The following is a 70080-nucleotide window of genomic DNA, read 5'->3' on the forward strand; positions in this document are numbered from 1 at the left end:
TGTGTTTTAATAACAATTAGTACAAAAATCAATAGGAAAAATAAATATTAAGAGCTGAAAGTACTTGCATACAATCATTCAATAAGTATCGCGCAAAACAATCATAAAATCAGAATGTTGACATTAATAGAGTAGGAATTTAAGTTGCATGCTCTAAAGATGTCGCGGATTACGACCTCCGTAAAAGTCACCTTGCGTAAACACTTACAGTGAAGATTAGAATTAGATATTGCTAATAAAGGGTACGTAATGGTATGTCATGCTATCTGCTATCTATTTGTAATTTTACTTGTCAATATTGTAATGTTTAAAAAATCGCGACATCTCCGCTAAAGCAAGCAAGCACGGTGTCGGGTATGAAAGTGTGATGGCTCATAGCAGAGACCGAGTAAGTGGCAGGGGTGAAGTATATAAGTGAGCGTAGAACTACCACTCTGACACAGTTCTGAGGAGACTCCACGTGCTTCACTGCCGCACGTTACATTATTAAAAAAACACAATGAAAGTACTGGTAAGTTCAAAAGCTTTTTATCAAGCATTCTTAACGTAAATAGTTTAGTGATAAGTGATCTTTTCAACAACATTGAATTGTTATATGCGCTAATAGATTAGTAAATGTAGATGGGTGTTGTTAGTGAGATGTAGGTATGTGATTAACTCAAAATCCAAATGTTGCTTTAATGTTTGTGAATTTCCGCAATCATCTCTTGCGAGATGCAAGCTTGAATAGGGTCGGTTGTTGAACTTTGACATAATGTTTGAATACGGTCCATTAATTATGTGCTTTAATATTAGACAATGCAAATATTTTATCCTTACGTGGGACAATTTTTAAATCTATTAAAGTGTTGATAATTCTAATCATATGAGGTTACCAAATATGAAGTACACTCAGCAGTTGTATTTCCAAATCAATCGGTGTTCAGATTTTACTTACATAATTAACGTGTTATTAATTTATTTTTACTTTTATTAAAAATGACAAACGATTTGAATAATAGAAAATCGATTTTTGAAATCAATTTTACAGGATCTGAGGATCAGGATTATTCGGTTTGAGCTGATGAATATTTTATAGTGACACATACCCGGACATGAGAATATTCTCATCCTTCTTTCTCTTGGGAAAATCAGAGATTAATTATTACTAATGAACTTAATAGTTCTTTGTACAAGTATTTCAGCAGTATAAAGTAAAGGTCACTGGTTCATTGGCAATATTTTATTGTAAACTAGATTAATTTGCCAAAAAAATAATAGCTATATAGACTTTTACTTGTTCTATGCTTTGATGAAAATTTAATTGATAAAATAAATATATTTGATAAAATTTTAATGAATATAATTTTATTAAAATCTCAGAAAGTTATAAAAGAAATTAATTCTTCGAATTCAGTGAGTTTTAAAGATATTGAGAAGCAGAGAGAGTTCGGAATTCGACCTTAAAATCTTGAACCAGAAACCATAGATAAAATGTAAAGAATACAGATGAAAAAGTAAAACAACGTTTTATAAAAAAAGTGTACAATAAGTAGACATAGAAAACGTTATATGATGTTTGCAAGAGCAAAAAAAGTTTTTGATATTTATTTAAGCAAAGTGGTGTCGCAAGTTTTTTTGTTATAGTCGAGACCGATATGTCTGTCTGTCTGTTCTAGTACATTACCTACTTTTTAAAACGTGCTGTTATACAAACTGTCTTGTTCATCGTGTCGGTAAATTGCATAACCACTTTCTAGGTCACGATATATTCGGCCTCAGGTATTTTGAACTCTGGTTACAGGTGGACTAAAAGCTCTAATTTAAAACCTAAATTACATGATATTCATTCAAGGATATTTTATTTTAATTTTTAATGTTTTGAATCGCAATCGCAATTACATTTTACAATTAAAAAAAGTAATTTCGTACTTAATTTTTGCTTTGTGTGTTTTTTTCACTTCGAATCAGCCTTTTAATACATTTATTTAAATATACAACACCTGACCTTTACATCATGTTGTTTCCGAATTTTTTTTTAGGATTTATAAGTTTGGGTTCAACGCAGTAACTGGGTGTGTGAAATGGATGAAAGAACATTACCGCAAGTAATCGTCCGGTTGATAATAATCCGTTTCGCTTCAGAGCTTACAATTGAAGCGTTAAGTACTGTGATGTGTATTCGTGATCGTAACAACATTACGAGATTATTATCGAAGTTAAGGAAACATTAGTAATTTAATAGATGTGTAACGTAATTGAAGAAGAAAAAAATATAAATCGAAGTTAGTTTCGTGCATACTTTTTACGATCGATTCGCCAATCTCTGTGTTTCTGAAGGCCAACGCGTTTCGAGAAAGATGACCCTAGTTACGTAAATGCAAAACAATATCCGAACGACTATTTTCAATGGTAACAAAGCATGTCTGGTTCGGATACGATTTCAATGAAAACAATGCCCTGTATAAGATCGCCAGCATGTTTTACTGGAGTCCACTTTCGCCCGGACCGCGTGTCGAATAAGGTTTCGTAATTATGGTGAGCCATTGTATCCGCTCCACCTTATCTTACAACATCGTGAATATGATTAAGCTCTTCTCGGTGAGGTCACCGTTTCATTATCGGTCATTACTTTACATAACTGCGAGTACAATTGAAATGTTATATTGTACCAATCGGAATATGACGTACTGCTCTTTGAACTCCAGTCGTGTTCTTTTCAACTATGTCAATCTTAGATTATCACATTACTCTATGACTATGTACGTTTAGTTAGATAAGGATGTTCAGGCTTACAATATATCTTGTACAATTGATTAGTAACTGGTTCATTGTGACCTACCCCCAGTTTGTTTGTTTGTATTAGATGTCATTCAATAACTAGATATTATTCTATTGTTATACATTTTATTAAATTGTTTTTTTTTGTATTCCAGGTAGCATTATCCGCTGTGCTGGCACTTACGGCTGCTCTCCCTCAAAGGAGAGCGCCGGAGCAGCCGAGCGATCAAGCGGCAGCGGAACAGAACTACAATTACCAGCCCGACTACAGGCAGCCTAAGCCCATCGAAGACTTCAGACCCAGAGTGCAGTTGGACCTTACCACTGTCATTCCCATCATCCGTTTCGACAAGGAGCAAGGCACCGATGGAAGCTACAAGACCTCGTAAGTATACATTTGCACACTATACTTTACTAAATTGTAAAAACCATTAATCTTACGAAAATAGCAAAACTAAATTAACATTCACATTTGGTCAGACTTTTAAAGTTGACTTTGATAAACATTGCAAATCACTAAGATGTAATTTAAGGTCGAGACTTTAAGGTGAAGACGAAACTATAAGTTTACTAGTTTTACGTAATTTAATGTTATACTGTAAAACTATAAGATATTGTGTAACCAAAACCTAATATTTGTTATGAATTTTTTCAGATACGAGACCGGCAACAACATCCAAGCTGAAGAACAAGGCTACCTTAAGACGGTCGGCGAAAACCAAGACCAAGCTTTAGTCCAGCAGGGCTCGTACTCTTACACCGCTCCCAACGGCGAGGTCATCACGGTCGAGTACACCGCTGATGAGTTCGGCTTCAGAGTCAAGGGTGACCACATCCCCACCCCACCACCAGTCTCCCCCGAAATCCAAAAGGGACTTGACCTCATCTACGCCGGAATTAAGGCTAACGCGGTAAGAATTTTAATTTCATCCATTCATTAATTATCAAATTACTAATTTGTTATACCTATACTTGCGTCTAAACATTGTAATTATAAATTTCATTTCGATTTACTTTAAACGAAAAATTCAAGAATTCCTGAGCTCTATTGAATCCAGAAAAGTATAATAAACTTGCTTAGATATTACAAATTACATTCATAATTTAATAAACAGCACAAGCATACAGTAAAAGATTTATTACTATAACTGAATTTTTATTTTTAGGAGCGCGCCGCTTTGGAAGCCAAGAACAACCCTGAAGCTGCCAGACTACAAGAGGAGAAATCCGCCCTTGACTACAAGGGTTTCTACCACCAGTAAACAGATAGTGCGAAATTATAAAACCCATGTTTAAAGACTTCAAATTCTTAAACCGTTAATAAGTCACCAGTGTTTAAAATAGGTACCTAAAATATGTAAACTTCAAGATGCCATCTTCAATATCCCAATTTCATGGACGTCGTTTACTCCTAATATTAAACAATAGTTAATACAAATTAAGTTATCAGTCGTGATAGCGCCTATGCTTTAAGACTAGGTTTTTAAATAGAATTTTACATAGTGTGGAAAAAGTCAGCCTTGTAAAGGCCATATTATATAAGGATCATACTCAGGAAAGGCGTTGTTTACTATACAAGTGTTCAATTTGTACTTAATTTTGTAGTTTTGTACATATATTTTTAATTTATGTTTTAATTCAAAACATTTTATTATAATAAAAACGTTAAATATGTTTCAATTATTGTTTTATTTTGACTTTTAGTAACTACATTGAGTGCTAATTTTTTTTACGACAAAAGTATGCGACGAGAACTGTGAACTGCATAAATAACACTGCAGAGAAATCTATGGGTAAGTTTGGGGCTCGATCGACCCATCAATCCATTCAATCAAACAAAAGTCTTGATTAAATAATTTGTTATATCCTTACTTTTCAGTAACATGTTAGTTTTATAACAGACATGGGCAATATACGTGACAATAAGTTGTATTATGGGACGTATTACAATGTTATTACAGCTTTAAGTTAAGTTTATGTCTTAAAACACAACAAAGACAAAACTAAGCAGTTATTTATACATTTCCTTGTTTAATTACTTTTTAATAAAGAAAAAACGATTTTAAACAAGTTAACAACAATTACACATTTTATAATATATTGACTCCATTCCACGGACAAGAACAAAGTCGGGTCGTATAGCATTATCTTACAAATGAACCATTGGGTATGTTCAAGGTTAAGTGAACGCCTCTACCTCTATGGGTCTTGGAATCGGAAGGATGAAACTTGTGATGTCTTTTTTATTGTAAATATTATAAATAATAATCATGCAATCATTAAGTGATCGTCGCCTATGAATATTTATATCTTACTTAGATTCCGACTTATTCGCCCTTGTTTTTTTAAATACCATTTTTGGAATGATTATTGATTGATTAAGAAAATGGGCATAATTCATTTTACTAGGAAACTGGGGAAATCGCGCTTAACAATCGCGAGTGTCAAGACAGAAATAGCTTTTTTTGATCAGTATTTCATAGTCCTTACAATTGGTTTTTGGTTGGCCCAATTTAAACTTGTATCTAAAGGTTTTTTGGTACTATAATACTAACCAGATGTATGACCTAATTTTAGGTATATTAAATAGGGACAGAGCTATTATCCTTACAGTTTAGATTTAGGACTTAAATAGGCTTGCATATGTATAACAAAAAACAATAAGCATTTATTAAAACATGCTTTTAAAATTGTTTTCACCCTTAGCAGACCTTGTTTCAAGTTTCTTCTATACTTATACTCTATTACAAGGAGAGTTATGTGCGAAGAATTCTATAAAACAAAAAAAAAAACAAATACTTATCAAACATTCGTTTATCAATATGGCATTTATAGGTTTCCAGGACTTGCGTAAGTTTTCTCACATGTCGAAATAGGCCGACCGGTTTTAAACACATTACTAATAAGTTATGAGATTCCATTTATTGATGCTACGATAGAACTCTGACCTTTGATTGTAAAACTTTTATGCAGCGAATCAGGTTATCCGTGAATCAGGTATGAGTTAATGTTTAATGTTGGTCCGGCTGTGGGCAACTGCCAAAGGTCCGGGATTTGATTTATTTATGTCTATAAATATATTGAGAAACAATTACTTTTGTGTAATAATGTATTTATTTATTTTTTATTTTATTTAATTTACACAGTAATATTATAAATATACACATATCTAACAATCATAATAAAAAACCTGAACAAACGTAGAAAAGATCAATTCGAACCTAATAAATATTGAATTAAAATAATAAATATTAACATTTGTTTCTTATTCGATTTCTATTGGTTAGTAATTATAGTTTGTCTACAACCTTATTTATAAAAAGGTGTTTGAACTACAAATCGTCATCAAAAATGCAGACTGCGTGTCTCAATAGTAATCAATCATGTAATTGCCATGTGCTTTTACTTTAGCATGAATATATTCAATTTCATGTCTATTGAAAGATTGCATACGTCCATCGTCAAATGCCACGAGCAGAACTAGATTCGGGGGTCAATTGCTATTGCGATGCACCTTACGAGTTTCGTCATTAATAATTATACCTTAAAACCCTCGTAAATTATAAACAAATTATTCAAAACTTAGAAACTACTGAAATGAACTATACTTTGACATGAACTTTATTTTGATTTGGAAAATAGAAAGCGTAGTGTTAGGTTGTTTTACCGTGAAATGTAAAACCTTTGCTTGATAATCTCGATAAATGACAGTTGATGATAACGAATTGAATATTGAACGCCACTGCTCAAAGTCTATTTTGCATATCTGATCATTATATAGGAACTTTATACACTCCGAGGTCTATTATGACTTACGATAGAGTTCTGTAAAAAAATTAAAGTTTGGTAACTTTTTATACAATATTCCTGTTACTTAAATTTGTTTGAATTACAGATAAAAATCCTATTTCAAACTGTTACTTATGAAAAGTTAATTAGATCAATGCTAAGAAATTAATTTTAAAGAATGTATTCAGTATTTACGATTTATGAGAAAGTGCAACAATAAAAAGTGGTTTAGAAAAATGAAATTGAAGATGTCATAGCATATTTTCAAGTCATCGCATTTAAAAAAATTAACAGAGATTATAAATAATAGGGATTATAAGGGAAAATAATAATGTTAGTGTAAATAACGTTAAGGTTTGGTATAAAGTTACATATTAAATGTTGAACTTAAACGCAACCATTAAATACATTTGTATTGGATAATGGATACTTTACGGATGTCACAGATAATATAATACTATATCAATAATAATTTTGTTCGATGATTTTACTGTGTAGTAAATAAATGACTGCGTTCTTTTTACATATGCCCTAAATTTAAAATGTAAAAGGCGGGCTTAACCCCGTGAATTTCTTGGTTATCTTAGTTAGTCTATATTTAATACTACAAATTATATTATTACTAGCTTTCGTCTGCGACTCCGTCCGCGGAGAATTAAAAAAAAAACAAAAGTAAGTAGCCTATGTGTTCTTCCAGACTTTGCTCTAGATCTATGCCAAATTTCATCCAGGTCCGTTCAGCTGTTTAAGCTACAAACTCTAACAAACATCCATCTAAACTTTCGCATTTATATAATATTATAAGATGGATAAAATGCGAATGTATAGGTACATACATGCAATATATTCCTTACAACTATGTATTAAATTTGCATGATATTTTATTGCCCAGTAGTATTAGCCAAGGCGTTCCGTGATTTATAGAGAATGGCAAGGAACGAGTGAGAATCTTCGAAACTGATTAACATTAAATATTTACCCTTTACGGATTTATAATATTCTTATATACGAAGACACATACAAAGACAAGTATGTATACAATCCTTTAGGTGACAAACATTTAACAAGAATTCGGTTCAAATTACTACTGTCTACAAAACTATGGTTTAACGATGATTTAAATTTTGTTTATTTGATTGTAATGAATAGACTCAAAAACTACTTGGCCGATTGAAAAAATCCTTTTACCGTTAGAAGGGTAATTTATCTGTGAGTAACATAGGCTAAATTTATTCATTACTTTTTATTATTTTTTTAATTTCACGCGGACAAAGTCGCGGGTAAAAGCTAGTTAGTTATATATTCGGAATTGCATTTCTTTCAGTTCTACAGCTTCGAAATAGTTAGACGGATTAAATTATTCAATACTTATCTAAATTCATCCAGCATGATATCGTGCCTATTTTGGTTGTGATAAATTTTTTTACATGTTCTATGTATGTTATATGACATCCTTCTACATACTTCTACATATCTATAAGTCGATATCTCCTATCTAATGTAATGCATAGTGTGAAATACAAATATGGTTACATTTTTTTTATTTACGAATTCCTTATTTTTGGATGTCGATTACTTTTAAGTATTTAACAGCCGATGATGAGGGTAGAGAAGTATGCAAGGAATTTAATTGACAATCAACGTTCATCATAATAATGCATACAATTTTATTGCCATTAGTATATTTTTTTAATTATATACGCCGTTTGTGTTTGTTTATTGGTTTGCGCGTGTGTGTTTAGTTCAGGATGCGTTTGGTTGCACGAAGTTCATAGGTAAAGAAGACGGTATATAAAGCTCCTGCAGTGTCACTCAGTACACACCTCAGTTGCATTTGATTGTATTTGGACCCTTTAGTACATTTGTCCCCTAAGTCAATAATGGTAAGAGTATTATTAATTTATTTGAGTTCATATATTTCATAGTTTATAAAGACAACTCAACAATACAAATATATTATTACATTTGTCTTCTGTCATAAAAGATGTAATTTAAAAAAAATACTTTAATAATGACTTTTTAAAGTAAATATAGATAAGTAGAAAGTTTCAATAAATTTAATTAATTAATTAAATTTAATTATAATGACATTTTTAATAAGCTTCAATAAAAATTTTATTTTTATGCATTTGGGCTAATATAATTTTTTTAATATAAAAACTAATTATTTGTTAAAGCTTCGTAGGTTTTGATATTGAATGTTGTAGACATATCTTGTATTTCATAGTAGGCGGGTGAGCTTTCACACGTTTGTGTTTGAAAATCACAAACTCAAGTAATTTGCATGTCGAAATGATGATTGGTAAGGATAGTAAAATGTCTAGTTAAATGTGTAGTTGTGAAGTTTACTTAATACTTCGATGTAATATTCTCTAACATAGTTTCCCATCTGCCATAAAATGACAATACTTGATCCTCTGGTTCATTTCAAATGTCTTAAACAGTTAAAGCGCCTGCACATTTTTCTTCAGTAATATTTTTAGTTGATTAATTGCTAGATTTTGTAACAAGGCGTTACTTCACAATTAAGTACGTCAAATTTACCGTAACCAAATAAAATTAGTATTAAGAAGACAAGGAAATGTATAGAAAGATAATGGAACCTAGTGTTGAATAACATGTGCTGAAATCTGAATGAGTAGTAAAAGATTTTTAATAATTTAGGTGAAATTTTTTAACGTTACAATCCTTCTAAAAGCGAATATATTAAATGTTTTCAGATTACTCCGATAGTATGTTCCGTGTTGATTCTCGCCATAGGAATACAAGCTAGATCCAGCCCACAAGATGTCATCCCTATTGTGCGCTACGAATCAGATGGACCAAATGTTGACGGATCATACAAATGGCTGTAAGTCATTTTTCAAATCAGTAATGATTTTTACATTTTTCCAATTACGTTGTATCGAATCTATCGCACATTCCAAAGAACATAAATACGCAACACACGCAGATTAAACGAATATTCTCAAACGTATATACGTATTGTCGAATCCGATAGAATAAAAACAATAAATAATAACAAATCTATCTAAACAATTGGACGTTTAGAGAATCTGTATGTAAATAACATACATGATATGTTTTGTATTTTGAGATCGTTTACGCCTTGGTCAAGTTGGCACCGACACAAGCAGAGAAAGATGTAATCTTACAATAAAACATAACCTGTCCGTATATAGCCTCAATGACCTTCGTCAAGTGGAAACCTGACAACACTTGTACTCGTATTTACTTTAGCATTCCTGGAATTCTGGGTAAAGAGGGACAAGTTTTTATTTTTAATATTCCACTTTGACACACACGTTATTTACAATTTAAACTATGTAGTTATTTGTAAATGTGTATTTTTTTAAATAAGGTTATCAAATTCTGTAGCAATATTTAGTGATTAAAAGAATTCAATCAATAGTAAATGATAAAATTTAATTGATTGTAATTTTTCATTATTAATCACATACAACCTTCAAATTAACTTCTATTTATTGGGATCGTTAAAATATTGTATATTATCATATTAAGTAAGGCGAAATTTTAACTGTATTCTGCAACACAGGGAAACAGAAGTACATTTATTTCATCTCTAGAATTCTTAATATTCGTAATCATTGTTAATTACAGTTACGAGACCGGTAACCAAATAAATGCGGAAGAGGCTGGTTATGTGAAGAATTTCGGCAAGGGCGAGGGCCAAGAGGAGCAAGTCGCTAATGGAAAGTTCAGTTACAAGGCACCTGACGGGTCTACAATAACACTGCAGTATGTTGCTGATGCCAATGGCTTCCAACCTAAGGTATTAATATTTCATATACATTAATATTCATACAGAAACCGATAACTTAAAGATGAGATAAACTATCATATTTACTCACTTCAATTTCACACTTTTACACTTAACAATTCCAATCAAAAATGTTGATAAAAATAACGTTAAAAAAATAAAAAAAAAATAACATATCGACGAATTGAATACCTCCTTCCTTTGGGAAGTCGGTCAATAAAGAAGAAGTTGTAACTCTTGTGAGTTGAGTGACTTTAGATTAAGTAACTTTATATGACCCATTGCCGCTGTTTTATGGCACTGGTTACACGAAGTTGTGCTGAGCCGTTAGCGTTGGCATCGCACCATTTCTTATTTAGTACAGAGTGAAAATAACTATTCTATGATAAACATATTGCATCTCGAGAACACTTACACAACTATATTCAGCATTTTAATAAATAAATTGATATTATATTCTTTAACACTAGGAATAAAATAAAGCCCACGAAAATAATAAGTCAATTAAAGATACTAGAATCTTAGTTCTTATGTACGCTATAGTTTTATTGATTTTCACTTACTTTATATGCGTTTTAAAACCTATTTATAGCATCAATACTTTGAATTCCAATGTTATATAGATCGTCGGTGTTATATTACACATTTACAAATTTAAGTTATGACTGTACCTACCATTTTAAATACAATTATACGCCGTCTTATAGAAACCTTGACATCTTTAGGTTCGCACTCGTAAAACGAGGAGATGCATCACGGAATCCGGTACTGTAAAAATGTTAAATACAAGTTCAAGTACAGTCGGCAATAAAATCATAATAAAATGTTAATTTAAATACACTTCTGTGCTTGTGTTTACAAATTTATTTTGCAAGCATCTTGTATCAATGAAATCGTTTTGTATTTTATCAATTTACACTTTTTCACCAACATTAACCTATAAGGTCACATCACTCCACATCTAAGCAATAAAGGTAAATCAACATTGACCTACTAATAATGTTCCAAATTTATGGGTTTTTATTTCAACGGTTACCAAACGGTAATTTGATTTTGAGCAATCTGTTTTTACTAACTTAAAGAAATCTGTTTTTAAAAAGTTTAAATATTTAAAATCTCAAATTTAAAAAAAAACACCATACAAAATATTAAAAAAATATGAATAAAATAAGCGGTTATTGAAAAAAATTATACGCTATTTTAATGACACAACATTCAAGTTTTTTAACAGTTAATCGTGGGTCGTTCCAAATAGGTATACATGTCGATACAAAATATTTTGCAACAAGTAACTTTTTTCTGAAATTCGGATGTGTGGCTGAATCATGAACCTTACGTAAGTTTGTAGAAAATTTAATACTCTACGAAGATGAAGGTGCAGGTGTGAATCATGATTGCTAACATGTGGGCAAATGTCGCGTTAAAATATCAAATGACGCCCTACGAACTGTAGTTGGGAAAGGCTTGATTGGTACTATGACGGGTTATTAAGTCCAATTTTAATAGTAATGAATAGAAACCTTCCACTGTTTTGAAAATTGCGCTAACATTTTGTGAGCAAAATAGTACATTAAAGTTATTAAACATTTCAACAGAATATGTTAGGTTATTGTAATGGTTGACAGACAGATTTTAAGCTATGATGTTAATTTACAACAGAATAACCACAACACATTTTAAAATTCAACATAAAACTTACTTTTTGTATAGACATCGAAATCTATTTTAAATAAGTCACCACCTTACTAATATTTATTACCAAATGTCAAATATGAACTAATTTAAATATCAAAACTATAAATTAATCCAAATCCGAGATTACAGTAATGCAAAGAAGTTAGAGTTTTGAAACATTCGCCAAAAATGAAGGACGTGTGAAAGCAACTGTTTTAAAACGTAAAACCAAGATTCGTATCAACAAATGATCATCGCTGTTAATCATGTTTACTTCATTGCTTGCTTGAAGATCTCTCCCGTGCAATTTAGATTATACGAAAATTACTATTAGCATAAATAGCACCTTGTCAATACATGGACTGTAATGAGTGTCTATGCACACGTGTCGTAAGCCTTAAATAGAATTGTACAGTTTAATACTCTACTCTTTACCTTAGCGGTTAGCGTAGTGACATAAGTAGATATTATGACTTACAATTTATTACTATTAAAATATGAGTTATAAATAAAAATAAATTATAGTTGAGTGACCAAACTTCGAATTACTAGTCTTATTGCAGGTCGTACTTTATGCACTACAGAATTATTAGTTGTCGGGTTACAAAGATTATCTATATTAAAGACACAGTAAGATAAAAGCTAGTTAATTAGCTTAAATCTTGAAGATAGAAAAGTAATATTTTTCAACCTTCTTGCACATGCTTTTTTAAATAGTTAAATAAATACATTTTTTTTGTTATCTACAAGTTGTCTACGAGGCCCGTTGTTACGTGATGTGTCAAAGGCGGCGTCAGTAAAGAATTTATCTAAATCACGATTGCCCGCATCCTCAGCCATATTCTAAGCACATTTGACATTTAAAATTTTATTTAACAGTGTATGTGAATCACGTGAATTACGTAAGCATTGTTCGCAGACGTACGCCGCAACCGCTCACGCCCTTTCCACTGACCTAGGCCTTACGTATTGTCTGTTATAGAAATAGCGATGGTCTTGAAGTTTACGAGTATAGTATCATTTTTTCTAACCTATCATTATTTCAATGACAGTTACTATTTATTTTTATACATTGAATCCAACAAAATAGTAATTTTTAATTTAAGGTAATAGACCTTCGGAATCACTTTCTATCTTCTCCTACAGGATAAGACAAAATAGCTTTTGTTTTTATTGCGTATTTTTAACATCAAAGATGTTTGTTCATTAACCAACTTACATAATGAATTCTAATTAGTGCTATTGATTTAGGCAAGATTTCATTAGTTTGTTTAAGGTCAGTTGTAATTTTATACTTCGCAGTGACACAAATTACAGGCAACACATTGACTCCCATACTTGTTATGGCAACAATATTATATAACAAAACGAATAGTAAACGATAATATCTAAAAGTAGCCGATAAAAATGTTATATGCGAAATTTTTGAGTCTTCGAGGTAACACGTATAGACATTTTGTTTTTTTTTTTATTAAATTTCACTTTTTCCAGGGCGACCATTTACCAACTCCCCCGCCGATCCCACCGGCGATTCAAAAAGCTTTAGACTTAATAAAAAGTCTGCCAGCAAAACGAAGCAGCGGCGGCACTGGTCCATACTACGGCTGAAGATAGTCTGCACAAATCATTCGCTCTACGTCACAACCATATTAATACATGTATTTAACATAATTGCTCTATATTTAAATTAATCAACAAATCAATGTACATAATGACAATAAAATATGACATATTTAAAAGATTTTTTTTCTATAATCAAGTTTTTTGGGTATTTGAAATCGTTAGCCTAAATATCCACTAGTTCCAAATTATAAAAAAAATCACTAAGACAAATGTTGTCTTGAAACACTAATGAAATGTTATTCGCATAGACATATGTTGTAAAAATAACCAGGAGGCAAATTTATAATAACAATAACTAAATAAATAATACAATAGTTTATAGTAATCTGCGTATGTTTAGATGCGAAAGTTAAGATAGATGGGTGGATGTTTGTTAGAGTTGGTAGCCTAAACGGCTGAACGGATTTTGATGAAATTTGGTATAGATCTAGAGGATGATCTGGCAGGACACATAGACTACTCACTTTTGTTTTTTTTTAACACTGCGCGGACGAAGTCACGGGCGAAAACTAGATAAATATAATTAAATAAATATTGAATTGGATTTTGAAAGACTGCACTGTATATTACTGTATTTGTTTTTTGATATTGTGAAGCAATGTTGAACGTATATAATTGCGGTATTGAAAATCTATTGTTAGTTCGAATTAATTAGAGCACTGATTGAAATGGAAATGAAATCGTATGTTCGCACGATCGGTTTGTCCCATGCAATATTGATTTAGACATTTCTTTAAAATGATTTTTACAAAAGGTAGACGTGTGTAGGCAAAACAACATTAGACTGATTAGTTAAAATTATGTAGCTAGAAATTAGTAATACTTTGATTAATTGGAGAGTTAATACTGGTTTCACTAAAATAACTTAAAACTGATTAGGTATGGCAGTTATCTATTACTTTGTATGAATCATAAAAAAACATATTTTATCTTTGAGTACTTTGAAACTCGCAGAGTACAAAGTTTAACGTCCGTTTCCAATTCGCAATAAAATACATTTGCAGTTACTTTAAACTTTAACGAAGTATGAAGAGGCTTAGATAAGGTTAAATAGGAAGATAAAATAACTTTAGTCCATTGAAGGATTGCGTAATATTTTAAACAGTATGATTATTCCTACGCTAAATAAAAGGTAAAGAATAGACATATAATGCAACATATATGTCTTTTAAATTCGAGATTATCATTATATTGTGATTTCAACTTTGAGTAATCCGACAAAAAGAAAAGTAACAGAGATAAGCAACTGTCGGATTTAGTTTAAGAAAACACACAAAGCTCTGTGTATTATGCTATAGTTCTAAAAGTGTTGCTAAAAAGCTTCAAATGTTAAATCTACAACACAAATGATACGAATTAAAAGTCCAAAAGCACATTCTAACAAATCATAAAAATGACTGCTTATGTTTCCTTTTAGTAATCATGAATCTTTACAACATTGTGGCCACGGTTTAAGATACCATCATGATGCATTAAAGCTGTCAATTTTCTGATTGATATCTGATTAATATTGTTTAATAATCTATGAAGATGCAACAGATTTATTCAATGAATACAAAAGACTTATCAAAGTAACCGTACATTGAGAAATTACCTAGATTGTAGATAATAAAGGACTTCAAAGTGCTACATTGAATAATGGATGACCTTTTAATATACGTAAAATAATATTTACGCCTATATGTATAATACTAATATAATGATGGCCAAGATAGCTGGTGTACATGTAACAAATTAGAGTTTAAACAGAGTCTTGGTACTACTAGATCTCATAGCTTTTAGCAGTGTTAAAAACTTATAAATTTAAATAAATGTGGTGTGTTGGATCAATATCTCCTTAATTCTTACAAGCACATAAACTTGAACAACGGTTCATCATCACCAACTATATACATCCCCATTGAAGGACTACCCTAAGCTAGTTAGGACCAGCGGTTATGTCAGATTTAATCATTATTTTTCGTTAAGTTATTATTCAACTGGAGAATTCATTTGTTATTTTTTAAGTGTCATCTATTTAAACCAAAAAAATATTGCGTAAAAACATCGAATCCTAGAATAATTACTTACTGAGGTCAATAGGAAGAAATCAATGCGAAATATAACTCTGAGCTGATATATTGAACAAAGCTTGAAGGTCGTGAAATTATATTTAATAGACCACATATTTGAATATTCTGATTGTTTTAACTCGATCTTTTGCGTTGTTAAAAATGTTGATCAAACAAAAAAATGTTCTTCCATCAATGTCAATTACAGTTTTAAAATGTTATGTTATAAAGGTAATCTTAATATCGTCATTGTACTCATACGTATCTTCAATATTACGTGGGAAAATCAGGGATAGTTTCTCTTTATAATTATTTTTTGTCATAATATAGTCATGTATAGACCTCAACCTTAAGATATCATAAATTATCCATTATAATCTGCGTACCAGTATATTGGAACTATGTATTTTGATATCTCAAAACTCATCCGCAAATAGCGGTTCAAAAAGAATCACCATGAGTTTAAAAATCATAATTCAATACATTGTTATCGATGAATGCAGTTGATGCCAGCACAACATCCTGTATACAATCAATTCCACCGCAAGATGATTAACAAATGCATAGTGATCATTTTTAGTATATTTCATATCTCAACCTTAAGAATATTTTCGATTTCAAAATAAATAACTGTAGATTCTTATTAGTGTAGAAAATTCTCTGTAATGGATTTTATCTAGAATAGCGAAGTTACTTATCGACATCTTTTTTCCGCAGAGTAATTGTCCTCAAAAAAAAACATCCTCATGGGACAAAGAAGTATGAAAGAAAAGCATCAGACTGTATGTTAGAAAACATTTTACTACGTGAACATAAAAATGGAAATATTAAAATACGAGTATGGTATGTAGCAATAACCAGATTGACAAAGAAATATAATATTATCATCATAATATGCCTCTTATGGCATATGCTTTAACTTTTACATAATATTTTATAGAATAGCGTAATCGCAATCAAGCAAAAAGATAAGACCCCTAAATGTTAGTGGCCGAATTTCTAATATCAGTATTAAAAAGCGGAAATTACTCGTAACTTAAAAAGCTTACTATTATTAAATTTCGATTTCATTTTGCCACTTCAATTCTAAATATTAATTAAATAATTTTTCAACTACATATGCAATGTCGACAAAAAAACGCATCATTGAACAATACATCGAGTTGAGAAGCTGCAAATATTAATATATATAAAAACTTTACGGAGCTTAAAGTTATAAACAAGAAGTCATGGTCACGACCAGTATGTCAGTGTGGCGTAAATAAATGAATTAAATTGAATTATGATGGAGGTAACCTGACCTAAGCGTTAGTGGATCAGTAAAGGCATTTCGTGTAGCCTTTGTTACAAACACATTCCGGCCATGTATAGCAAATCATCTACGCCCCGAGGGCATTTAGCCTTTGTGAACAACGTTTAGGGACTGCAATCAAATTGTATACCTAAGATGAATCAAAATTTGATTGTTCATATTACTAAATACCTTTAAAACAGTTTATGGTGATTACTTGACATCTGCATAACTTTTTTATTTAAAAGTTCCTGCTCGCATCTTGACTATTAAAATGAATTCACTCGAATAATGATGGTTAAAAAGAGCTAGCCATAACTATAAAACAAACAAAAGAACATATGAAATAAGCAGAGCTTAAAACCACAATCGTCTCTTATTTCTAAGAATTCGGACTCTAAAAGATAATATCTGGCAAATGTGAAACATCACACAATGTAAAAAAACACCTTTTTATGAAAAAGAAGGAAGCAAATGTAGCAAAAGGGCATTAAAATATTCTACACATTGCTTTAACGTCGGTAAATCCAAATAACTTATAATTTAAACCACGATAAAATAAAACTGTATTGATGCGGTAAAGAAATTCATCCTGTATATTACAGTAACCTTCTTACTTTATAAACCCCTTTTTTGAGTTTTCTGATGTCGAAATATGATGACTGACTGATGAAACTGATCGTGAGAATAGAAACTTAATATCTGCCTATCTCTTTGGATAACGAGCGTAAGCATAGGTATAATAATTGAAGTTATAAAGAACAAAATTTTGTACGAAGAGCTAGTTCTCAATAATTCGGTTATTTATACGACGAACTTAATTACATTGTAATCTTTAGATAATTTCCGTTGACGTCTTTTGACATCAAATGTGCAAGGCAAGAGCTGTATATTAACTGAACATCATCTATCAAAGCCATCCACGGCTCAAATCGGTTCAACTGACACTTAAATAACCAATATTTATTGAACAAGTAATGTAAATTTTAGATATGAAAATACAGGATATATAAAAACCTACAAGTAGGAGTACTTTCATACACGCATAGGATATGTGTGTTTACACTTTTGAGAAACCAAACCAGGTTCTATATTTTTGAGAAATAATAAACTGTCCTAAATATCATTAACCTGTTCCGGTCTAATGTTGGACCTTCCCCAATGACTTTAAAACTTTCAGCATCCTAAAGTTTGCATTTATTCTATCCTTACTCACTTGAATGTCGTTGATGATTAGTTTTGATTTTACATTCTTCTTGGCTCCATTTCATTGTTCGTATTATTTCCAGAAGTGTCGTAGATGTAGAGTATTTTGTGCTTGGTTTAAGGAAAGGTGAATTAGGTAATACAGATAAAACCGGAGCATTATTATGCCCAAGATTGACTCATTACGTTCAGGTCGAGACATTCTAAATAACTAAAGTGTTAATGTATGTTAATCAAAATGTGAGGAGTTATAGTACCCTTTACACATCCGCAATAATAAATTAATTATTTGCTTTGTTTAGACAAGAGATTTTAAAGAGGAGACGGATGCGGTTTATACACTCATCCATGCACTGAATGATACTAAGGAAATATCTCTTATGTCAAAATTACCGTCATGTTCCGAATAGCATTTAAAAACTAACAGGCGTCATCAAATGTCAGTAATTAGATATTCCTTAATTAAAAATCTCAGTATCTCATCGTAAAGTACTAATGATGCATTTCTAACTCACTAAATAATAAAGTACATATTAGCATGCAGTGTGCGTGCGCCGGGCGGGCGGGCGGCAACACTTTGAAGTTCACCACACCGAGCCTGCGCTAGACGTACTCTAATTTCAAGAGCTGCGCCTGCGCAACATAGTATAAAAGCCGCGGAGTTCAATCTGAAAAATCATTCCCGCCACAAACATCCACCGAGGATCATCCATTAATATACAACATATTTTTGATTTTATTAATTTAAAATTACAAATATGAAGTCGGTGAGTTTACTTAATTCATAAAGTTTTTCTTTTACAGTACATCTATAAATAACAGTGAAAAGTGAAGATTAACAAGTGGTTTCCTGTTTTATTAATTGTTCTGATATTTAAAAAAAAAGTGAAAGACACATCCTGAAACTTTTGAGACTAAACATATAAAACGTATTCAATCTACTGCAAATACTTGACTATCTGTATTAATACAAAATATTTGTGTTTTCATCGATTTAATTGTTTACCTATTTGAGTTAATAATTCTGAAATAACCGCAATCTTATTATCTTCAAGACAATGCTTGTATATTGTTATAAAACATTTGTATAATTGAACCATATACAGCAATATTTTGTAACATTCCCACACATTGTAATTCATCAGTGTGCTTTAATTGCGCGTAACAAGTTACTCTTGTTACAGTTTTTATACAAATCTTTATGGTAATTATAGTTTATGTTGAAAGTCATGATTAAGTCATTTACAAGAAAGCTATTGCAGTTTTATTTGATGTCATAAAAACAGAAGCTAATTGCCGTAACTCGTGAAGCAGACTACGGGACTATAGATTTTATGTTGCTCCGTCTATATTTGTCTAATCTCTATTTCTATTTTTTTTAAATCATGTCAAGGTAAACCCTAAAAAGTAAATTAATAAATCGAGCGTTACAATGTAGTTGCATTGTACGATATGTTTAATCGGAGATACATAAATTTGAATGTTAACAAACAAAATTTAAATTTTACGATCATTGTGACCAATCTTGGGCAAGCAAGGTTGGTGCTTTAAGATTTTATTCGATTCATTTTTATGGTAGTTCCGTTGACCTTTCATCTTCGCGGCAACAAATCACTTTCGCAACTAAATTTTTAGTACTTTCGTCTTTATATATGTTGCTTAATAGTTGAACTTGTGACCTGCCTATTGACTGAATTCCAGAAAAAAGTTAAATTGCCTTTAAGTGGGTTTTTAACAGATGGATTGAAATAATGGTAAAGTTTGTTAGCTTTTTGTGGATATTCATGTTAATTATGTCTTTCCATAGTGTCATTTTTGTATATATTAATAACTAAGCACTTGAAATCTCTAATTTTCTTTAAAAGATATGTGATGTTCTAAATGTTCTCTTTGCATTTTCGATTACAGTTCGCAGTTCTATTAGCAGTGGTTGCTATGGCCAGTGCCGCACCACAGTTCCAATACCAACAGCCACAGTACCAGGGCCAACAAATCCCTATCTTAAGACAGACACAGGAGGTCAATTTCGATGGCACCTACCAATACAGGTATTTTTAAAATTGTATTTTATTCGTTGTCGTGTAAAATTACAAATCTACACTTTACTTGATAAAGATGATTTCGGAAAAGAAATATAACTGAAAATATTTTAAAACTCCTATTACCAAGCAATAGGGAATTTCACTTGAACTTAATTTTACATTGATGATGATATCTTCACAATAAAATTATTCAAGATGCCTAGATGCACGCATTGATTACAGACATATAAACCGGTTTTTTTTCACAACATTTATTGTATTATTGTAATTAAGTTCAAGATCTAAAGCCATATTTTGATGTTTTTCAACACAAGTGTTACAAATTATTTGGCTTTAATGTTATAAATTAGACTAAAATTTTAAAATAGTAGACTTTGAAAATTTGATAGTAAAGAAAACAGTGGAATATAAATATCTTCCGAAACGGTATGGTTCGTAATAGCGAAAAGCATCAAATAAGTGGAAGGCTAAATGACAAATGTTTAAAAAGTAAGAGAAATGTTCTTTTGCAAGAAACGTAATGAGTCTGCAAACATTGTTGTATAACAAGATTATTTAAAACCGTATTACCAAATAGGAACAGTACAAGTGTTAGTTAAAGGCAAACATTGAAATAGTTAAGACACCGCGGTTATGAATTGTTTCGTAAATCGTCCCAAAATTGTACGAATTCGGAAAACAAAGATTTCCCACGAACAATGAATTGTATTGACTAGATTGACAATGCATGTATATCGTAGTATTGCATTCTGAACATTTTGAAACCTCAAATTACATTTGATCTTTACTTGCGTAAAGTACTACGCCTATTTCTAAACGATCATCTTTATTGCAGTCTTATTTGATTTATGACATTAATTTTAAACCCATACTTAAATTTACAGCATATTATATTAAAGATGTTAGAAAATTCTCTAACCATATTAGCAATTTCAAATTACATGTAGGTTTTGATTATTTATAGCTACGAAACTGGAAACGGCATTGCCGCTCAGGAGCAAGGGTACTTGAAGAACGCTGGAGTGAAAGATGCCGAAGCTCAAGTCGCCCAGGGATCTTTTAGTTACACATCACCAGAGGGCATCCCCATCTCCGTCTCCTACATTGCTGACGAAAACGGTAACATTGCATAGTAATAAATTCAAAGTAATAAATCTAATTTATGAGCGACACAGATTGTAAGTTGTGGAAATTTTAATTGCAAAATGTTATTGTTCTCTGGATAAATTATCAGTCAAAAAACCTTAAAAACAAGAGACAAATTGTATTATTACACCGTATAATTATGTACAGTCTCTTAGAAATGTAGTGATGATGCTATGTCGTGAAATGAATACAAAATGTTTAAAACGACTGATCTACTAAGATGATGCATGATGCAGAACGTAAAGATTTAACAGATCTCATCATACATTATTATTCATGGAGGAATATCAGACATTTGCATATTTTACTCTAACAAGATTGTTTTAAAGTTTACATATCTTAAAAAATATTTATATCTTTTGTCAAAAACTAAGGTTCTAGATTTGTGGTGATAGGAAACAGCCTCGGTATTCCTTACTACTACGATTTTTAATACATTTTCATGTTAATGGCAATGTTAGTCAGAATATTTTTTGCATCGACGTTTCTGGCAGGCGTTGGATGTAATTTTAATGTAAAAACTATTTTTTATTCCACAGGTTTCCGTGCGGAAGGCGCTCATCTTCCCACCCCACCTCCGATCCCCGAAGCCATTGCCCGTGCTCTCCAGTACATCCAATCCCAACCCCAACAGCCCCAGCAAGTGTTCCAACAGCAACCTTTCAGAGGTTAGATCTCAACGAAACGCCCTCTACCGATCAACGCAACGTACCTTCTAGTGTATCAGTCAAAACATGATACAATTAAGTATAGCGATTTGTTACTGTGATGTATTTTATATTATTAGGAATATACAAGATTTATAAATATAATTGAAGTACAAAAATAAATTGTTGTTTGATTACCATAAGATAAACGACGTTAGATTAGTCGAAATAAACTTCATAGCAACATTCTAACACCTAATCTTTACTTGATTACCATTCTCTTCGTATACTTAAAGAAGAAAATAAATAAATACACCTAAACCATTACTCTGGTAATTTTATGTTTCGATTATATTTCTTTTCTCAAAGATACTATAAATAAAATAACCTTAGTGCGTATTTTACCACATTCAAAACAGACGTCTTTTAAAAATTGTTTGGAAATTAGGCAGATTTTTTGTTTTTATACTCATATCATTTGAGTATTTATCTGTGACTGAATATCAAAAAATTGTGCTGGACCTGAACAGTATCTAAGGAAATTAAATGGTTTATCTACGATTGTGTCTGAAGAGATAAATCATATTTTAGATGTATGTAAAAATCTCATGTTACAAAACGATAACGAATGAGGATCTACTACTTCTTCTTAAAGTGCCATCTTTCGAAGTTGCCCTAAGGATCGCCGAACTTCAAAAGAAAAGGATCTACTTAAAAATTAAAATTGTTTTTGTATTGCTTATAGTAAAATGCACGTGCAAAGTTCGAACTCATACCTAGTTATACAATCTAAATTAATTGTATGCTATCAAATTTCTTTGGTGTTTAAGACAACTAACAGACAGTCTGAGTGGCATATGTTCGTTGCGACCTTAAGGTCTCTCAAGTAAATTAATTATCATGATGTAATTTTATATTCTCCAATAGTTAAAAGATAATTAAATTGACGATTGTTCATTATAACTAAAGGTGTAAAAAAGCTGACAGATTAGACATGATTGAAATCTAATTATTCGATGCTTAATAGTTTTTCATAACAACTTACAGGAAGAATGTGTGGGGTATATGAATATAATCACTGCTTGCATTTCAAAATCATGAAACAGTTTTGGGTACAAATATCCGCAGTGGAAGAGTACAGTTCAGTGATAATTGACAAAAACATGCCTTTTTGATATCGGGCGGGAAGTCTTCAAAAGATACGTTGCCGTCTCCCAGTTATGTGGAGTTTTCCCTCAAAAACCTCCTCGGAGACTATTTCGAGTGCGATAAAAAGTATTTCCAAAATCATCAAAGAACGCATCGGAACCCTCGGCTATACAATACAGGGTAGGACTCTGCCTGTTCTCCAAAGCATTACGCCTAAAACAAACCTACTTCACACACTATTACAACCTATTTACACTCAAAAAACATTACGCAACAGTTTTTCACGCCTGAAGTTACACCCGAAGTTACACATAACATTCATTGTTCATCAATAGTTAAACAACGCCATCTCTTAAATGTAACGTAAAAAAACACCGCAATCAATAAACTTTCAAACACGTACAATAAAGCGCCATCTGTTAACATAATATGAAATTAGAAAGCCAACAAACATTCAATCTTAACTTTATACATAAAATAAAGTTGTTTCATAGCTATTTTGAAAGATGGTGTATTGTATGATGTGAAATGGGACTTCAGAAGCGGATTTAATTTACTGTCCAGTAGGCCTTGTCTTAGATCGACTAGATAAAAAAGGCAGCTAATATAGAATGTATGTAAGCTATCATTTTAGCAAAGGTTGTTAAGAAAGGGTCAGAAAGTACTACAGGGTGGCGAAATCTGCAAATCCGTCGCTGTACGCCAGTAATTAAAAAAGCAAAATGTGAAGACTCCTTTATCCTTGTAACCAATAGTTTATTTTTTAAATCGAATCACATGCCCATAATTATATAATACTAATGACTACGTTATATCCTGTCTCTATTTAATAATTATAAATCTCAAGAATTTGAATTTTTGAATAATAAATTCAGTATTATAAAAGTTGTTATTTGGTCCATCAATTTATGTTTGATGTGGGTTAAGGTTAAGGTTACGCCAAAGTTGATATTTATATTCAGGAATCTTATGCCTCTATAGATAATTATATTTGACAAACATAACATTTCTTATATAATGAATTACGGATAACTTAATACTACATACTTTAATAGCTAATCCTGCGGCGCAAGTTAAAAAGTCAAATTATGTCAAAAGTCTGAATAATCTTTTCTGACGTTAATGTTCTACAAAAAGCTTCATTAAAATATCACATCCACCGAAATTATATTAGTGTTAGTTAATAATTGCATTTAGACAAATTAAATAATATTTGGATTTGGAGCGTCGGTGGCTCAGTGGTTCCAGCACTTGACTTATAATCTACAGGTCTTGAGTTCGAATCCCGCCATGTACCAAAGTGATTTTCGAATTCTCATATGTACATAATTTACCCGACGTTCTTACGATGGAGAAAACATCGTGATGCAACCTGCACATATCAGTGAAGAAATTCAAAGATATGTGAGAAGTCAGCCTGCATTGGGACAGCGTGGTGTACTATGGCCTAGTCACGCTAACTTAGGGTAAGCACCGAGCCCCTCAGTTGGGACGTTCAGTGAGCTGGTGATGATGTGATAATGAAATAATATTTAAATACTTTAAGGGTTGAAATATACCGTTCTAGTTCTCCTGTAGGGGTAATAATAACTGGTTTAAAATATTATCGATTGATCAATAGACTAGGACGTTATATAAGCAAATGCAATGAGGGGGACCTTTGAGAGTAATTCTGATTACCTCTGGCCCCGTAGTGTCATTCGTAATCTTATATAACGATCGTGTCGTGATCGAATATTTCTCCATTTTAAAACGCGTCATAAATCAATAGATTGCCAGAATGGATGGCTAATTTTGCATTGCTGTTAAACAATACGCGTCGCTCTTTACAGACCTCATATTTCATATTATGTAAAACAAAAATTTATACAAATTGCAAAACAATTGACGTTAAAACCGATTGTGATTCAATAAGCAATTAAGTAGTATTCAGAAAAGTATTAACTATAATTGAAATACATTTAGTTAGCATTCTTAGTTGAATCTTTTATATGGCATATTAAAAATGAGTTGTAACGCATATTGATAAAGATTATTGCAGATGCATCCTTTACTTTTTTCTTAGATCAAGATGGTTTTAACATATTATGAATAATGACTGGATTTTTTTTTTAAATTAATTTGGCAAACGAGCAAGCGGCCACCTGAATCCACCGAAATGTGATCGCTGCCCATAAAAATTCGCAATTGCAGATGCGTTGCCTACCCTTAATTAACGGAGGCGGAGACGCACATAAAGAGGACATTTCCCCTTCCTATGCGTCTCCTCAACCGTCAAATCCACTTTTCCTTCCCATCCTTTCCTCTTAAGAAAAGGGTGGAAAGGGAAAGGGACCAAAATTAGGCTTCCGGCACCACATTCATCAGACGAAACGCGGAATTGGTTCCACTTCACGCCTGTTTTCTGTGTGGTCGTGGTATTACACAGGGCGAGCCGGCCCACTTGTGCGGAGATGTTCAAGCGGGCTCTACCACTGTTATTTTTTTCTATTTGATATTATTTCTATTCTATGTTATATTATTTAGATTCTAATTAAATAAATGTTACACAAGGGCGGCACCAGGGGGGGGGGTCATGACCCCCCTGGACCACGACTAGGTGACCCCGGCCTTTGGCGCCAAAGCTGGATCCGCCCTTGGTGTTACATTTCTCTTAAAATATTAATCCGAAAAATTATTTAATTTTAAATTAAAGGTGGGCCTATTACAATAAATAAGACCTAACCGAATTACTAATGTTCAATTTTGTAACTAAGTTGAGATATTAATAAAGGACGAATCATTCTTTAAAGCATATAATATGAAACAAACATAGTTTAAATATAATTCGAGAAGGAATCCATGCATATGTTAAATTGCTTCCGATATACGAATTACTTGTAAACATTGTATTACTTTTAAATGTTGTTACCTTGGGAGTTATAAATATGAAGAAAAAGATAACAAGTCTGGTCTTTTATTATACATATATTTATGATTAACCTGTACTTATATATTTTATTAGTTGCCAATGGTCATTGCACGACTACATTTATAACTATGTAGATCGCAAAGCGAAAGTCATCCATAGGGCAGGAATAAAAATAAGGAAGTATTGAAATGCCGCAGCTTGGATATACACATATGCGGTTATAGAACAAACGTGCGTCACACATGCCCTTATGTACAACAGTTTGTTGACCTACCAACTTTATAAATAACCAAGATTATTTTACAATTTAACTGGCAGGAAAACGATCTGATAATGCCGAAAAAGATGCATAATTATATGAACTCAAAAGTGGACATATAAATATGTCAAATAACTCATTCAAAGGATTTTTTTTTGCTCCGCAAATGTTCATATGAGGTAATGAAAGTATGAATATGAAATCGGTATATTGTTCAGTCAGCTTCTTATTTTATAGACAAGTTTGTAGATTACATATTTAAGAATTTGTTCTGTATGTAACGTAATTTTAACGATGCAAATACGTCAATTGTAATAAATGTCATGGTGCTTTATTATAGTTATGAAACGTTTAATGGAATAATGTGAGAAGAAATCGGACATTGCATTGGCTAACACTATGACCACATTATGCATGCGACCAAACACACAGATATTTATTGACCATTGTGAGTGTGATAATACATTGTTATGAACTGTAAAAGACGCACAATAAAGGGTCTTAAATTGATGTGACCCGTGACCGTCTAAATAGGTTTTAAAATCTATACTAAAAACAATATAATCTATGCTCTTGTTATACGAAAAGGACTTGACAGTATACTCATAGTAGACGTTACGTTAGTAACTATACAATATGTAACATTAGTACAAGAACATCTTGCCATGGTACGTAGCAAAATTAACAATTGTTTACCCGCCTAATATACTTCGCGATTTAAAAGTCGCATGCGAAACTAAGCATTGTAAATATGATACCTTGGCAACAACTAAAAAAACTATAAAATTTCAACGCTTTAAAACTAAACTTAAATCTCCCATCATTTTATAAAAACTTGATCGTGCATCAAAATAACGCAACGGTTAGACTTTTATTTGTTAATGCAAATTGCAAACTGGTATTAATCTAGCCTATATATCCTAACATATTCAATTAGACAAATTATGTAGTCGGTATCCTTCGCAGGATCCAGTTGTGTTTTTGATTATTTTCCAAAACTAACAATCATCTTCAGTTCATTGATATTTAAATTGTTAAACAATAAATATGTTTAAATTCGTACTGGTATTGACTTTGTCAATGCTTAGTATTGAAGCTACAATACCTTCGGAGACTGAAGCGAAAATTGTAGAATATAAAAATGACAACGATGGCCTCGGAAACTATTTTTTTAGGTAAGAAAATACTTGATTATTTCAATACAGTAATTACGAGTGGTTATATCAAAGCCTCAGTACAAACTTTAATGTTAACACTATTTATGGAATTTCGTTGAGACTAACCATTTTTAAATATCAACAATTCATGTTATTTAAGTTTAAATGTGTTTTATTTTAAGACAAGGCTGAATATAATACATGTTGACTTATCCGTTATAAATACAGTTAAGATGAAAATAAATGAAGACCATAGTTTATATGGACCCAATATTGTTATACGGGCAAATTAAAGTTGCTAATTAATAATTTGTTACTAGATACGTAACATCGAACGGTATAACAAGACAAGAAACCTCACGACTTATTAATTCCGGTCAGTCTGACGAGCATATCGCTGTCGAAGGATACTATTCTTACAAGGATCTTGAAGGACTCTTACACACTGTTTATTACAAAGCTGATACCAATGGATACAAAACTAGTACAACATCTAAACCACGATTAGATGATGTAAGTTATTATCTCTAAAGAAGTACACATTTAAATGAGTCTAGACAAACATAAAATGAGATAGAATGTTATGATGAAAATAAAGTAATTATTTTGCTTTACAGGGCTTTTTGGAGCCGCCGATACCCGGAGTCCCAGATTCTGTCGTCGCTTCTTTATTGGGAAAATAAATAATCATCATCATTGTCATCATGTCAGCCTGAAGACGTCCTCTGCTGAACGTAAGCCTTCCCTATTGATTGCCACAATGCCCGGTCCTGTGTCGTCCGCATCTAGAGCACTCCCGCAACTTTGACCAAGATAAAATGTAATAAATAATAGAATAAACTATTACATTAATTTAATAACCTCAAAATTAAACTTACAATTAAAGACACCAAGTTTTTTACTTTTATAAATTACTGCTTAAGTATATACTTTCACCGATCGGGGACTTTAGTTAAACTATCTAGCAACGACGATGGATCGTTTCATCGTCTTGTATTTGTTTCATATTCCCCCGTCCAGTTTTAAATTTACTTCAAAAAATAAATAAATATAGATACAAAATTCTCATCACAAACGTAACAGGTTCAACCAGCGTACATCGTTATTATCATCTCAAGGTTATAACACAGTTAGAGCTTATTTTGCAAACATAAATTATAACTTGTATATAATTAAACCTATATAGTTCTACAGCAACGAATGGACAAATTATGCTGATGGTACATTCCGCACAGTCGAGTTGTGTATTTAGTTTTATTTTCCTTAATAAAATTCTTTACTTCTTTGTTAATTTAACACACAACGCAGTAAATATGTATCAAGTCGTGCTTGTATTAGCTTTAGTAGTATATAGTATAGAAGCTAAAAATTTATTGGATAAAGAAGCTAATATTGAAGATTATAAAAATGAAAACGATGGCCTCGGAAACTACTTTTTTCGGTAAGAAAATACCATTGTTGTTTTAAACAAATACGTAAATCTTGTCTATTTAACTTGGCACACAAATTGGAAGATGTTTGTTTATTCAATTTGTAGAACAGCATAAAATTTCACTGCTTACTTCCTTTTACTAAAATACAAATTTGAAAAATATCGAGATGTGGCATACATTTAATATTTCATGCGAATACTTAGCGTTTAACATTGAAGATATTTTAAATTTACATTCATTTTATCGCATTGTTTTAGATTTGTTACATCAAATGGTATAACAAGAGAGGAAACTGGTCGCCTTGTTAACTCCGGTCAATCAGACGAGCATATTGCTGTCGAAGGATTCTATACGTACAGTGACAATGATGGAATCTTGCGCACGGTTAATTACAAAGCTGACTCAAATGGTTACGTCATTATTTCACCTGCATTGCCTCAATTGGTAAGATTTTAATTTACTAGTAATCATATTATAAGTATTTCATCGTCATACAAGTAGTGTAAGTAATAAAAATAGAAAGAAAAACAATTGCCCACTAAAAATCTAACTAAAGCTTTTACTTTCAATCACTCTTCGAGCCCTCTATTGTACTATCTTTACACTTCAAAAGTCAGACTTACGCTTTACAAAATAGAACTACTTATTGTGTAAACCAAACAAGTTCTTCAATTCAATTAACTCTATGGCTATTATTTTACAGATCATACCATTGTAAAGCGCTTTTTGTTTTATGCTAATTTGTAGGGACAAAATTACAATTCTTCTGTTGTTATTGTTGTCTTTAATATTAGTTAACTATGTTCCATCCATAAGGAGGAATAAAATTATAACTGTTTTCTTTGCAGCCAGCTGCACCAGTACCAGCATCTGTCGTCGCTTCTTTATTGGGGAAATAAGGGATATTAAGGACAATGTACACAAGTGATTCTATAATTTGTTTGTAAACACAAGTTTTTTAAAACATTTCAGGGCTATAATACAGTAGTGTAATCAGAGTTTTTCTTGAGATTGTGACGTATTACCTACATGGTTTTTATTTGTAGTAATTAATTATAGGTAACATAGATTTATGACGTTAATGGAAAACATGAAGTAAATTAGTGAATTGATACACTATCATTAAATACATAATAGGAATAGTTTTTGCATTGTTCATGTAAAAACTACCTTATGGTATTCATTCAATTATACAAATAATAAAAATCCCAATCAAAATCAAGTTTTTAATTAATTTCTGTATTTGATAATCCTTATATCTCGATTGATTTGATTTATAATGTAGATAAATTAATTAATATATTGAAGACTTTAAAAATAACTCTACCATTTTTTTTTACTTGCAATAATGCGATGTATGAATTTATACTAATACTTTACGATCTTTTTTTATATGTACAATCTTAAGTTACATTTTATTATATACAAGTAATTTTAACGACACATGGAAACGAAGTTTTGTTTATATATTTATTGTTTTATAGAAAATTATAATGATTATCATCATCAGCCTATAACAGGTCCAACCGGCATACATCGTGATTACCTTGCCATAGGGATACCTATCACGATTTTAGTTTATTTTGCACATAATTTGCGAAATAGGATTAAGCCTATAAAACGTATGATGATTAAATAACGGAATTATGTTGACCGTAAACTTCGAGCCGCCAAGTTGTGTTTGTTATTTTTGAATATTCTTTTTGTTAAATTAAAAAATAACATAATAGTAAAAATGTATCGAGTTTTACTGGTTTTAACTATATTTGTATTCGGGTTTGACGCTAGAAATCTTTCGGACATAGAAGAGAAGACCATAGAATATGAAAATGACAACGATGGTCTTGGTAATTATCATTTCAGGTGAGACGTTAACGAGTAGGTATTAAAATCAAGAATTTGAAATATTTATGTCTTAATTTGTATTTCTATAATGAATAATATGAAGATAGACAAACATACGTTAAATATTAGTTAAAAAGCTCAATCTATTTCAATTATGAGCAAATACAACATGGAAATAAAAAACAAACAAAATGTAAACAACAATAAACTTGTAAAAAGTTAAAAAAACGTGACATTCTGTTATCAAGATCTCGTTTAAATGTTCGTTTAATACATCGTTTACAAAAATGAACATCGTGCAACGTTATGATATCGTGTTACTAAATATGTTTAATTATTATTTATAGATTTGAAACATCGAAAGGTATGATAAGAGATGAAACAGGACGACGAGTTAATATTGGTCAAGCAGACGAGCACATCGCAGTCCAAGGATTTTATTCGTATAATGACACAGAAGGAGTTTTACAGTCAGTTCATTACAAAGCTGACAAGAATGGTTATGTCATTATAGATCCATTTGCGGGAGCGGTAAACATTTTAATCTACTATTTAACTTTTTAATTATTTTGTGTTATTTCCGTTTCACATATTTATACAAAACTTGCGTGTTCTCGCCACTACATCCGCGCAGAATTAAAAAAAAACTATGCTCTATATCTGCGCAAACTTTGTGAAGATACGTTGAGTCGTTTTGGAGATATGTACTTCACTAGGTATTATATGTATGTTTTACTTAACATCCATTGGCCGATAATCTTTTTTGTATTATACATTTGAATCTTGACTTTAGACGTAACCTCAAAGCATTGGCCAGTTGTTGTGTTTTGTTTTCGTTAATTTAGCATGACATCTTTCATTACAGTTCAGGATTTCAGAAACTATCGTCGCATCTTTATTGGGAAAATGAAAAAATTAATGGAGATCTTCGATAAAATAGCTTCAAATAGACAACAACAATCAACTTTTAAAGATTGCAGACTGAAAGGAAATCTTGAATTTAGCTACTTTCTTCTTTACGTTACTTCTGTAATTTATTAAACGTTCTTGAATATAAATTAATTATTTATTAATACATTACAAGGCATGATTTAGTGTAACTTTGGTTTTAACCCACGTTAACGTGAAAATACATGACAAATACATTACGTAGAAAAAATGAATTCATCAACTTACCCTTATCCCTTACGGAGGGTCGGCACAGTATGTGCTGCTCTTCCATACATCTCTATCAGCCGTCATATCTGAAACCACTCCTTTCTTAAGCATAATGAAAAAATGAATTGTTTTTTTTTTAAATAAATGCTGATAAAGATGATTCAGTGTACATCTTATTCTATGTATAGCACCTCATTTACCCAAATTATTAACTATGTTACTTTCATCAAAAATTGTGCTATCGACTGCGAAGCGAGGGTGAAACTAGAGTAACGTACCTGACAATTTATAGTAAGTAGTAATTTTGTATAAAAAAGATGATTTTAATAGTAATTTTGTCAAGGAAGTTATCGTATCCGCATACTAAACGTTGTTTAGTACACCGGGGGCATGTTTCCTAGAACTGTCAACACTACAATACTGTCGTATGTCGCTGTTGATTACAATATGTTATCTGCATATAGTATCGATCGCCATGGTCATTAAACTAATACAAATTACTTCCGGAACATGTACCCAGTTATGATACAATTAAAATGTATGTAATTAAACTATCGTATTTAGCCAAAGGCTATTATAATTATCTATAAGCGATTGCGTTAACGTGACAATGAATGTCGTTTTGTAAGCAGTTAGTGTTAATCATACTAATAGAAAGGCTAATCTAAGGGAAAACTTAGATGGAAGGATGGATAGATGTTTGTTAGAGTTTGTAAATGGAATTTGGTTTAGTTGTAGAAGATAGTCTGAAAAAACACTTAGGCTACTGACTTTTGCTTTTTTAATTCCACACGGAGAGTCGCGGGCAAAAGCTAGTGACGGAAGGATTTGTGTCTGGAGAATGATGTGGCAATTGATATCAGTGACGTGATAAACCTTTTTTTAAAATTGATATCCTACTTATGTAAATACATTTAAAAATCTGTTATGTAGCTAAAGTTAAGGATTAAAAAAGCCTTGGATTACGATTTATTTCGTGTTGTCCTGTCTATTGATACATATTGTTGAATGTCCTTGTATTTAATTAAAACCTCACTGGGTTTTCCATTTAAATTAAATTTTGCTCATTTTTTTAATTCGTCAGAATAAATCATTGTTAAAAACAAATGTATATGAAACAGCATCCTCCAACACACATATGCGGTAGGCTACTTATAGCTCTAATAGGAATCTTGACCGTGACCTTTATGATGATTCGCAAACGAAGACCAATAAAGAAAAATGAAATAACATATAGCATAGGTAAACACGCGCGTTGCATGTGACAACCTACACACGATACGGCTTAAATTGTCCCTTATTAACATAATAATTTATTAACAAAATTTTTTTACATAGAAAAGAGACATTAGACTGACTAAATTAAGAACTTCTGAAAACAAACGACAACAAAAAACTACTTTCTTAGTAAAATAATCCTCATCGTAATCTTTATTAGAACGAGGACTCTCTAAGATTCGCTGAATCCAAAAATACAAGAATTCAATGTAATTAGAAACATGTAATTGAATGTCCTACCACATTCGTAACTTACACCGTCTTCACCTGCGTCTACGGCATTGCTATCTTTAATTTAATATGATCAATGGTGAAATATAACTTTATCTGTACGTGTACTATGGTACTCAGAACTCTTAAAGTTATTACGGGTTTCAGATCCGTAACTATTTGTAAATTGTTGCGATGCGGACTTTACTCTCTATCCCTAGTTTGTATCCTGTATGGTACTGGGATCAGCTTTCCTAGTTTATTTCTTCCACTTCGCTCTATCCTGAACATTTTCATTTAAAACTTGGTGCTTGCTCACACCTATGTTATACTGTAGTATACGTTATAATAATAAGATATCGTGCTTCGCAAATTGTTATTTTATTTCTGAAGATCACACATTACACAAACTGCACTCTAGGCTTGGATTAAGGCGAGGGTTTATAACTTCGATTCCATAGAACCGGCACAAACGAGACGAATAACGATCTAAATTAATGGTCTCGAGAATATTAATTAAGTTTAGTCGTCAATCGAGTTAAAAAAATACGTTTTCTCGTTTGGATTTTATATGATAGTGTCATTGACTTGTTTGAGTCCTTGGCGACGCTTTGTTTGCTAAGGAATGAAGTCCAGACTTGTCATTCATGAAGAACTCGATATAAGGTGACGGCGGTAGGCCTGAACCGCAGTTCTCTAATATATCACAACTAGAAAAATGTTAATTAATATGGTGAGTGAAGTGACTTTATCCACACATTACTTCGGGATTCAACTGCCTTGACACATGTATTGACAAATATTGTTGTATATTTTTTTACTTGAATGTAAGGCATAGTATACGTTATTAGTAAGGATGTACAATGTATGTCGCATTAGAAACGTCTCTAAGTTTGAGGGTTTTTATTCTGTCCTAACATATAAATGTCCTTTTGACCTTGACCAGTAGACTAAAACAAAGTAGAATGTTGCTTTGAAATTAGCCTATATGCAATTTACTTTCGTATGCTAACAATATGTAAATTATAATTCTAGAGTTCTTTTTCGTCTTCATAATAATTATAATTTTCCATTATAAGTAGAATACAAGGAAATACCTTGTGTTCCACCTATCAACAAAAAAAGACAAGTAGATTTGAAAAACGTGGGCGACAAGAAAAACAAAACGTCTACAAGTGATTTTATTGCATCACATCTTTATTGCATCATTCATATATGTAAAATGAATTATTTTACAAAATACAAGCATCCCTGTATAGAATTTGTCTACTCGATTAATTAATTTCGCTATTACTCATTAAGCGATAATTTTTTTTATTTCCTCATGTGGCAAACGAGCAAGCGGCCTCCGGAATCCGCCAAAATGGCGAAGCGAACCCTTAATTGACAAAGAAGGAGACGCATATAAACAGGATATTTCCCCTTCTCGAAATGATGGGGACATAAACCAGAAAGCGTTGAGATTGAATGTGGATGGCTACAAAGGAAGTGGAAGACCGAAGAAAGTATGGATGGATTGTGTGAAAGAAGATATGCTTAAGAAAGGAGTGGATTCAGATATGACGGCTGATAGAGATGTTTGGAAGAGCAGCACATACTGTGCCGACCCTCCATAAGGGATAAGGGCAAGTGGATGATGATGATTTCCCTTTCTTATGCGTTTCCTCCAACGTCAAATCCAGGTTCCCTTCCCATCCTTTTATTTTAAGAAAAAGGGTGGGAAAGAAAAGGGACTAAAGTTAGGCCTAGGGTATACTGTCACAATATTCTATGTTCTGCCTATATTCATTTTCGATTTTAAAGTAGATAAATCTGAATAAAATAGTGAACATACCATTATACTATAAAAATAAACTCACTCCCCTATTCTTAAGGAGTTGACAAAGATTACAGATTCATTTCAGCAGGATCATGTCGCACTTATCAAGTTTCTTTGCTAACATTATTATGTTTTTAAAACATTCAAAACATCCGGGTGATCTTTATAAATATTTATATGAAGGACCATATCGGATTAAGTGTTATTGTTGCGAACTCGAAAATAAAATAAATTCGTGAGTTATGGTTATTTAGTTTGGTTTTTATAAAAAAAAGGTATTTTAATTCCTGTCATATAAATATCTATTGATGAAATTCCAGTAATATAAGACTTGTTATCCTTGACATATGGTTTGTATGGTGCGCAGGCCTTTATTGAACGCATCTGCCTCGTAGCAGTATTATTAGCAACAGTGGAGAGCTCGCCTGCAGCGATTGATGGACCTGTACAAATAATTAAGTACGCATACAGTAACAACGGCTTGGGAACTTACAGTTTCGAGTAAGTACGTAAAACCAAACATTGGTAAGGATTTTAAATTATAGCTCCTAACTTTTGATCTACCTAATTCAACAAGATTAGAATTGTCATGATCGTAAGAAGCTTTAAAAGACTAACTTTTAGTGTTAGGTTTTTCAATTAACTTCCTTAGTCTAAAACTAAAAAAAAAAAAACAAAAAGAAATAATCTATTTAAAATATGTTATGTCTATTAATATTTCTTTTAATTTTCTTAGCAAATACGTAAGTGTAATTTCTTAAACGCTTTCTTTTTTTTTCAGATTCGTAGCATCAGACGGTACCTATAGAAAAGAAGAGGCTGGTATCATTAATGAAGCAGGAACAAATACTCTTACGATTCGTGGTGAATACGGATATCTGGTTCCTTCAGGGAAATATCACAGCGTTAGATATATAGCTGATGCTAACGGTTTTAAGCCGGAGATACATGACGATGATACTAGATTTAATGATAGGAGAATAATTTAATAATTTAAATTACAAAATGAAACTTATAATTATTATAACTTCTATTAGAAATTTATTAAAAAAATGTATAAATAAAAGATATTTTGTATTTCTATACATCCACACTCTTCCCGATTTTAACTTCTATTACCATTACCGATATGCTGGATCTACTACTCTTAAAAATCAAACTTCATGTTCTATTTCTGATTATTGTTTCTGAAAATGTTTACACATATCGTTAGTTGTAACAGTACTGTCGATGATTGAATCGACGATTGAAGAACCTTAACTACCACTTATATTACGGAAAACTATTGTACGTTGAATAAATATCACAAAAGCAGGTTGATGTCATCATAATTGAAATCCAGAGGTAAACATCTTATGTAAACTATGAAATCGATCGAATGTTAAATGAGGGGTTACGCAGACTTACTTAACTCATTAATTAAAGGATTATTTAAATTAATTCATAGAAATTGGTCCAACTTAAAATTAAGGTAATCGCGTGAATGAAAGAAATCATTCAAATAAAAATGTAATTATCACTTTACACCAACAAACATATAAATAGACGCGAATTTCAATGAAAACAATAAGATTTTTAAGATAGAAGCTGCAGCGAAACCTATGTAAACTATTTTTAAGTAGGTATAGATTAAGCTCTTCGTTATTACCGTAGAATTTATAAATAGTTAGATCCATTTAAGATATTTAGCAAAAAAATCACACATTAATAATTTTACCGTCAAAACTATTGCATGCTGATAATTAACGTCACTCTGTCGACATGTAGCTTCGACTAATGCAGCGATGAGTTAATATATCGTTTGTAATGTTCATGAAACTGATCAAGGGATTCGCGTTTTTATTTATTACGAATTCACAGATAAAATTTAAGAAAAACAAAATTGTAGATTTTCATTTGAAATATTTATTCTTACCAATTCTTCTTTTATTATGAAAAAAATCTTAATATAAAAACTTAATTTTGCATACATTACCATAATAACTTATTTTATAAAATTGGAACAGCACAATATAGAGAACTTGACTTTCAAACTTAGTCAAATATATCAGAAGAAATTACATGTCTCGTTGTGTAATGTCGTGTCGATGACATCGTCGTATCAGCATTATATAACTCGACCTTGTACAAAATTAATTCAACATATAGTAAGATTATGTTTAAACAGCTATCGTAATGTCGATCTGGCCTAAAAAGCATTTCTAGTAAGGAAGGCGGACCATCGAGTGTCGGAGGTCAGCCGCGCATCGGTTCAACACACTATGACGTAATATAAGTTTAGACCGACTTGAATACAAGCTAAATTCAGTCAAAATGTTAGTCAATATTGGAGAAAACCTTCACTGTATAAATAACAACAAATGATTACTCATTGACCAAGTGCCTAAGATTCTAACGGTCTTGGTCTTTTCACTTATTTATGCATTCTAAAATCTCTGACTAATATAATTATTGTAGTTAAGCTGGAAAGGTTATAGTTGACTGCATTTGATATGATTCTTAGACAGTCCAGTGACAGTCAGTGGCCGACAGTCCAGCATAATGAATGTCATAATGATATGCACAAACATATATACGTAATATAACAAAGTATGCGGGGAAAAACATTATCTTCTTATCAATCGGGTAAAAGGATAAAACATTTCATCTTACTAACTCGTTAACGTCAGTGAATGTAGATTAACTTGACCGACCTTGCTTTGACGTGGACTTCGAAGAACTATTTGGATTTCCAGTCTCTGATTTCCGTTTTCGTTCATTGCCAGGAACTAAATGTTATCCTTATAGTATTCTCTAAACACTATTATCTATACTATTATTATAAAGAGGAAAGATTTGTATTTTTGTATGTATTGATGTAACTCAAAAACTACAAGGGCAATTTAAAAAATCCCTTCACCGTTAAAAAGGTTACAACCGTTAAAAGTTATCGGTGGGTAACTTAGACTATATTTTAAAATTTCATGTGGATGGAGTCGCGAGCAACAGCTAGTCTAAAACAAATGTGTAAATGCGAAAAATGCTTAGCTTCATCTTAAACAATAAATAAATTAAGATGAAAACCTCCAATTTGTATTAAATAGTAATAACCGTCGCATTATTTCTGAGAATTAAAACGTAATTGTTCTAGTTCCGGGGCCTTATTGTTGCTACGTCACAAACAAACCCGACGTTATTTAAACGTTACTGTTAAACATTCATCTCACCTCTTAGTTACTGTTGTTGTTGTCTCTTGTTTGTTAGAGTTTGTAGCCTAAACGGCTTCATGGATCTCGATTGAATTTGGCATAGATGTAGAGTATAGTCTGGAAGGCTAAGGAACAAAAGTAAATAGCCTAACACATAGGCTACTTTAGTATTTTGTTTTTAATTTCACGCGGACTGGTCGTGGGCGAAAGCTAGGTATTTATAAATAAAATAGATAAATGATTAAATATGTATATTGATTGCTTTAATTGGTTTGTCGGATTGTATTTGATGAGAGCTATCTTCTTTTTATCGCACGCGCAATAACCGGTTGTATGTAAATAACAAAGCGCTCACAGAAAGACCTTGATATTTTCTATGAAATAATTTGTATTTAGTTGTTTTGCAAATGCAACGCGTTTTTAATGAAATAAGCCGTGTCATGATGCGTGTAAGAATGATTTTAACATTTTTAAATTGCAACAGTATCATCTACTTAATAACATCGTTCAGTTGAAAATGTTAAAGGCCGTACAGTTCGCCACAACTGATTGATGTTCTCATAACCTCAGTGTATGTTGCAAGTAATGTAATGTTGAATTTTATACATTCTATGAACATTTCAGTTACGTGGTCAAATTTTTCTATACACCTGCTATAGTTCTACGAATGAATTCGAAGGAACAAGGAAACATCATGATATATTTGATGTCATATGCCACGACTAAATCTGTTTGGATATTTTTTTGTTGTATTTGTAATTATTACTAAACATGCACCTAAAAATTTATATCAAGGATTGTAGCAAAATCTGTATATCTAAAATTGCATCCAAAAAAATAGTTTTTTAGACTTACAGATTTTCCTTTGAACATTATAGCGATTTTTTTTTCGAAAATGATTTTTTACAACAGTTATTATTATCATAATGTACATAATAATTGTATTTACAAGATTATAGTTTATTTAAGACTAACAATTATAACAATGAAAATTAGGAATATGCGAACAAAGCCGTGGACAGCAGCTACTCACAAATATATGTCGTCTTTATTTTAATATCTTGACATTTAATGTGGGAGCATTTGAAAGAATATCTACGAACTATGTTGAAGATCGCCAAATCTATAATTTTCCTTTTTTACGCTTTTTGTATTGTTGATGAATATATTTAAATTCCACGAACAATACCTACAAAACTATAAAAATATAGAGAGGTTATAACACTTAAAAACAAGATTCGTTCACCCTTGTTGATATATATGTTGATATATATAACATTCTTTTATCATTACTATAGTCATATCCTTATAGAGTTTCGCGACCACACAGAAAACAGTGAAGTGGAAGCAATTCCGCGTTTCGTCTGATGTGTGTGGTGCCGAGGCCTAATTTTAGTCCCTTTTCCTTTTCACCTTTTTCTTAAGAGGAAAGGATGGGAAGGAAAAGTGGATTTGACGATGGTTGAGACGCATAGGCAGGGGAAATATCCACTTAATGTGCGATACCTCCTCCGTCAATGAAGGGTAGGCATCTGCAATTGCGGATGTTTATGGGCTGCGGTCACTTTCCATTTCGGTGGATTCATGTGGCCGCTTGCTCGTTTGCCACCTTAAATTATAAAAAAAGAAACATATTTTGTTTAAAGGTACAAGATCATGTAAAATCAATGCTTACCAGATTAAGGCCACTGTGCCAATCGACTGAAAGATAATCCACCAGCGAACTTTATATATAATCTACGATTAATGTCAACTCTTGTAACAAATAACTTAAAGGGCACATTTAATTACTCTACATATGAAATCAAAAACACGATTAAGGAAGGTGTGAAGACTGAAATGGCTAAAGACTGATCGATATATAAGCCAAAAGCGTGGTGAGTCACATGGATTGGGACAGGAGGTAGAACTAATGTCAAATCTACTGGGTGATAGATATTGAGGTCCGGCGTTGAGGTTAAGTTAAGAATCACCTTGTTTATTTAATACCTCAATCATACTTAGAAAATTAAGTAGATAATGATATAACTCCAAGTGCGTCGGCGCCGCTAAAACAGGGAACTTTAGCTGAGTTTATTACTTTATTTGTAATTAACTACAATGAAACAACTTCCGCGTGAAAATAAAGACGAGAAAAACATCTCTATTTTAATTTTAATTGTAATCATAAATGTAGAACATGCGTATAACAAGTTAAAAGGGTCGTTAACCACGCCTCTCGCTTACAATTACTCATGAAACGAATGAAACAATTATGTAATTAATTAATTAATAAACACCATACGTTATATTAGGCTCTGGAACTACGCGTCAATTAAGTTTTTGCAAGGTTTATCAACATTGACCTTTATGAAGTTACTTAAGATAGATGCATAGGTCACTTCGATTGTTAACTAACACATGCGTACGGGAACCCTCACAAGCGAAAGCCTTACAACTATTACAAAGAAAGACGTTTTCGTCTGTACATACGGCTAGAAGCGACGAAGTTTTACGGCTATGTTGCAACCAAACTCAAGAAGAAATAAATTCATATATAAGACAGAGGTTTGAATACGTAACCATCACACAAACTGTGCATTCTTCGAAGACAACAGTCGTTGTAAATTAACAATAGGCAAGATGAAAGTGGTCAGTAGTCAAATTAAAGTTGTTGGGATTTAATTAATCTGTGACGTGTTTTGTGAATAATGTGCTGAGCTACATGAGATTGTTTTGTTTCAGTTTGTCGTACTCGCCATCATTGCGGTAGCCGCGGCTGCTCCCCAAAACCCACAGGACGTCCAGATCCTACGTTATGAAAGCAATAACGCTGGGCTCGATGCTTACAACTTCGCGTAAGATCATTTTTATTCTTAATATTTTTAAAACAAGAAGAAATAAATTGTCTGACACTAATTGCGCAGGGATAATCTATAACCTCATACCCTAATTGATATTATTAAGAAGACCTGAATTTGTTATCATAGGCTTAGCTAATGATCATCACTAATATTGAACTGTAGTCTTAATTCCTGTAATCTATAATCTGCAATTCAATGTATAGAAGGACACATGAACGTCATGTGTATCATTTAGATTGAAAGTAATACTGTCCTAGCAATTAAGTTTATTTTTAGTCTGATATGAAATAGTTTTACTTCATGTTTTTTTTAATATATCTTACAATGAATATTCTCGATTTACAGATGGGAACTTTCCGACGGAAGCTTACACGAAGAGCAAGGTCAACTGAAGAACCAGGGAACTGAAAATGAGGGTATTGCGGTTCAGGGAAGATACGCTTGGGTCGGACCTGACGGCGTGAACTATATCATCACTTACATTGCTGATGAAAATGGATTCCAGCCAACGATACAACAAGGTCCAGGAGGCGCGATCCCTTCAGCTGTCGTCGCTTCGCTTTTAGGTTAATTCCATAAAGAAAGTCCTGAATTAAAACAATTTGTAAATAGCATAACTTTACACAAACTTATGTAATATTTATATAAGTTCGATAAGCATTGTAAATAAAGTATTATAATTTTTACTACTTTTTTATTATAATTTAGTAAATAATATCACTTCGTGGTATGAGCGTGAACTATTGTGGCTTAAATTATTATCCATTATTTAAAATATTTTATGACTTTTAAATAACTCACATTAGAAAAAAAAGAAAGAAAAAATCTTGTATAATAATAAATCTCTACCTCTCACTCGCTAATAGTTTTTGAGATCCGTATTGATGTATTCATTTTTCAATTTAAAATAAAATATTTTAGGTCCTTGGAAGAAAACAAAGCCATGTAATTTTGCATGTCTTATATATGAGTTATTTTAAAGTGTAAATTTATCTTATACTAAATTGACGCCCAATCTTACGATGCTTTAAAATTCCATAATATGCTATAAATATTATAAATATTTTTCTATGGATTCACTTATATTATCAATTTTTTATCTTTCTATTAGGCAAACGTGGGTACATGTCAAAAATTAAATCTTTTTTTTTCGTTTTTCACTTCAAAGTTTACATAATTCTAGCTAAAATTGGATTAACGACCAAACCACAGTAATGTATTTACACTTTTTATTCTATTAAATGTATTCGTGATATCGTAATGAAACATGTATGGTGCTAACATAATTATGTAGTTAACTATTGCATTTACACAAGCATAAACTGTCTCAATAAGTGGGTTACATCGTTATTCACCTATTAATTAAGAGAAAATAGAATAACCCTTTTATGAAAGATCGGTTTAACTAGTTATATTTTCATATTAATTGTTGTCAAGGCTAGTAATCCTTATTCTCCAACGACCCACATTTTATAATTCTCTTTATAATTTCCTTGTTAAAATGAAAAATGAAATTATTTTTACTTGCTTCCGTTATTTATGAATCAAATTTTGAAACAAAAACACACGATAGAGTTAAAATTTGCAGTGACAGGTAAGATGCAATCATGTTTACAGGACGAATAATAAAGTAAAATTAGAATTTAAGAGTTACGTCGCTGTGTACAAAAGCTCACTGACTTTGTCAATATATTAGTAGTCAAAATAATTTACTAGTGAAATTTTTATCAATATCTTGGATTTACGATAACGCATTTCCAAATTTTAACGACGGAACCCATGAAACTGACCGTTGACAAACCGCACTTGACCATTTTTCTCAAATTCTAAGTGGTTCACCTTCGCGACCGCATCCCAAGCGGGTATTTGATTATTACAACAAAACTAAGTCATCTGGTTGAGATATAAAGGTCGCAAAACTTAGACACCTTTCAGTGTTCGTTTATCGTTAGCAAATAAAGGTCATCTAATAATCATGAAAGTGGTACGTAGTGTTTGAAATGGTGATTGATCAATTAAAAAAATATTAATTGGAAAATGATTAATTAAAAATGTAATTGTTTTTCAATAGATAGTAGCTCTATGCCTGCTGGTGAGCGCTGCGCTTGCAGCCCCTCCTCCAGTATACAGAGCTACAGATAGCCAAAACGCTGACATTTTGCGATTTGAAAACGACAACGATGGCACCGGCTCCTACAAATACGCGTAAGTAGTTTATTCATAAACCCTCAAGAATTAATTACTTATTGTTAAACTCGATTTTTTTTTTGTTTAACAATATTTATCTGTATATCATATTTGACCCTAATATTCTATACGCAAATAAAACATTGCATAGGCTCAGAATGTTGTTTCAATAAGTGGTCAGTTGGACCTAAGATTTTTTATAAATCAATCTAAATAACACTGGTGAATGTTTTATAGATAACGATTGATAAGATATATTAAGAGAGTTTCAGAACTTCCGTTTATTTTTTTGTTACTGTGAAATTCCGCTGAAAACATTGTGATTAAATACAAGAAAATTAGTATTTAACTATTTGTTTGTTTTAATAACATACAAGAGAATAAGAATGATCACATTACGTTGTGTATACAAAATATCGTTAATGAAAACTCTCAGTTAATAAGATCAATTAATTTTGAAACAGCTAAACTGTCGACTGGTGTTTCGTTTCTCTAACGTATTGATGAATACAAAGTTTGTAACCTGTGAATTTCGTCAACGCGCGGAGGCGAGATTATAATTTAGCAATCACTTTAAACTAGCATACCACAGGTGGCTCTTCCAGTTGAAAGTACTCTGTGGAGATAAACCATTAACTTTAATAGTTCCCTTCATTTGATACAAGAGCAATATCATTGGACGGCTAAATGCAACATGTTCAATGATGGATAACGATTGATGCCTAATAATTCATTATGATTTTCTACTTTCAACTATGTTTACATTAACCGATATCTAACTCTTGCACCCAATTTAGGAAATAAACCAGCGTTGAATATATCTATGCTAATATTAAAAAGAGGAAAGATTTGTATACTTGTATGTATTGAAATAACTGAAAAACTACTAGGCCGATTTCAAAAATTCTTTTACCATTATAAAACTATGTTATCGGTGAGTAACATAGTTAGATTTTTAAGTTCACCCAGGCGAAGTCACGAGCAATAGCTAGTTTGTTATAAATAAGCAAGAGTTAAAAATCAATAATGGAAAATAACTTAGCGATATGTAAAAATCTAAATAATTGGAATTAAACGAACTAATAAATTATTTAGATTCTAAATCCAAGGGCAACAAATAAAAAATGTCCGGCACAAAATTGTCATTGTCAAGGCAGACTTGAACTAATAAATAAAAAAGAAAGGAATGGTCCAATCAACTACGTATTTGTCTTTCAATCAAAAAACTGGTTTCGGGACACTGACATACGTATGTATTAGCAATATATCATTACAAGATTTGCACTAATTAAAACAGGCATGACACTAATATAGAAGGACAATAATACTTTGATATTGTCAGAGTGTATTAATTTTTGATAATGAAAATGTTATGATAGCCGACATTTTCAAGGGCAACGCTGCAAATATATAAACGCAAATATACGTGAGATACGTATTTATAAATAACACATGGACACTCTAATACGTAAACCAGAGGGGTTTAAAAATATAACTTTTTTTTTGGCTATTTGTTAAACTTGCCTAACAAAATAAGTAAAGAATCTTGAATACGAATGACGTATTTAAGGGTTACATATATTTTTTTTAATTCAAATCTGAAATCATTATAAACTTCTAGAAATATTTACTTTCGAACTATATTTTATCATTGTTTGTTTGTACTACGAGTAGTACTACTTGTTGCCGAATCTTTATCGGTCTCTATTTGTATCTACACTTACTAGAAAATAATGACAGTTACTTTATGGAGTCCAATGAAGTAAAAGCATTTTTTTCAACAGATACGAACAGACCGACGGCACGAAACAGGAACAACAGGGTGAATTAGTCAACGTTGGACTCGAAAACGAACACTTGGTGGTCAAGGGTAGGTTTACTTTCATCGGAGACGATGGTATCACCTACGTTGTAACCTACATCGCTGATGAAAACGGATACCAGCCCGAAATCGAACAAGGACCAGGCGGTGCCGTCCCTGACGCCGTTGTCGCTTCTCTCCTTGGTTAAATAACTTAAAGACTTATTAAATTGTTATTAAAATTTTAAATTAAGAAGTCATGTTTTTATTTATCTTCCTTCTTACATATTTTAAATGCGAAACTTAACAACTGGACGGATCTCGATGAAATTTAGCATAAATGTAAATTTAGAGAACACATAGACATATGTTCGTCCACACTATCCTAGTGTCTACTTAGTTTTGTTTTTTCATTCCACGTGGACGGATTCGCTAACGAAAGTTAGTCACCAACAAATATTGTAGAATCATTGTACACCTGTACAATGATTAAAACACCAATCGCTTAATTATGGCTTTCTTTCTACTAATTGGGCAATGTCGAGTGATTTTTTTACATGAATGTTGTATACATATCAACAATATCTAGAGAAATTATAGCAGGAAACAATATTTAAATAACACAGAAATCTTCAACATTGGTCGCCCCTAAATTTTCACACATATTGATGAATAGCGTAGCAGATCACATTATATTTACATACCTTATCTTACTTGATTATAATTAGGGTTGAACAAATTACTCTGGCGAAAATTACGTAAATATCACTTATGACATTTTGCTAGCGACTTCGTCCGCGTGAATATTAGAAATGTAGCTTATGTTACTCAGCGATAACGTAGGTTTTTATTGCTGAAAGAGTTTTTGAAATCGGTCCAGTAGTGTTTGAGTTACTTCCAAAATCCAAAAATACAAATCTATCCTCTTTATAATATTCATATAGATTTCAGAGAAACTATGGTACATAGCATAGGTTGTTAGCTATAAGTATGTTTGGTGTTAAATAACATTATTATAGTTTCAAAACATTGTTAAATACATATTGTGTCGAGTATAAAGATTAAGAAGTTTGAGAACATTGCATTCTGGTAGAAGGCAATTACTAGTTGCGACATACAAATGTTTACGATCCATAACTTCACAAGTATGCGTATTGACGATCATGTCATTATTCGTTGGCTGAATATGCCAATCTCTTTTCAAGAATGTCTAAAATAATAAAAAAAGCTACTAACAGAATGTACAAAAAAATAATAACATGTTAAACTATGGTAAACTGTTTAGTTTAGCTTACTTTAAAAACACTATAGATAACGAGTTGACCCTAAATTTCAACTACTGAAACGCAGAAGTACCTAAATAGCGATATCTCCATTTTATCAAAGGAAATGAAACGATGTAGGTAAACATGTTTTTATATTTCGTCAATGAAAGCTTACGGCTAATTTTAACTGTTTCCAAATATATTCTGTTGATATTTGTCAATATCTTAAGGGTTAGGCACTTCGTACACGATGCGATAAATATTCAAAACCTGACGATTATAGTCGCTATGCGACTTACGTAATATAATTTCATAGACGTTCGCACAGAGGCACGGGTCGCCGACATATCTTCGCTATCAACAGTCACTAGCTAGTTATTTGTCAACGGTAAAAAAGTTGATACGATTTGCATGGCACAGTTTATTTTCACAGATAAATTTGTCTCAGCCGTGTAATCGCTATGGCTGTACTAACCAAATAGACGTTTTGCTTTGATAATTGAAAACTGTGTGTACGGACCGCTACGAGATAATCGCGACGCAGGTATGCAATACTAGTTTATTGTGTACGAAGAGCCTAAGGAAATATTATTAAGTAGACAAACACTGTTTACTTGGACTGTACGTAAATTATGCTCTACTATATTAAGAAATAACGTTGACATTATACATTTATGTACTTCTTAAAATAACGATCTTTCTTAGTTTTGTTTCAGGGAAATAACTGCCACGATCTGGTAGTTTTGTATTTCTTATTTTTAACAAAGTCGAGTAGTTTACCTTCATTGCTGCTTCTTAGTTAAGATTTACAACAAAACTATACATCTTATTAAGATATAAATTTTGCGAAGAATGTATAAAACGTTTATTTTACCTTTAAGCTTCAACGAACAATCAACTGTAAAAATGAAATTGGTAAGGGAAATTTTGTTAAAGAAACATGGCAATATAATTATACTAAGATATGCATTTTTTTAAATGATAAAGTTTGTATTTAAGTGTATGTATTCGAGAATTTGTATATTGTAGGCATGTTAAAGTGTAAAGAAATGTGTGCCGGTTATTCTGTAATTACGAAAGTGTATAAATAATTAATAATTTTATTCTATAGGTAGTGCTACTGTGTTTACTGGGGATCGTGTACGCAGTACCAGCCCCATCTTTCTTGGATAGTGTAAGTGACTGCTATGACAACGAGGACAAATTTTTGCGATTTGACAACTTTAGAAGAGATTATTATAATAGTCAGAGAATTGCTTACAGATTTGGGTAAGTTACACTTCTATTAAAACTCAATTTAAACATAGAACAATATTTTTGAAGCGAATAAAAATGTGTTAACCAAAAATTGTAAATATGCGTGCTATTAAATATATTTAAAAAGGCCATCTAACTTAAAATTAAGATACTAATTACACACTAGACCGCTGTTCCCTCTTTTCATTTACAAGTCTATGGCCAATACTTAAGATCAATAAGTTTCTATTATCATTTTCAGGTTTGAACAATTAGACGGCACGAAGCAAGAACAAGAAGGCCAATTTATAAACAAAGGTGGAGATGACTTTCTATCCGTTAATGGCTTTTACTCGTATATTGGCAGCGACGGTGTGAGGTACACTACTAAATACAAAGCCGATGACAATGGATACCAGCCTGTGATAGAACAGGGCCCTGGAGGAAGTGTTCCCGATGCTGTAGTCGCATCTATGCTTGGATAAATAAAAATTAAATTAGTAGATAAGTGTCATAAAATTATAAATGATTTTTATATTTTTTCATTTTTAAAGTAATCAAAAAAATCTTTCACCTAAAAGAAGAATGAAATTTGCTTTTATTTTTTCACTTTTCACTGTTGAATTTTAGAACATACCTAAATCTTTTAAAACAAAATAGAGAAATTTCCTTACATCGAAATAAACTGTTTTATTATAAAATGTAGTTTTATTGCTTGTTGTAGAATAAAACCTAATATTTTTAAGCAGTCGTAAAAGTGTTTTGCGTCAAACGTTATGTTAAGAAATACTGTTCATATATTTTCATGTTTGGTAAGTATAAAAAAAAAATTACGAATTAAATAAATATTCGTATTTTTTTTTGCAATTATCTCACATTAAAATCATATTTCAGTGTTTTCTAATTCTAATAATAAATTCACAAGCAGTTATCTACACGTAGTAAGTGTCGAAAAGTATGTCTTTTTCTTTATTTTTTTTATTTCAAAACAAAAGTTAAAATGTTTTATTTAGCGAAGATGAGGAGCTTAGGAGACTTTTTCCTAACGAATTTCCAATGGATACAGTAAGACGAAGCGGTTCACCGTTTCCTGAGGTAATTCTTATACAAAACTTCTCATAAATATAACAGAAAATATTCTAAAGGAAAACCAGGAATAAACACTGATCTCGTACTTTATTGTCTAGAAAAATGATGAGACGTTAGAGACAAAAATCTATACTAATAATATTGTAAAGAGGAAACCTTTGTTTTATTGTAATAAATAAGGCTCAAAAACTACTAGGCCGATTTCAAAAATTCTTTCACCGTTAAAAAGATAATTTATCTGTGAGAGGTTAGATTTTTCATTTCTTTTTCATTATTTTTAAATTGTACGAACGAAGTCGCGTGAAAAACTATATGGAATACTTCAAACGTTCATAACATGTTGCGTTACCGAAATGTTCATATTTCAGCATTTAGGTCGGTACACTGAACTGAAAAGTTATTTCCTTCATCCTAAAAGTAAATTAAACAGCCATTTTGAAGAAATGATCTGTTACAACAGAAGCAATAAAAAGGTTATCTTCCTTTTGTTTTTTACTAGGTTTCGCTCGCGACTCCGTCGGCGAGTAATTAAAAAACACAAAAGTGAGTAGCCTATGTGTTCTCCCAGACTATCTTCTACATTTATACCAAATTTCATCGAAAACCGTTTAGCTGTTTAGGCTACAAACTTTAACAAACATCCATCTAAACTTTCGCATTTATAATATTAGTATTAAGAATGATTGAAATAGTAAGAAGAAATAAGATTTTAATACAAAATACGGTAGTGATGTTGATAATTTTTTCTGTATTTTTACAGATTTGTAAAATTGACGTAGACCGATATTTACCAGAAGAGAACAGTTATTATTCATCTGTGGCTATAGAAAGCCACGTTGATAGACGACGCGTTTATTGTTTCATGTTGCTTTGCTTTACCGAGGATGAATTGGACAGAGTCGCAGCTTCTTTTTAATATCTATCTAGTTTATTGAATGGATACATATACATTATCATGCGAAAAGTTTTAATAAAACCTGTACTAAAATATTTACTCTAATGTTTCCTATGACAACAATTTCAACCTTAGCAAATACGAAAATATGTTGACCAATGTTTCAATTATAAATGAATGAGTTAATGAAAGCTTCAGATGTGTTTTTTTTTTAATAAATTCACTATTAACGTAAGCAATAAAGAAATTACCTGTGGTTAAAAAATAGCTAATATTTGTTTATATAATTTTGCTCTTAATTAATCTTTCAATACAATATTTTTTAACTAAACATGAACTTTGCTATTTAATAATGCGATTAATACTATACAAATATTCTTGTTGTTATATTGATTAAGAAAAGGCATAGGTTACATGTACAAAATACATATTATGTAAATATTATAAGTGCTTGTAATTCGCTTAATCAAAAAGTCAATGTTATTCAAATGATTGTTATTACATTAATACCCTAAAGGTTAAAACGCATCAGCCTCCTAACCTTTAAAAACAAATGAGTGGATAATTTTGTGTCATATATACATACATATTCTAAATATTCTCCATTATATCCCTGACCTAAGATGTTTCAATATTTTCATTTTTTGGTCGATTGTTATACTTTTGATTAACATACTTACCCCGTAGACAACAAATAAGAAAAGACTTCTTAGTTAGAAAACTTTTCATTTTAATTTTTAGACTTAATTTTCAAGATTTCACTGTCTTAAATTCTCTAAATATTTCTTATGAATCGATAATTTTTTATTTGTAAGTATCGAAAGATCCTATTTTTAAAATATGATTTTTGAACCTCATAACCCTACGGGTAATAAATAAGTTTAAGATAAGATATAATTGTTTTATATTGCTATACGACGTTCAAACACAACTAATTATTATGAAGCATATCTCTATAAAGAATGAAAAATATTACAAAAGGCCAACCATCATAGTAATCTTCGAATTAGCCAAGGTCTCATCGCGACATCTTGCACTGGTCAACCATACAATGTTGACGAGATAAACGCATGTAAGTATGTTGCAATAGAACATAACACATAGTATATAAAATGTGTTTGCTTAGACAGACACACACACTTCGATTGGATCGATTAAGTGAAACTCGTACGCGTCTAATCATGAAATTGGTGGGTAAAACTGTGAAATTTAAAAGTGTAGTGTACTATTAAAGTGACTGTACAGTGGAGTGTAACCTTAACTTAATACTTAATAGTAAATTGTCCATAAGCAAACCATGTTTCTGGATATGGCAAAATTGTCGTATCCTATAGTGACATGATGTTACGGTTAGCTAGGGTAGTAAGTACTAAACTATGGACTGTCACAGCTAAATAAAAATCCTTATACTACGAAAAACTAGCATATCTGCAATAATATGCATACGAGCTGTTAAAATTGGTGCAGTGTTATAGGTTTACTTTCTGTTGAAAAGCAGTTGCTATTCGTATTTGCCAGAAATGTAGGAAAAAGTTAAATACGAGTAGAACTTACAACTCAAACTAACCGTATCTAACGGTGTTCTTCATTGTCAATCGTTTCAATAACTGTTATCCAAAACACTTAAAGCAAGAATGTTTTAGTAATTTAAATAATCTTATCACATTAAAATGTATAAAAATGAGCATTTTTATATGAAAAATCTTACTAACTTCGATGTTTTCTAAATAAACTCATCAATTAACCATAATTGTCTAAATGCGCTTATCACATCATAGACTAGGAATATCCTTTTTGTTTTTCTATCACACCCAATTTTTTTCATAATCACCATGACAACCCATAGTGTAAAATTAGTATGAAAAATCTGAAGTAAGGGAAATGGTTACTAAACATTTTTAAATGCGGCAGTTAGCTTTTAAACTACCGGCTATGGCTTTATCTTTTTGTAATTGGCAGTAAGATCTTTCTACGTACTTCCAATGGTACTGAATTAATTGTATTTTTCTTTGTGTTCCCAGTTTGTAGTCCTCTCCCTGTTGACCGTTGCAGCCGCAGCACCTCAAGCAGCGTCACGCTCGGCTCCGAACGAAGAAGTTCAAATTCTCAGGTTCGATTCCAGCAACGATGGTCTCGGCTCTTATAATTTTGCGTAAGTATGCGCCAATATCAAAGATGTTTATTTCTACATTACAACAAGAGTTTATGATTTTAACAGCAAAATAACAAAAAAATTAAGCTTATCTAACTATACTTTATCAATTTAACGCGTCTCATGGAATGCGGACATACAAGTACTTTGAACTCAAAACCATTATTTCCTGTTATAAAATATTGCTATTAAAATTAACGGTCGAAGGTTTAAAGATTTTAGATATCACGAAATATAAACAAAGTCATTAATGTTTATGACAATATCCCGTATACCTTATAAACGTTTTGTACAATTATATATAACATTTTCAAATCGCTTTAAGCTATTCTTTTAACAAATAAAATTGAAACTGAAATAGAAGTTTCTCGATCTGTAGATAAGTTTCTACAATCTTTAAAATTATAATTCTTACTAAATTACTATACAAAGTTACAAAGCACGGTCTTTACGTCTATTTCGAGAAAAATTTGCTTCATCACATCATCATCATCACCAGCTCACTATACGTCCCCACCGAGGGGCTCGGAGCCTACCCTAATATGGGGTGACTAGGCCATAGTCAACCACGGTGGCCCAGTGCGGGTTGGTTGACTTAACACATATCTTTGAATTTCTTCGCCGATATGTGCAGGTTGCATCACGATGTTTTCCTTCACCGTAAGAACGTCGGATAAATTATGTACATATGAAAATTCGAAAAATCGAAAATCACATTGGTACACGGCGGGATTCGAACCCAAGACATGTAGATTACAAGTCAAGTGTTCAAACCACTGAGCCACCGACGCTCCATTTTCATCAGCAAAATTTGCTTCACTACAAAGTAATTCCTTCAATGCCAAACTCCCTTTCATTCTATAAACTGTATTGACTTTTTATCTCTATAAAAAGTTACAGTAGTACCTACAAAAGAAACGAAAGAAATAATATCAGATATTTACCGTTTTCAAGAAAGATAACATGGTGGTAGTTATTCTCCGAATAGGAAATCAAAATTCAAAACCATTACAAGGTAAATTTTTCCTTACAGATTTGAACAAAGTGACGGCACGAAGAAAGAGGAACAAGGTGAATTGAGGAACGCGGGGACTGACGATGAGTTCGTGGCCGTCAAAGGATCTTACTCGTGGCAAGGACCTGATGGCGTGGTATATACTATCACCTACACCGCCGACGATAACGGTTTCAAGCCAACCATCGAACAAGGACCAGGCGGAGGCGTACCACCTGGCGTTGTCGCTTCTCTCCTTGGTTAAATAGTCATTACAAATAAAATAATTAGGATCTTTTGTTAATAGTTTCTTTTACTCAATGAACTCCTAATAGCTTTCGCATATGGTAAAGAGCATCAAAACTACATTGAATTTACATCTTGTGTAAACAACTGAAATAATTGGTAATCGGTAATCACATTACATAATCGTCGACATCGACCAAATTACAGCGATGTACTCGTAAAATTGATTAAACAACAAGTTTCTTTCACGTTTAAAGCAGATCGAAGTTATCAAGCAGTTGTCGTTATTTAATTTTATATACTGACCAGCTTTCGCCCGCGACTCAGTCCGCGTAGAATTAAAAAAAAAAATTGAGTAGCCTATGTGTTCTGCCAAATTTCATTTAGATCCGTTCAGCCGTTTGGGCTACAAGCTCTAACAAACATCCATCCATCCAACCATCCATCATAACTTTCGCATTTATAATATTAGTAAGAAGTAAGATGACCTGTGGACATTTGAAACTTAGATAATTTATACGAAAAATCATATAAAATAAATTCTTCTTGGAAAACCCCGCTGAAATCCAAATGACATTAAAAGAAAATTAAAAAATGTTGTGTCATCGAAAACGCCATCATACGACATGCGCTGTTTTTTGTAATTCCAAATTGACTCTGCAATATACCAAGTAATATCAGTATAATTTTTGTATCAAGGTTATTTGAAAGGAATTTTGAAATTTTTTCTGTATGAAATTTAATAAATTCACAGAAATGACAAAACCCAAGCCAAAAACAGGGGAAATAGTTTTTTCAGCGTTAAAGAAATTAATGAAGAACACCGGATGGACTTGCCGCACGATCATTAAATTCATTAAATTGGAATACAAAATATCAGATCCAAGGATTAACAGGAAGGTCTCTAGGTAATATTGGTGCTTCAGTAATATTCAAATACTTAAAATGTACAAGCATTAACAAAACTATACGTAATTTTTTACCAGTTTTTACTTTATTGAATCGTTTTGCGAAACTACTCTGCATAGGCTTTCTTAGATTTTCATTAAAATCAAATTAATGATTTAGAAAATGTAGAGAACCAGCTACATACGTTTTATTTCTATTTTTCGAATACTCATGTTCGTATTATAAAACCACTTACAGGTAGATTGTGGTAACCATATGAAATGAGTTGTTTATTGTTTATGTCGGAGTTTACGCTGTTTCAGAAGCAATTATCGATTAACTTTAAGTATTCAGTTATCAAAAATGCGAAAAAAGTTTGATTAAGTTTATTTTTAATAGGGCGTTAAAGCGTGGTGTGAGGATGGGCTTACTACAGATGGAAAATGGAAGATATCGTTTAGCTAATAATATGTCAAAAAGTTTAACAAATTGTCGAGCTCCAATACAAAAGAAGAGAAGGTGTGCCTGCGTTCCACGTAGACAGAACTCAAGACTTCGTGACTATAGAAAAAATTAAGATCGGGATTTTTTTTTTGTGTTTTATTTAATTTGATAGCTGCTTATAATAAAAGTTGAAACAACTTAAAAATTACTATTCTTTACTAGTTATAGTAATGTAAATAGTCCGACTATAAAATAAAATATGGAATATAGAATTATGAAAATAGCAATGAAAAAATATTCTACAAAATCCGTTAAAAGACCTACCTTTGTAATGGAATTTTTTAAATTGTTTTAAAAAGTCAGATTTTCGTTATGGGAACAATAAATCCTTCGTAAAATATTAATATAGATTACCAAGCTATTAAATTTTTATTAATTTAAAGGATTTAGTTGTTTATAATCGTGTTTAGTTTAGTTTTCTATAATTATGTAAAAATAGATGATTTACGTTTAGTATTTATTAAATAAATTAGAAATAGATAAATAAGTGATCAAGTAAGTCGAGGTTGAACATTGCACTTTATGGTTCCGTATTTAGTTTTTAATGTTTTTCTTATTTTTTGTAAATTCGTGATATTTCACGTAATAAAAATACGAAAAAATTTAATAATTTGTGTGAAAATACGAAAAATTTAATGACCATATTAAACTGTAATTTAAATACTGCACTCTTATTGAAAATTTAGCAGTATAAATTTCGATTGTAAGGTGTACTGAGGAATCCTAAAGATCAAGGCAAATGAATCAGATAACAACAAAAACTCGAACCGCATAATGGATACACCGCTCATTTAAGTTTTAAGTTAGTGAAGTGGAGCAGAGTTTTGTAACTGTGCGGTAAAAATTGAAGACGTATTTGTGACGTCATTGTTAACTGTTATTTCAAGTCAAGAGATCTAACAATTCTATTGCAAGTCCAAGTGACAACTCAAAGTTCTGACTGATTTATTCTCGGAAAAAATACAACAAAGATATGAAGGTAAGAGAGAAGAGCTATTTAAAACTAAAAGCGACTAATTATTTCAATTCAAATCCGTTAAAATACTTCGTACTTAATGATTGCAATTATTTTAGATAAGTAGTTACAAACAAGCGTTTTTGTTAGTTCGTGGTTTAAAGTTATTTTATTTATTTACAGGTTCTATTATTACTTTTACATCTCAACTTATTGAACTTTGCTGTCAGTTTTGTTATACGTAAAACAACGATATATCATCCAATACCGACTGGTACTGTTAATAACTTAGAACAACAATCTTCGAATTATGCGGCAGGAGATATTAAATTGTATGTACATACATTTCTATTATTAATTAATTTATATCTATGAAGCCTTCAATAAATTTGTCTTGTAGTACATTTTTAGCTAATAATCATTACACAAGGGGCGATGAAGTACCCAGTATTGGAAATTTAATCAAATCAATAAGAATACCAGGATTCAACGTGTATCGTATAGTTTTCAATCGAGATAATACAGGAAATTATGACAACGTTAAATCATCTCCAAAATTAATATCAAAACCTATACCAGATAATTACGCAGATAAACAGTTATCCAAATCTGTAATCGAAAAGAGAAATCATAGCGAAGCTCATAACATTGACGAAATAAATAAGGTAAGTCCAAACAATAAAGCACTTTCAGTTATTCATTTCAATAATGTTATAGCAATAAAAATATTTCACAGGCACCAGATATTGAGAATGTAGTTGACCCAAAATTAATTGAAATAGATTGTGAAGGGAAAAACTCTATAGATAAAGAAAATTGTAAGGAGGAAACTACGACAAACATAAATGAAATTACTACTGACATCGATCGATCTAACGAGAATTCAACAGTGACGTCAGAATACGATGATGAGGTAATTCTTTAGTATTACTCATACATAATCACGATTAGAAATAAATAAATCTAGCATTCCTGGAATAAATTTAGTTCCGGAACTATACTTTCATGTTAAAATATCCATATTATACGGGTACTATTTTAACTTTTCTATATTTCATTAAAATCCTGATAAAGACTTACTTAAACACTTGACCACCTCGGTGTTCACTCCGCTCATTTGCCCCCTTTTATTATATAAAAAAGGAGAATTAAACGCTTTTTACAGCTACAAATAATTATTTTATTAATTGTCTTCGACATAAACTATACTAAAGACCAAGTTAAACGCTTTTATCACGTTTTAAATACTTGTTTTTATATTTTTTCAGAATTATGGCGGTATATCAGACCGAAGTGATATTCCCCCAGGTTTATTGGCATCTTTAGTAGGATAAATAGTTTTAAATAACTGTGTATAGATTCATTATTTATTACAATAAGTGCTCAATCATCACATACTGTTTGACAAATTCTTGTGTCTAAGAATATTTCAAAGAACATGGCAACATCATCTAGGTTATACATCCAAAATTCATTTAATTTATTTCCATGATCGTCATAATCTATGTATAATAAGTTGTTTACTGAGCCACTATTAGCACCGTTCCGTAAAGCTTCGTGCTTATTAATAATAATAACTGATTTGCGGTTTTCTTTCAAAACAAATGATGTATTTTTATGTGTGTTATTTCGAAATACAAGATTGCTGAAACAAAAATTATGTTTATTAGCTAAAGTTCTTTTGCATTACTGTGTCAGTACAAGTCATGCCTTGTTCTTGTACAACGCGACAAATAAAATAATTTTATGACGAGGAAAAAACTAATTTCTTACATCTGAATATCGTGTAAAAAATTATACGTTGAGTTTGACATAATAACAGTCCAGACAAATTGTTTGGTACAAAATAATATCCCGCATGTCGGAGTTCCGCACATTTAAGTGAAAAAAAAAACATCTTGTTTCGATGACCCCATATTTGCCTATAGTCATTTCTTTTACCAAAGGACATACGAGGAAAAAAACGCAAACATAAATTATTTTGGTATGCATATCCGAGAAAGCAAAGTAAAACTACACCTTTACTGGGAATTTGAAAATTATCGGAATTCACTTACTTTTTTTGTCATCATTATTTAAATAACCGTTTAATAAAATGTTTGGACTAATCTGAACGACGTATTTTTCAAATTTACTATAATACACTTCATAACTCACCACTTCAAAAGGACAAAGTTTGAAATTCGAACGTAGACAACCACAAATTCATATCAGTATAAAAAAAAACAGTTTTTTATTTATAATTTGCTCTTTGTCTTACCTCATCTGTTTCTCGTGGATCGTATCGTTTATTGTGCATCCTATAATTACAATTGAATAAAAAATCTGCAAAAAAAGTTGTAACGAGTTTTTAATGTATTAGATATTTTTTGTTAGTAATGGTATTTATTCTCCTCAGCCGAATGCCGAGTAACTGGACATCCAAAATATCTATCTTGAAACTGCACACCTTGGGCTTTGTACTGTTTACATGCGGCCATTATCGAGAGGTATATGAAATTTTACCTTCCTAGTCTTTGGCTGTTTATCCTAATTGCCATGTCTAACAGCCGGACTAATAAGAGAATTATTTATCCTTACGTTTCTTATCTAAAGTTATTATCAATTAATGTAAAAAAAATAATTATTATCTAAAGTTCTTAATCCTTTTAATATTTTGTGGAAAATCCCTAGAAATCTAAGTCAATAGAATGTTATCGATTATTAACTTTCTCATAAATATAAAATACCCACGTCAAATTATAAATCATACTAAAATATGATATGTACAGTTACTTACGCACAAACTTTTTAAAATATTCATTTTGAAGTAATAATAAATACGGAAACAAGTTTATGGGTTCCGCAAATTTAACACAGTAACAAACCAAAGAATTACACAGCGCTTATTACCTTACCGCTATGGGAGAAATAAATGAACACTTAAAAATTATGAAATGCTTTTCTTACATAAATCTCAGCTGATACCATCATAGTATTTACGTATTTATCACCTGCATTCGTTTTGATACATTTATGTTTAACAAGTTAACTGTTTAATAAAGAAATATTTTTTTTTACTGTTAAAAAAGCCATTCCTTCGACTTGTACGTTTTACATCCTATCCCATATATCTTTTAAAACATCTATCATACATCCTTTAAAAATACAGATAGCATGCGCTAACCAAGTCTAGGATTAATAATTATACCGATAGGTTTCTTGTGCTTAAGCACCGTTGTTACATTTTGAAGACTGGATGTCAACAAGATTTCATACAGTTATTTTGTAATGGAAGCAAAGGCAATAGACATATGTGGCTAATTAGTCGGCGGTATCTTATTTTTATAAACAACTATCAAATGTTTAGAACATGTCTATTGCTATTTTAAAACCACAGGTGATATTGCATCCACCTATAAATATATGTTCAAATTATCAACGAATGGTTTCTTCTTGAATAGTTGTTAGACAAAAATTGTGTTTTTCTAGTATTTCTATGCTGTAAGAATAGCAGTTTTTATCCATTATTTGGTATGAAAGAAATAAAACACATATTTTCAGTGTATAGCAATATTAAATCTCTCTCGAAGCAACAATACAACGTCTCTTAAATTATATAGCCACCTTTTATAAACTTCGTTACCACTTTTGTCAACTTCAGTGTAATATAAGTTGTAAACATGTTTGGGTAGCATTCTTTTCTTAGGTAAGTTCGCGCCCGTTTGTCTTAGACTATTATCACTGAAGAAATTATCTTCTTCCGATCTACTGTCACGTATTATAATAATTATAACGTTGCTTTCGGTCGCATCGCGTACTCGTTGATTAAGATCCGCAAGACTGATTATTTCTTTTTGACATTCAACATAATTCATACTTAAAATAAAGAACAAACACAATTTTTTCCAAATCATATTTGATACAGCAACCAATAATTACAGACTAACTCTTAGTATCTAATTTTTAATATTAACAACGAAACAACAAATTAAAATGTTATCTTTAATTGAATTTGTATAATAAAAATTGATTAATCTTAGTTTCAATTTCTAACTAACAAATCAATTGAGAAATTATTTCTACGTAAAAGGTTACGCAACAAGTTTCGACATTATGTGTTCTAGGTATAAAGTCTTATCCAATATTGTCTTTATTTCAAATTTGCATTCTTTGTCGGGGGACCTGTCGCGCTTAATGTAGCGGATGTGCCCCCTGTTGTGTTCCGAGGGGGCCATCATCATAGGGTGATCGAGCCCCTACCAAGGGGCTCCCCCTAGCCGGGTCATGGATAAACTAACGTAGTTGCCACGGCCCGGTTGGGCGAAGGAGAACACCGCGGGGTTTAGTGGGTAGTCCGGCCGAAATATAAGGCCGGGAGTCCCACACGAAACTGCCCCTGCTGCCTCCGCAGCACGGACAGTGCAGTGCGTAAATGCATTCCCCGCGACAACAAAAAAAAATGCAAACTTTGTCTATTGTATAGTTTTCGGGAACTACTAATAGAAGTAGTAACTTTTATGCTGTAAAGTATTTGGTTTTCTTTAAGACTTCCTATTTAATCAAATAATGTGGATAAGTTAATTAGAAAACAATGTTTTTTAATCAAATAAACATATCATACGAAAACTTTCAACTTCGAGTACTGAATTATCATATAGAGCTAAATATACTATATATTTATCACATTTAGACATTGTGCAATACAAATATTCTAATATTATAACGTAGCATTAAGCCTGAACAATAAACAACAGCAAAACTGCTACCTTGCAAATAATTCTAATGAATAAAGATATCAATATTAAGTTATCATATTAATAAATAATTTATTTCAAAGTTATTGATAAAATATGTGAAGTCAATAGCTTTGACCTTCAAAATATCTAAGTCTGAGAATTTTATCCAATAACAGTATCTCATTGAAATATTTCAAGCTCCAAATGCACCAAATCCTGTCCTCGTTTAAATTTAGACCGCAACCACTAACCGCTTTAAATAACAAGTAAATGTACTTTCAAAAGATAAGGCTGTATTTAAATTATTTCTCAAGGGACAAGATCGCTTTTCTGACCATTGATTCTGTTGCTAATCTAAGGCTTTTAGTGTTGAAACAATTTTTCAACTTTCGTGATTAAATTTAATTAATCTAATTTTGAACCTTCCTAATGTTTGAATTTGTTGAATTAAAAGTGTTATTTACACAAAGAATCGCAGTTCGAAGACTCATTAACAGTGGCTAATGATGGAAGAGGTACACACGTTCTTGCTTCTTGGGACAAATGAATAAAAGCTTGTGGTGACTACTGGTCGATATTATTATAATTAACAGTAAAACAATTTTACAAATTGATGTGTAGACGAGAAACAAATTTTATATCCTTCAGTTTCTGTTCATCAACAGTACACAGGCTGCTTATAGTTATATTGTAAAATGAACTCCAACATCAAGCCATGCACTAAGATTATTTTGAAATAAACAGGCTAACGTAACCAGAGTGTAGAGCCAATTTTATATTATAACTTTCAGCGCACGTAATCGCTTTAGCACAAATTGTCTTCATGCCAAGGAACTATCATTACGAGAATGATAAACTATATTAAATTAAAACAATAAGTTCTTCTTCACATACAGATGTAAAATTATACCTACTAGTAACTAGGAAGCAACAAAACACGTACAGTTACAATTTTTTAGTATTAAGCATAGTAGTACCTTAAACTTAAGCATTAGTACGTGCTCGTAATATAATTTTTAAAAATTTCAGAAATTCTACATATATCGTTATGTGACTTATAGAAATTAGTTAGGGTATTAGCTTTTGCCCGCGATTCCGTATGCCTGGAATTAAAAAAAATAGTAGCCTGTGTTATCTTCCAGACTATCCTCTACCTCTGTACCAAATTTCATAGAGATCCGATAATCCATTTAGGCTACAAACTTTTGCATCCAGTTGTGCATCCAATCCATCTAAATTTTGGCATTTATAGTATTAGTAAGTAAGATTAACTTTACTAGTCTTCATCTTGGCCATGAATAAATGGTACCACCATACCATCTATTTCTAAACTTTTATTTTTTTATTACCCTTCTACACGACAAGTATAAATACTATAAGATATAACAGGATGTACTAAACATCTCCTTACTTCTCTCTTTCGACAATTGACGTCATCAACGACTTACCGGCGATAAACGACACCAACATATACCATTGATCATTTGAAGATCAACGCAAGTGCACATAAAATTCTCGTAAGCTGTTGTTTACTGCGATTTAGTTGTGAGATGGGTTTAGATTTAAGATAACAAACTTAACACGCATCTTAAAAACGATTCAAACATAAAAATATTCACATTACAAAAAATAATAACAGTTAAAATTATACTTTACAAGCTTTCGCCCGCAACTTTGTCTGCGTGAAGTTAAAAGAAACATAAGCAAGTAACACATGTTTTCTTCCAGACTATCCCCTACATCTATGCTAAATTTCATCAAGATCCGTTCAGCCGTTTAGGCTACAAACTCTAACAAACATCCATCCATCCATACGTCTAAACTTTCGCATTTATAACATTAGTATGATTAAAAAATTACAAAAGAAAAAAATAATCACAATATATTCATTTTGAAGTATACATTTTAACTGAATTTCGGTAACTGAAATAGAATCGAGACTAAGTGCAGAAAAACAATTAGAATAAACAATACTTGCCCCACAATTTGGTTTGATTTGTGTTTGTTGCCATAATCCGTATTTCACTCAAATCATAAGTCAATTCAATTTATTGTTTATTTTATTAGAATTAACAATAATTTTAGCTGTCATTTATGTAATAAACGTCAAACGTGAATTTTACAGCTTGAATACTTGCTTTCCGTCTTATTTGATGACCCGTTTCTCAAAAATGATATTTTATTGAGCAGTTAAGTTTAACGCATACATTTAAAATTTTGTATAAGGCAGTTGGAGAACTTATTTCTGTAAAAAACATGATGTATTAGATGTACAGTAGGCTCTGATAATACAGAAAAAAATCTTGCAGAGAGCTTAATTACGCATTAATCTAACAAATGGTAATTTTAGTGCTATAAATATTTTGATTAAATAAATATATAGGCGTATTATCTGCACTAACTACTGCATAATGTAGAGAGTACATGTTCGAAGAGCTATCTCGACATAGATGGAATATTGCCAGCAAGTCCTACTGTACTTACCTTATAAAACATAGTAAGCTTTATAATAAATTTCGAACGCCCAGACGTAAAACTTGCACAACTCAAGGATAGCGTAATTCTAGTTTGATTCAATTTCAAGTGATGTGTAACCACCTACAACGTCTTATGTCCGGTATCCCAGCTACATTTAACTATTCGATAACTTCAAGAAACGCGTTTCCGAACTGCCTAACTTGAATTTTACTCCGTTGAAGTTGACCTAAACTAACCACTAATTAATCACTAGGTAACGATTAAATAAATGGGAACTTCAGAAACCCTGCATTAATCAATTTGTCATTTTGTAAACAAGACCATTTGTAGCTTTAGCAATACAAAAATAATGCTTCAAATAAGTCTTTACAAAAGTCTATAGAAGATGGAACCTTGTATTTCTTTTTGTATTGTGTGAAGTGTTCAAAATAGTCTCGTCTAAATGTTAAATTTGTAATCTTCTATCTTAAAACGCTAAAAGTTTCTCAATACTCTGATGGCTTTTAATAAATCTAAAACTTTAATAAGTATCGTTTATCTCAACATATTTTTCATATCACATTTTGCCAGAACACTATTAAAGTATTTCTAAATACAAAGTGCATATTGTAGTCAGTAGATATAGGCTATTACAGTGGTAACCAAACTATGGCCCGCAAGTCGCATGCGGCTTTTTAAGGAATTATTTGTCCCCCTATAAATGTTATATACTCCTAATTATATAAAAAGTTCATGTTAATCTTGTATCATGTTTCTATTAAAAAATCGTTATCGTTCCGTGCGTTTTTCTAAATTACCAAACTACTAAAAACTAATTTTAACATTGTAATAAATTTCATTTCGATTACGTAGTTACAATAATTGCGGCTCGCTCGAGTTGTAAAAAAAAAGAAATATCAAGAAGCTTGGCTACCCCTGGTCTATTATTATACAGTGTTTACCATCTTTTGCAATGTCAAAAACGAACTAGCCATGACAAACCGGTGTTCAGAAGGCGTATTAAAGAATTTCATATTCTTTTAAGTGTTTGTCTTCCTGGCTAATTAGATGTTTTATTTGTTAACATTTACCGTAATGCTCAATTGTTTTAGTTGCTTTTGTTTTTAATTTTCTCAGGTAACTATACAATAATTAGTCAGATTGTGAATTGTAATTCGACTTGGAGATTATTCTAATTTGTTCTTGTAATACTTGGAAAAATAATTACAATTATATACAACAGTGTGTCACTTATTGCGTGTACGTGTAAATACATATCTGCTTGGATTTATCTTCAAGTGTATTAACGATTTATTTATTTGACGTTCGTCCGAGCCACGATACTGTCCATCTAAATGAATGCGTGTTCCAATTTATTTCATTTCGATCGATTCATTGATACGTTTAAAAATAAAATAAAAAAATATACACTGAATAAATCTTACATAAATTATAAAGACGTTCTAAATTAATAATTGGTCAACTATATCATGATTATAATTAAGAATAATTAATTCGTCGTTAAATGATTTTTAAACTGTTATATTTTGTAACTGGAGAAGACATTTGAATTTGTGTCAATGAAAAACAAGTCGTTATGCATATTACAAAATTCCTATTGTTTGATACAATCTACTTTGTTTTATCGGCCTTTTCGCACATAAACGATACATTTACAGACTATTTCTTCAAATTTACTGAATTATCAATAACTCCATTATATGAAAAGAAAAAAAAATTTTGATACTATTTTGTAGTAAATCAATAGCAAATACACAACTTGACTATACTCTCTAAATGGTTAATACAATACAAAGTATTATATTTATTCTTGGTCTTTAAAAAAACGTACAAAAAAATTACACAAAACCTATGACGAATATCGATATCTGTGATAGGAGAAATAAAAAGTTCTAATACATCCAATTACCGGTAAAAAACGGAGAAAGTGAGTCTGCTCATTAGAATTCTGATGCCGCACGAATTGTACACTCAGTAATCACCTAAGGTTGATGTCCTTCGCAACGGATAAGTTAAATAGCTTGGCTTTGAGTGGTTTGAATATTGTTTAGCTGTATGTAACATCTATCTTGAGAAAACACGTGGAAAAATATTGTTACTGTAAACCGAATTAAATATAATATATTCTAATCAATAGTGAATTCAGTTTACAGCTATACCGTTTTTTTTTGGTTCGGCAAAATATTCGAAGCAAAATTTCTAAATTCAAAAACAACAGTGTTCTTGCGTTACAGTTTAAAATTAAAGAAATTTACTACGACGTCCATGATTGCGTTGATGTCTTTTGTTAGGGAACTTAACATCGTAGCATTAAATTATAATAATTAGCTTAATTAATTTGTGTCAATTTACCATTTCTTAAATCATTGAAATAGTATTTACTAAAACAGATAAGTTTGATAAAATAAAGTTTAAACCTTCTTATTTGCTCATTATTTTCTTTCCAAGAAAACAAAACAGTAGAAGTTGAACAAAATTGTATCATTCTTAAAAAAATGTTAATTTGTGTTCGTAACACAAATTAACAATTATCTAGTTAGCTCTGCTGTATTGTGTTCTTGAGGAGGGACGATTACTATGCGCCAGACCGGCGTGACGTAACATGTTAAATCTTCTATCCATTCATGTGTCGATCTAGCTAATGGTCACTTAGAATTAGTTTAGTTTCAGTGCAAGCGGGGCTCGGTGTGTCTCGCGTGCGGAGCGCGCACATCGGGGAATTCATATACGAGCATATATAAGGAGATCTTACGAAACCGTTAGCACATTCGGACTACAGACTGTCCAGGAAGTCACCTGTTATTTCTGTCACAACGAACGAAAACATGCTGTTCATCCTGGTAATTATTAAACTTAATATTCTTCTCAGAAAATATTATATTAAATCTCAAACACAGTTTACTCGACCTTACTGGTGACTACACGACGTCGAATGTATGTCGCAAAATCTTATGCTTAGTGCGCAAAATTAAATAGCATAGAATAGTTTTGTGAATGTCATTAGTGTTACAAGTAATATTGACCTTTACTTAAAAGCCTTGTCCACTTGAAGTAATCTCTGATATCCTAATACTTCTTGCGGAGTAGTCAAATATTGTGTTTTAACTAACAGCATCGAATGGTATGGATATTAAAAAATTAACGTGATATGTGATTACCGAAAGTGTTTGATTGTTTAATCATACATATTAAATTTCAGATTATCGGCGTTTCAATGGTGCTTTCTACATCAGGAAGTCCAGCGATCGAAAATCATTCACCGGCTCAAGTTCTACGATATGATTTGGAGACAGCTGATATGCCTAACTCTTACAAATTTTCGTAAGTATTTCTTATATTCCTAAATTAATAAAAAGGTTTTCATTTGGAAATCGATATAATACAGATAAACAAAAATTAGTTCGGTAATTGACAATGTAAGAGTTGCATAATAAATAATTTATTACAAGGCCAATATATTGTTTCGATGATGTGAACAGAAAAATAGGAATAATAATGAGGGAGTAGGATTAAATGTAATATAGAGTGTTACTTATAGTCGTTTTATAAAATCACGTTTGTATAACGTAATGCTTTACTTTAGAAAGATTATAGCCACTAAGCTTAAGTTTCAAAGCAAATTTCTTTTAAAAATATTTTACCATACTGTCAATAAACTCTTTATACGGTGTTCAATAAATCTTATTATTAAATTAACATAAAATTCTAATATTGGTTTTTAGATAATAATCTAAATGTAAAAAAAATCATAATTTAAATGTTTGTATTCAAACATGTAACCTCTGACTATTGATGACCATTTAATGTTATTTACGAGTATTCAAATTGCAAATATTTGTTAATGTTCACACAATATTCTTTTTCATTGCAAAATACATTTTTACTAAAATCATAGCACCTAACAGTTAAACAAATAACAAGGAAAAAAACCTAAAGCAAATACCAGTCTTGTCCTATAATATTTTTATTAATTCTTTAAACAGGTCACATATTATGCCGATTTGTTTTGTTTATCTCACGTAAAAGGTCTAACAATCGAGTAGCCATAACCTGTAGACAACTATTTAATTGCAAATTCTTTCGACTTGTTGTCCGTCAACCCGTCCTCCCACGTTCAAATATTTCATAACATTGGCTAAGTAGCATCCTAGATGTGACTACTTTTTAATTTTTATAGATAATTTTTTATCTATAAAATAATAACTTAAAATTAAAAAGATATATTTTTTTCTAGAAATGAATAAGCGTTAGTATTTTAACCTTAATAAGTTATAAAATTATTTTAACGTAAAATGAAGAAATTAAGCAAATTCAGGATTTTTATTACCAACTTAGAGTAATAAAATTACACATTAGTGCTAACACGTATATTTTATTACAAGCGCGTCAAATAAAACTGATTTAAATAGATAACACATATGAGCATATATTTAGACATATTACTGAATGAGTTTTATTTTACAATACCGGACTACAATACGAAAATGTCATATTAGAAACTATATTTGTACATTGACATTATCGAAATTAAATAATAATCTGAGTGGTAAATAAATTTTAATAAAATACAGTAATGTATAAAACCATGTAATAAACATAATTTTCGCCTAAAACTGCCAGAGTTACGTCAGAAAGACACAATGCTTTAACTAAATAAAACGTTATACTCGTTCTTAATTGTGTGAAATGTAAGAATTTTCAAACTTTACATTTAAGCTTTAAATCTGATAATCTTGATTTACAAACTATACAAAAAGTACATTGAACTGTGACTAATGTTTTGTTTGACATAAAAAGTAAACTCAGAAAGGAACACAGAACAAGACTTTCAACATTTTAGGCATTATAAATCAGTGAAAATATTAAAATTAGGCAGTCCTTTTCCATAATAAGAAACACCCGAAATAAATTCTGACCCTGTTTAAATCTTTGGCATATTTATGTTACTGTGTTTAGACATTCAGAAAAATTCAGGTCAAAACATTTTGTATTTTAGACAAAAATAAGTAACATAGAAAATAAAACAAGAGTAAACAAGCCTTGACTAGATATTAACCTTGTAAAGCGTACGCCCTTGACATTGGAATATTTGTTTTCGTCATATGCATATCACGGAGAAAACTATCAGTCCTTCTATAACGCGATCCGGTTTCTACCAATCTATTTTTTAAGAACGTAATAAGACTAACAAATAATACGTTTATTAGTTAGTTAATTGACTAACAAAGTATGTAAAAAAATATATGTAATATTAAGAATATTATGGTTATAATTATGGTATTTTTTAATTCGTAATACACGAAATCATTTAAAAAAGGAAAACTAGTCAGCATAGTGAATCATCTAAATATAAAGAGTCACTTTCTAGGATAAAAATATTTATGATACGAACGCAAAGGAATGCCGTATTGATGTAAATTTTCCTACAAATGTTTCCCTGTGCACCGATGTAGCCCGATTAACTGGATACGTGACCTAAGAATGACGTATTGTTTTGGCGAAAGCAAAGATATTAAACCCCAATTCTATATGTTTCAATTTTATTGTTGACTTTCGAGGTTCGTACGTACTTGTTATTCAAGTCATATCAACCATACTGTGGCCTTAATGTTGTTGTTTTTATTAAAACAATTTTGACATTTATTTGGACGTAATAATCACAACAGGATTATATTCTCTCTGTGTTGACTTACAAAAAGTAATAAGGTGTACTATTCATCACTCTTTAAATGACCTTGAATCTCCAATTTTCTTCGTAGTGATTGGGGCCACGTCTCAGAACATAAGTCAACTAGCAACACGCATTGGTAAAATAATTTCGTCTAGAGACGAAGAAATCACAATTTATTCGAATTACGAAAAGAATTACAAATTGTTAATCTTGAAACGAATTAAAATTACCCAAACAAGTGCTTACGACTCTCGTAAATTCTATTAATTTAACCGTGTCACTCTCTCAATGGCAGAATTACAACAAAAAATAAATCTCCAAAAAATGTTATGAGAGGATTAATCAACTAAACGATTAAATATTTCATTGTCTATAAAAGGTTTAATGCTCTCCGAATATGTGACAATGATAGTATAAAAAGCAGAACGAAGACCACATCAGGAGAAGCACAAAAACATAGCCCGAGAATAATGTGTTACGCCTTCTTTAAGTTGAACGCCCCGTTTGCGGTACCAATACACTTATTACGATCCGTTATTTTAATATACGATCATTAACGTTACCACATGTGAACTTCTATAATAGGTCAGGGACCGATAATGGTCGTAGTTGATTTTCTATTTAGTTTAAGTGATCGTAGTGCCTCAAGACATGTTTAAAACTTCTTTATGTTATAGCACTTTTGTTCAAAAGAAGAACATTCAATTGTTTCAATTGTGTCTTCCTAAACAATAACAAAACAAAACTATTATTCATAGCTTATCTATGACATATGTAGATACGAACTTTTCTTGTACTAATAATTACTTTAATTTGTATGAATTTATATCATTCTATACGTATTCTTCCTAAAGTGTACTAATAACCACTAGTCGGTCAAACCGTTTGTGTTTGTGTTTTTATTTAATTTCTTCTTGATTACCGAAAACTGTTTTGCATTTAGGTAACCACATCTTATTTTATAGGTTCTAATCTGATAGAAACTTGTCTTGCCTATAAATGGAATTCCCATTTACATATTTACGATGATTGCTAATACGAGCGGCTTGTTTTGTTTGTTCGTATCTTATTCAAATTGCAAAAATGAAAAAAGTATTGTCCTTAAAGTCATGATCTTGTTTTTAAATATAATAACAGCCCATATTTTGTACCCGGATAAAAACATTGGGCGTCTTTGATAAAATCTCTTTTGCATTTATTTAAATATTATAATGACTTACATGTTATTCAACAATGTCAAATAGACTTTTTCTTTTACGCCTTTTTAATGTTTTTAGATATAATAGGTCGAGATGCAGGACGTAAACCTGATCAGATGACAAATGAAAATTCCTTTTACACTGAAATCAATTATGTATAATTATGGCTATAGTATTATAGTATACAAGTGCACGTAATACTTACTTTAAACAAAGTTATTGTCACGTCATAAATGACCTAATACGACAGTTTGTAACGTCATTAATAATTAATGCTAAAGTCCTGACAAACGTTTATGTATCATACTTTAATCTGGTTAAATTAATATTTTAGAGAATTTTAAACGCCATAATATTTATACCTACTCTCTTCATATCGTGACACTAATAATACCAATTTACTTCTCCAATGTCGTGAAAGCGCTATAAACTTAAAAGCAAGAGACAGGCGCAAAAACAACGCATTTTGTATCGGGGTTAACAGAAAAACCACATTAAGCTAAGTGTAGGTGAGTTTATAAGGATAATTGATAAAAAAAATT

General features: G+C 31.3%; 13 protein-coding genes across 15 annotated transcripts in view; all 13 read left to right on the top strand.

Moving 5' to 3' along the window:
- Positions 1–433: 433 nt before the first annotated feature.
- LOC106105435 (endocuticle structural glycoprotein SgAbd-8-like) lies at positions 434–4438 on the top strand. 2 transcript variants are annotated; one of them, XM_013285731.1, is made up of 4 exons: positions 434–511; positions 2916–3145; positions 3416–3671; positions 3927–4438. In XM_013285731.1, exons 1-4 carry the CDS (start codon positions 500–502, stop codon positions 4020–4022), a joined length of 594 nt encoding a protein of 197 aa, XP_013141185.1. In that variant the 5' UTR covers positions 434–499; the 3' UTR covers positions 4023–4438. The 2 variants fall into 2 exon arrangements, with proteins under 2 accessions (XP_013141185.1, XP_013141184.1); XM_013285730.1 differs by lacking the exon at positions 434–511 and adding an exon at positions 2483–2580.
- Positions 4439–8376: 3938 nt separating this feature from the next.
- On the top strand, positions 8377–13714 carry LOC106105439 (endocuticle structural glycoprotein SgAbd-4-like). The gene is made up of 4 exons (XM_013285735.1): positions 8377–8432; positions 9270–9400; positions 10171–10342; positions 13496–13714. The coding sequence occupies exons 1-4, from the start codon at positions 8430–8432 to the stop codon at positions 13610–13612; spliced, it is 423 nt and encodes a 140-aa protein (XP_013141189.1). The 5' UTR covers positions 8377–8429; the 3' UTR covers positions 13613–13714.
- Positions 13715–18851: 5137 nt separating this feature from the next.
- On the top strand, positions 18852–22193 carry LOC106105438 (endocuticle structural glycoprotein SgAbd-2-like). Its single transcript, XM_013285734.1, has 4 exons — positions 18852–18942; positions 20084–20223; positions 21182–21336; positions 21903–22193. Exons 1-4 carry the CDS (start codon positions 18934–18936, stop codon positions 22034–22036), a joined length of 438 nt encoding a protein of 145 aa, XP_013141188.1. The 5' UTR covers positions 18852–18933; the 3' UTR covers positions 22037–22193.
- Positions 22194–26426: 4233 nt separating this feature from the next.
- Positions 26427–28317, top strand: LOC106105442 (endocuticle structural glycoprotein SgAbd-5-like). 2 transcript variants are annotated; one of them, XM_013285737.1, is made up of 5 exons: positions 26427–26508; positions 26670–26777; positions 27296–27504; positions 27807–27999; positions 28104–28317. In XM_013285737.1, the coding sequence occupies exons 3-5, from the start codon at positions 27377–27379 to the stop codon at positions 28167–28169; spliced, it is 387 nt and encodes a 128-aa protein (XP_013141191.1). In that variant the 5' UTR covers positions 26427–26508; positions 26670–26777; positions 27296–27376; the 3' UTR covers positions 28170–28317. The 2 variants fall into 2 exon arrangements, with proteins under 2 accessions (XP_013141191.1, XP_013141192.1); XM_013285738.1 differs by lacking the exon at positions 26427–26508 and having other exon boundaries at positions 26587–26777.
- A 290-nt stretch (positions 28318–28607) lies between these two features.
- Positions 28608–30145, top strand: LOC106105436 (flexible cuticle protein 12-like). The gene is made up of 3 exons (XM_013285732.1): positions 28608–28927; positions 29177–29363; positions 29768–30145. The coding sequence occupies exons 1-3, from the start codon at positions 28698–28700 to the stop codon at positions 29816–29818; spliced, it is 468 nt and encodes a 155-aa protein (XP_013141186.1). The 5' UTR covers positions 28608–28697; the 3' UTR covers positions 29819–30145.
- Positions 30146–30355: 210 nt separating this feature from the next.
- Positions 30356–31989, top strand: LOC106105446 (endocuticle structural glycoprotein SgAbd-5-like). Its single transcript, XM_013285743.1, has 3 exons — positions 30356–30782; positions 31112–31295; positions 31630–31989. Exons 1-3 carry the CDS (start codon positions 30655–30657, stop codon positions 31672–31674), a joined length of 357 nt encoding a protein of 118 aa, XP_013141197.1. The 5' UTR covers positions 30356–30654; the 3' UTR covers positions 31675–31989.
- Positions 31990–34099: 2110 nt separating this feature from the next.
- LOC106105445 (endocuticle structural protein SgAbd-6-like) lies at positions 34100–36282 on the top strand. The gene is made up of 3 exons (XM_013285742.1): positions 34100–34143; positions 35597–35730; positions 36011–36282. Exons 1-3 carry the CDS (start codon positions 34129–34131, stop codon positions 36216–36218), a joined length of 357 nt encoding a protein of 118 aa, XP_013141196.1. The 5' UTR covers positions 34100–34128; the 3' UTR covers positions 36219–36282.
- A 4757-nt stretch (positions 36283–41039) lies between these two features.
- LOC106105447 (endocuticle structural glycoprotein SgAbd-5-like) lies at positions 41040–41831 on the top strand. The gene is made up of 3 exons (XM_013285745.1): positions 41040–41048; positions 41142–41254; positions 41606–41831. Exons 1-3 carry the CDS (start codon positions 41040–41042, stop codon positions 41829–41831), a joined length of 348 nt encoding a protein of 115 aa, XP_013141199.1.
- Positions 41832–43157: 1326 nt separating this feature from the next.
- Positions 43158–45504, top strand: LOC106105443 (endocuticle structural glycoprotein ABD-5-like). The gene is made up of 3 exons (XM_013285739.1): positions 43158–43244; positions 43332–43465; positions 45232–45504. The coding sequence occupies exons 1-3, from the start codon at positions 43236–43238 to the stop codon at positions 45455–45457; spliced, it is 369 nt and encodes a 122-aa protein (XP_013141193.1). The 5' UTR covers positions 43158–43235; the 3' UTR covers positions 45458–45504.
- Positions 45505–47342: 1838 nt separating this feature from the next.
- LOC106105437 (flexible cuticle protein 12-like) lies at positions 47343–48450 on the top strand. Its single transcript, XM_013285733.1, has 3 exons — positions 47343–47428; positions 47625–47782; positions 48012–48450. Exons 1-3 carry the CDS (start codon positions 47366–47368, stop codon positions 48232–48234), a joined length of 444 nt encoding a protein of 147 aa, XP_013141187.1. The 5' UTR covers positions 47343–47365; the 3' UTR covers positions 48235–48450.
- Positions 48451–50898: 2448 nt separating this feature from the next.
- Positions 50899–53144, top strand: LOC106105444 (endocuticle structural glycoprotein SgAbd-5-like). Its single transcript, XM_013285741.1, has 3 exons — positions 50899–50923; positions 51755–51885; positions 52919–53144. The coding sequence occupies exons 1-3, from the start codon at positions 50915–50917 to the stop codon at positions 53142–53144; spliced, it is 366 nt and encodes a 121-aa protein (XP_013141195.1). The 5' UTR covers positions 50899–50914.
- Positions 53145–55202: 2058 nt separating this feature from the next.
- Positions 55203–57922, top strand: LOC106105434. Its single transcript, XM_013285729.1, has 5 exons — positions 55203–55496; positions 55656–55804; positions 55873–56137; positions 56209–56385; positions 56741–57922. The coding sequence occupies exons 1-5, from the start codon at positions 55491–55493 to the stop codon at positions 56804–56806; spliced, it is 663 nt and encodes a 220-aa protein (XP_013141183.1). The 5' UTR covers positions 55203–55490; the 3' UTR covers positions 56807–57922.
- A 7395-nt stretch (positions 57923–65317) lies between these two features.
- The window catches only part of LOC106105449 (endocuticle structural glycoprotein ABD-5-like), a 6133-nt gene continuing 1370 nt past the window's right edge, over positions 65318–70080 (top strand). The window contains exons 1-2 of the mRNA XM_013285747.1: positions 65318–65508; positions 65868–65989. Coding sequence (XP_013141201.1) covers positions 65494–65508; positions 65868–65989 — 137 coding nt within the window. The 5' untranslated portion in view covers positions 65318–65493. The remainder of the gene's footprint in view (positions 65509–65867; positions 65990–70080) is intronic.

This window comes from Papilio polytes, unplaced genomic scaffold, assembly GCF_000836215.1.
Source record: "Papilio polytes unplaced genomic scaffold, Ppol_1.0 DF822845.1, whole genome shotgun sequence".
Taxonomy (NCBI): Eukaryota; Metazoa; Arthropoda; class Insecta; order Lepidoptera; family Papilionidae; genus Papilio; species Papilio polytes.

Excerpts from the sequence above, each read along its gene's own strand:
- LOC106105435 (XM_013285730.1), top strand. The coding sequence starts at position 2,515 with ATGGTGAGCCATTGTATCCGCTCCACCTTATCTTACAACATCGTGAAT. Across the intron at positions 2,581-2,915 it reads ATATGATTAAGCTCTTCTCG|GTAGCATTATCCGCTGTGCT; the intron begins GTGAGGTCACCG and ends TTTGTATTCCAG. Across the intron at positions 3,672-3,926 it reads CCGGAATTAAGGCTAACGCG|GAGCGCGCCGCTTTGGAAGC; the intron begins GTAAGAATTTTA and ends TTTTATTTTTAG.
- LOC106105439 (XM_013285735.1), top strand. Across the intron at positions 9,401-10,170 it reads GACGGATCATACAAATGGCT|TTACGAGACCGGTAACCAAA; the intron begins GTAAGTCATTTT and ends TGTTAATTACAG. Across the intron at positions 10,343-13,495 it reads CCAATGGCTTCCAACCTAAG|GGCGACCATTTACCAACTCC; the intron begins GTATTAATATTT and ends CACTTTTTCCAG.
- LOC106105438 (XM_013285734.1), top strand. Across the intron at positions 20,224-21,181 it reads GATGGCACCTACCAATACAG|CTACGAAACTGGAAACGGCA; the intron begins GTATTTTTAAAA and ends GATTATTTATAG. Across the intron at positions 21,337-21,902 it reads CTACATTGCTGACGAAAACG|GTTTCCGTGCGGAAGGCGCT; the intron begins GTAACATTGCAT and ends TTTATTCCACAG.
- LOC106105442 (XM_013285737.1), top strand. The coding sequence starts at position 27,377 with ATGTTTAAATTCGTACTGGTATTGACTTTGTCAATGCTTAGTATTGAA. Across the intron at positions 27,505-27,806 it reads CTCGGAAACTATTTTTTTAG|ATACGTAACATCGAACGGTA; the intron begins GTAAGAAAATAC and ends ATTTGTTACTAG. Across the intron at positions 28,000-28,103 it reads CTAAACCACGATTAGATGAT|GGCTTTTTGGAGCCGCCGAT; the intron begins GTAAGTTATTAT and ends TTTGCTTTACAG.
- LOC106105436 (XM_013285732.1), top strand. The coding sequence starts at position 28,698 with ATGCTGATGGTACATTCCGCACAGTCGAGTTGTGTATTTAGTTTTATT. Across the intron at positions 28,928-29,176 it reads CTCGGAAACTACTTTTTTCG|ATTTGTTACATCAAATGGTA; the intron begins GTAAGAAAATAC and ends GCATTGTTTTAG. Across the intron at positions 29,364-29,767 it reads CACCTGCATTGCCTCAATTG|CCAGCTGCACCAGTACCAGC; the intron begins GTAAGATTTTAA and ends TTTTCTTTGCAG.
- LOC106105446 (XM_013285743.1), top strand. The coding sequence starts at position 30,655 with ATGTATCGAGTTTTACTGGTTTTAACTATATTTGTATTCGGGTTTGAC. Across the intron at positions 30,783-31,111 it reads CTTGGTAATTATCATTTCAG|ATTTGAAACATCGAAAGGTA; the intron begins GTGAGACGTTAA and ends TATTATTTATAG. Across the intron at positions 31,296-31,629 it reads TAGATCCATTTGCGGGAGCG|TTCAGGATTTCAGAAACTAT; the intron begins GTAAACATTTTA and ends CTTTCATTACAG.
- LOC106105445 (XM_013285742.1), top strand. Across the intron at positions 35,731-36,010 it reads TTGGGAACTTACAGTTTCGA|ATTCGTAGCATCAGACGGTA; the intron begins GTAAGTACGTAA and ends TTTTTTTTTCAG.
- LOC106105447 (XM_013285745.1), top strand. Across the intron at positions 41,255-41,605 it reads CTCGATGCTTACAACTTCGC|ATGGGAACTTTCCGACGGAA; the intron begins GTAAGATCATTT and ends CTCGATTTACAG.
- LOC106105443 (XM_013285739.1), top strand. Across the intron at positions 43,466-45,231 it reads ACCGGCTCCTACAAATACGC|ATACGAACAGACCGACGGCA; the intron begins GTAAGTAGTTTA and ends TTTTTTCAACAG.
- LOC106105437 (XM_013285733.1), top strand. The coding sequence starts at position 47,366 with ATGTATAAAACGTTTATTTTACCTTTAAGCTTCAACGAACAATCAACT. Across the intron at positions 47,429-47,624 it reads CAACTGTAAAAATGAAATTG|GTAGTGCTACTGTGTTTACT; the intron begins GTAAGGGAAATT and ends TTTATTCTATAG. Across the intron at positions 47,783-48,011 it reads AGAATTGCTTACAGATTTGG|GTTTGAACAATTAGACGGCA; the intron begins GTAAGTTACACT and ends TATCATTTTCAG.
- LOC106105444 (XM_013285741.1), top strand. Across the intron at positions 51,886-52,918 it reads CTCGGCTCTTATAATTTTGC|ATTTGAACAAAGTGACGGCA; the intron begins GTAAGTATGCGC and ends TTTTCCTTACAG.
- LOC106105434 (XM_013285729.1), top strand. Across the intron at positions 56,138-56,208 it reads ACATTGACGAAATAAATAAG|GCACCAGATATTGAGAATGT; the intron begins GTAAGTCCAAAC and ends AATATTTCACAG. Across the intron at positions 56,386-56,740 it reads CGTCAGAATACGATGATGAG|AATTATGGCGGTATATCAGA; the intron begins GTAATTCTTTAG and ends ATATTTTTTCAG.